Here is a 72089-nt window from a genome sequence, read left to right on the forward strand (position 1 = left end):
TTTTGATCGGCTACTCGGCACACCCTTATTTAAATAACTCTGTAAAGAGAAGGACGGGCTGTATGTTGTTCCCGCTGCTCTGATTGGATAGAGTGAAGCTGTATTTCTCCATCCACTGGCTTCATAATTTCACCCAATCAGTTTTCCTCGCATGTTTTCAGTCAGATCATTTAGGTTCCTGCTGCCTGCTACTATGATAAAACACATGGCGAGGACGTTTGCTATCAAGCTATCAATGTGCTTAATATCTAACAAGTGGGGCAAAGGTAAGGAAAAAAATATCAAACGCTGATGTGCATTCTGACTGTAAAAGCAAATTTGGCTGCAAGTGGAGGACACACTCATCCCTCAGCGCTGGGCTCCTAGTCTGCAGCTTTTTGTTTCAGTGTGCAGGGAGGTATTCTGCCAACATCTATTTAGGCATTTAAAAAAAACTTCCTTTTTTCCGATCACGAATATCATCCGATCCAATTCGATATCAACTGTCAATGTCACGGTTGTCGTAAGAACGGGAACAAGGCGGGACCAAAGCGCAGCGGATGTTGAGTTCCACATATTTATTGCAAAGTGAAACTTAATGAAAAACAATAAATCAATAAACGAACAACTTAACGTGACTACGTGGTGCACATGCACAAACACAAAACATTATCCCACAAACACAGGTGGGAAAACTGGCTACTTAAATATGATCCCCAATTAGAGGCAACGATTACCAGCTGCCTCTAATTGGGAACGATTCAAAACACCAACATAGAAAATGTAAACTAAACTAGAACACCCTCCTAGTCACGCCCTGACCTACTACACCATAGAGAAACAAGGGCTCTCAATGGTCATAGCGTGACAGTCAATTTACGGATATGATTATGAGTATAGCCATGTTGTCAGACACATGTACAGTAGTACAAACATCTGATTCCGGAATGCCAGATTTAAAACTGCTGGCCTGATTCCCGTAATGAATGACGATACATTCATACAGTGGATCCTAAGGACCTGAACAAGCCAGAAAGTGGAACCTCAGGACATGAACAAGGCCATACTTTGGATCCTAAGGACCTGAACAAAGCCAGCCTGAACAAAGCCAGACAGTGGAACCTAAGGACATGAACAAGGCCAGACAGTGGATCCTAAGGACCTGGACAAGGTAATACAGTGGATCCAGAGTTCTGTCTGGGGCAGACAAAATTGTGCCCAAATAGAAAAATAACTCCCGGCAATCATGTTCGCACTGAAGAGGTTTCATCAGTATGTCTATGGTGTCCAGGTCAGAGTTCAATCTGACCACAAACCACTTGAGGCTATTCGTATCCAAGATGGCGTAGCAGTTCAGACGTCTTTGTCTTTGTCTTGTCATGTCCCGTGTATATATCTTTTTTTTCGTTGTATATATTTCGTACATATTTTTTGGAATTTTTAACCTCAATTTCAACATACTCTCCTGCAAACCGCCTCACGTAATGTGGTATGGATCTGCTATTTTCTATACATTAGAAATGGAACCCCAAACAGAGGCTAGCCAGCTAACTAGCTAATAGCTAGAAGTCAGTTAGCCACTGCTAGCGGTCATCAGCTAACCTTAGCCCGGTCAACTTCTGCCAGTCTGCACAGAGCGATTCAACCCAGAGCATACCGGACTGCATTTTCTCCACTAATTCTTCAAATCTCCGGATTCCTACCGCAAGCTATGAACCTTTTCACCTGGATCATCGCAGCCAGCCAGCCAAATCTCTTTGGCTACAATACCTATTTTGCCAATTGGCCTGGACCCTTTTACTGCCTACATGGAGCCCTGCCGATCCATCACGACTGGTCTGCCGACGTAACCGTCCGGCTACAACAGACTCTTCCATTGCAACGTCCCCCTAAGGCCCTTTTGCTAGCTTGCTAGCCCCGGCCCACTAGCTGTCTAAATCGCCACGTCTTGCCTAGCTACTCACTGGTCCCTATGATCACTCGGCTTCGCATGCCTCTCCCTAATGTCAATTTGCCTTGTATATTGCTGTTTTGTTTCGTGAATATTGTCTTGTTTCACTGTAGAGCCTCCATGCTCAATATATCTTAGCTAGCCCTTTTGTTCCACCTCCCACACATGCGGTGACCTCACCTGGTTTAAATGGTGTCTCTAGAGACAAAACCTCTCTCATCGTCACTCAATGCCTAGGTATACCTCCACTGTATTCACATCCTACCATATCCTTGTCTGTACATTATGCCTTGAATGTATTCTTCCGCGCCCAGAAACCTGCTCCTTTTACTCTCTGTTCCCGAACGCACTATACAACTAGTTCTTATATCCTTTAGCCGTAACCTTATCCTACTCCTCCTCTGTTCCTCTGGTGATGTAGAGGTTAAACCAGGCCCTGCAGCACCTAGCTCCACTCCCATTCCCCAGGCGCTCTCCTGAAATTTCCATCCTAACTATAACATTTTCCGACAAGATAGAACTGCCAAAGGGGGCGGAGTTGCAATCTACTACAGAGAAAGTCTGCAGAGTGTTGTCATACTATCCAGGTCTGTGCCCAAACAATTCGAGCTTCTACTTCTAAAAATCCACCTTTCCAGAAACTAATCTCTCACCGTTGCCGCTTGTTATAGAGCACCTTTCGCCCCCAGCTGTGCCCTGGACACTAAATTTGAATTGATTGCCCCCATCTATCTTCAGAGCTCGTACTGTTAGGTGACCTAAACTGGGACATGCTTAATCTAATGAGTCTCCCTCCCGGATCCGGGATCCTCCTCATCAAAAAAGCTGACTAGCATAGCCTAGCCTAACGGGACAGGGATATCATATAATATAATTTCATGATATCACAAGTCCAATACAACAAATGAAAGATAAACATCTTGTGAATCCAGCCATCATTTCTGATTTTTTAAATGTTTTACAGCGAAAACACAATATCTATTTATATTAGCTAACCACAATAGCCAAACACACAACGCCATGTTTTCACCATGTTTCCACCGCATAGGTAGCTTTCACAAAACCCAGAAATAGAGATAAAATTAATCACTAACCTTGAACAACTTCATCAGATGACAGTCTTATAACATCATGTTATACAATACATTTATGTTTTGTTCGAAAATGTGCATATTTGAGGTATAAATCGTAGTTTTACATTGCAGCCACCATCAAAAATAGCACCAAAGCAGCCAGAATAATTACAGAGAGCAACGTGAAATACATAAATACTCATCATAAAACATTTATGAAAAATACATGGTGTACAGCAAATGAAAGATAAACATCTTGTGAATGCAGCCAATATTTCCGATTTTTTAAGTGTTTTACAGTGAAAACACAATATAGAATTATATTAGCTTACCACACTAGCCAAACACACAAAGCCATTTATTCACCGCCAACATAGCTTTCACAAAAACCAGCAATAGAGATAAAATTAATCACTAACCTTTGGACAACTTCATCAAATGACAGTCTTATAACATCATGTTATATAATACATTTATATTTTGTTTGAAAATGTGCATATTTAGAGCTGCAAATCGTGGTTATACATTGTGAATACGTAGCAACAATTCACCAAAATGTCCGGAGATATTTTGGACAGTCACCTAATCTAACCAAAGACCTCATCATAAACTTTACTAAAAAATACATGTTGTACAGCAAATGAAAGATACACTGGTTCTTAATGCAACCGCTGTGTTAGATTTTTAAAAATAACTTTACTACAACATACAGCATGCATTATTGTGAGACAGCGCTCACCTATTCTCCGCCGTGTTGGAGCCAACATATTACACAAAAATACGAAATAACATCATAAATATTCTCTTACTTTTGCTGATCTTCCATCAGAATGTTGTGCAAGGAGTCCTATTTCCAGAATAAATCGTTGTTTGGTTTTAGAATGTCCATTTCTTCTGTCGAATTAGCAACTTTGGCTAGCATTGTGGCGCGAACATGCCCATCAACTCTTGGCGCCTGGAACGAAAAATTCCAAAATTCCCAATAAACGTCGAATAAACTGGTCAAACTCGGTTGAAAATCCTACTTTATGATGTTCTTCTCATTTGAATCCAATAAAATCAGAGCTGGAGCAATTCGTCATGTATACCGAACGCTTTTCAGAAGACAATGTGAGGTTCCCCGGCGCGTAGTTGAAAACTGACAAAAGACCAGACCTGTCACTCCAAAAGCTCTTATTCGGCCTCACATCAAGCTAGACACCCCATTCAACCTTCTACTGCCTGTTGACATCTAGTGGAAGGCGTATGAAGTGCATACAGATCCATAAATAAAAGCCAGTTCAATATGCAGGCCCTGACACAGAGCCTCATTTTCAGAATTTTCACTTCCTATATGGAAGTTTGCTGCCAAATGAGTTCTGTTTTACTCACAGATATAATTCAAACAGTTCTAGAAACTTCAGAGTGTTTTCTATCCAATAGTAATAATAATATGCATATTGTATGATCTAGAACAGAGTACGAGGCCGTTTAATTTGGGCACGATTTTTTTCAAAGTGAAAACAGCGCCCCCCTATTCACAAGAAGTTAACACCCCAGCCGTCCTGCAATCTAAGGTAGATGCCCTCAATCTTACACATATGATCAATGAACCAACCAGGTACAACCCCAAATTCGTTAACATAGATATAATCCTGACCAACCTGCCCTCTAAATAAACCACTGCTGTCTTCAACCAGGATCTCAGCGATCACTGCCTCAATGCCTGCGTCCGTAATTGGTCTGCGGTAAAACGACCACCCCTCATCACTGTCAAACGCTCCCTAAAACACTTCACCGAGCAGGCCTTTCTAATCGACCTGCCCCGGCTTTCCTGGAAGGATATTGACCTCATTCCGTCATTAGAGGATGCCTGGTTATTCTTTAAAAGTGCTTTCGTCACCATCTTAAATAAGCATGCCCCAATCAAAACATTTAGAACCAGGAGCAGATTTAGCCCTTGGTTCACTCCAGACCTGACTGCCTTTGACCAGCACAAAAACATCCTGTGGCGTTCTGCATCAGCATCGAATAGCCCCCGTGATACGCAACTTTTCAGGGAAGTTAAGAACCAATATACACAGGCAGTTAGGAAAGCAAAGGCTAGCATTTTTAAACGGAAATTTGCATCCTGTAGCAAAAACTCCAAAAAGTTCCTGGACACTGTAAAGTCCATGGAAAATAAGAGCACCTCCTCCCAGCTGACCACTGCACAGAGGTTAGTAAACACTGTCACCACTGTCGTGTCTTTGGCTATGCCGGATTAATTGCTATGACATGCTATTCTATAAAATACTTTCTCCGTAATTAATATTACCTGATTGAACTAATCATGTAAATGTAATTAACTTCTTATGGCTGCAAGGGGCAGTATTGAGTAGCCAGTTAAATCGTGCCCATTTCAAACGGCCTCGTACTCAATTCTTGCTCGTACAATATGCATATTATTATTACTATTGGATAGAAAACACTCTCTAGTTTCTAAAACCGTTTGAATTATTTCTCTGAGTGAAACAGAACTCATTCTGCAGCACTTTTCCTGACCAGGAAGTGGAACGTCTGAAATCGATGCTCTGTTCTTCTTCATGCCTATAAATGGGCACAAGACCTATTAGTATACATACACGTCATACACCTTCCTCTGGTTGTCAAGAGGCTGTGAGAGAAGAAATGAGGTGATTATCTCGATCTGAGTTGGAACACATCATCTTGGAATCTCGTGTCCACCATTTTCGGAACTCTGAATAGCGCGAGCTGGACAGTGTGATTGCCTTTTGTTTAGCTTCCGTTATAGGCGACTACAATCTCCGGCTTTGATTTTATTTCATACATGTCACCATATCATCGTAAAGTATGTTTTTTCAATATGGTTTCATCAGATTATTGAAATTTTTTCGGGAGTTTTGCTGTGTTCCGTTCTCTTCCGTTTGTTGACATGGAGAGTGTCGTGGCACCCGGCTAGCGCGCTTGCTAAACGACTGTTCTGGACAAAGGACACCTTGTCCAACATTCTGATGAAAGATCAGCAAAAGTAAGACCCATTTTATGATGTTATTTCATATATCTGCCGTAGTCGCCGGCGCCCAAGTGTTTCTGGCTATTGTGCTAAGCTAATATAACGCTACATTTTGTTTTCGCTGTAAAACACTTGATAAATCGGAAATATTGTTTGGAATCACAAGATGCCTGTCTTTCAATTGCTGTACACTATGTATTTTTCAGAAATGTTTTATGATGAGTATTTAGTTATTTGGCGTTGGTGTCTGTAATTTTTCTGTCTGCTTTCGGTGCAATTTCTGACTGTAGCTGCAATGTAAACTATGATTTATACCTGAAATATGCACATTTTTTTAACAAAACATATGCTATACAATAAATATGTTATCAGACTGTCATCTGATGAATTTGTTTCTTGGTTAGTGGCTATTTATATCTTTATTTGGTCGAATTTGTGATAGCTACTGATGGAGTAAATAACTGGTGGAGTAATGAAAAATGGTGTCTTTTGCTAACGTGGTTAGCTAATAGATTTACATATTGTGTCTTCCCTGCAAAACATTTTAAAAATCGGTCATGTTGGCTTGATTCACAAGATGTGTACCTTTCATCTGGTGTCTTGGACTTGTTAATGTGTGAAAGTTAAATATTTAAAAAAAATATCTTTTGAATTTCGCGCCCTGCACTTTGAGCTGGCTGTTGTCATAAGTGTACCGACGTCGGGCTTGCACGCCAAACAGGTTAACTAGAGAGGAGGGACACCACGAAAGAATATTTATAGAGCTGTTATCTTCCGAATAAACTCTTAAAGATTTAGTAATATTTTACATCAATAGCAGTCAACATTAATCGTCATCTTACTTCAGTCTCATATTCTGAAAGTTGTAAATTCTTGGTTATCTTCACGAACCCTGGCTAACAAGTTGAATCAGCAATACAAAATTGAGTTTAATTATTTATTTACTAAATACCTAACTAATCACACAGAATTACATATACACCGAATAAATCATACATTGATTACAAATTACGTCATAAAGGAAAACGTCCCTAGCGGGCGGAACAGATATGACGCTTGTTACACAAAATAAAAGGGTCTGGGTTTGAGTGAAAGAGCGGGAAGACTGAGTAACAAAGGAAGGAGCTGTGCTATCGTAAATACAATATCTTATGCATTCTAAATTACTGCCCATTTGGAAAAGGAAAATGCAATTGGTATTTACTCTGAGCTGTGCTTCGGTAGGTTGGTGGTAGATGGAAGGCCGTGTTGCCCAACCGGGTCCGTTTTCCTTTGAAGAATGTCTGCTTCTGCTGCTGAGTGGTAGACTGGATACTCTGTCTGTCCTAATTTACGTTTGCAGCTGCTGTTGCCAATAACGTCTAGGAGGTATCACTTCTATAGTCAATACGATTTCAAAGTTCATACCATTCACAACCAAAGCTCATGCTGATGTTGGCTTCGTCCTGTAGTTTTATCTGAACCATTCTGACATGGGATCGTCACCCTCATTTCCTCGGAACAGGAAGTTATATTTCTGTCAATGGCTTATATGGTGGAGGGAGAGGGGTGTGTCTGAAAAGTTTAACTTCTACTTGGTCACAATCCCGGATCCGGGAGCACCCTCATCAGTAAAAAAGCTGACTAGCATAGCCTAGCATAGCGCCACAAGTAAATACTAGCATCTAAATATCATGAAATCACAAGTCCAAGACACCAGATGAAAGATACACATCTTGTGAATCCAGCCATCATTTCTGATTTTTAAAATGTTTTACAGGGAAGACACAATATGTATTTCTATTAGCTAACCACGATAGCAAAAGACACAACTTTTTTTTCCCACCATTTTTTTCCTGCATAGGTAGCTATCACAAATTCAACCAAATAAAGATATAAATAGTCACTAACCAAGAAACAACTTCATCAGATGACAGTCTGATAACATATTTATTGTATAGCATATGTTTTGTTCGAAAAATGTGCATACTTCAGGTATAAATCATAGTTTTACATTGCAGCCACCATCACAACTCTCACCAAAGCAACTAGAATAACTACAGAGAGCAACGTGAATTACCTAAATACTCATCATAAAACATTTATGAAAAATACACAGTGTACAGCAAATGAAAGACAAAGATCTTGTGAATCCAGCCAATGTTTCAGATTTTTTAAGTGTTTTACAGCGAAAACACAATATAGCATTATATTAGCTTACTACAATAGCCAACCACACAACAGCATTGATTCAAGCCAACAATAGCGATAATGAATAAACCAGCAAAATATATTAATTTTTTCACTAACCTTCTCAAACTTCTTCAGATGACAGTCCTATAACATCATATTACACAATACATATAGAGTTTGTTCGAAAATGTGCATATTTAGCGGCACAAATCGTGGTTATACAATGAGAACAGTAGCAAAGCTGCAAAGAAAATGTCGGGAGAAATCTTGGGAGAGGCACCTAATCTAATCAATAACTAATCATAAACTTGACAAAAAAATACAGGTTGGACAGCAAATGAAAGATACATTAGTTCTTAATGCAACCGCTGTGTTCGATTTTTAAAATGAACGTTACTACGACATACAGCGTGCGTTAAAGCGAGACCGCACCGAAATTAACCTGTTGGGGATGGGGGCGCTGTTTAGACTATTTATGCTAATTTGGCTAATTTTTTAAACGGCTTCCCACAAAATCCTTGATCGTACAATATGCATATTATTATTATTATTGGATAGAAAACAGTCTATAGTTTCTATAGGAGTTGAAATTTTGTCTCTAAGTGGAACAGAGCCCATTCTACAGCAATTTCCCTGACATGGAGTCAGATTTGAGAAATGTTGGCCACTCTTCTGAAGTCAGTTATAAGGGCACTGTCGTTGCTATGACTATACGGACACTTCTTACGTCTTCCCCTGGATGCCTTTACGTGATGACGATTCCAACGGGGTCGATTGCGCGTTCACAGGCCCTACAAATGAAAAAACCCTGAAGCTAGTCATTCTTTGGGAGCTGCGTCATGAGCCTAGAGGACACCGGCGCGCACCTGTTCCAAGCGTTAGTTTAGCCTGTTATATTTCTCCGGTCATCTTTTCACTCGTTATAGGAGTTAAAAACATCATAAGGTAGTTAATTTAAAGCGTTTTATAGCAATTTATATCCGTTTAGTGCGATTTTGGGACATTTATTTTTGCAACGATGTGAAAAGTTGGGCACGCTTTTCAGTTCATCCCGAACGCAGTTGACATTTCCACATGGCAAGAGGACAGCTTTCCACCAAAAGACGATTTCTCCCAAGAAAGGATCCTTTGCCCAAGATACTGATGGAAGAACAGCTCAAGGTAGGACATTTTTATTATGATAAATCGTGTTTCTGTCGAAACATTTTAGTGGCTTAGGACGCCATGTTTTTTGACGTAGCTTAACTTGGCGCAAACTGTATTGAAAAGTAAGGATAAATTAAAAAATGTAATAACGCAATTGTATTAAGAATTAAATTGTCTATCAATCCCTGTCCACCCTATATTTTTTAGTCACGTTTATGAGTATTTATGTATAAGAGTAGATCACTGTCTAAGTGGCGCAAGGACTTTTTCTTTACCAGCTTGTCTACATTTCACATTGTCTAACCATGATTTTGGTGGCTAAATATAAACATTTTCGATCAAACTGTATATGCATGTTGTAATGTGATGTTACAGGAGTGTCATCGGAAGAATTCTGAGAAGGTTAGTGAAAAAATTAATATCTTTTGGCGATGTTGACTTTTATCGCTCACTTTGGCTAGAATCAATGCTGGGCTGCTAATTGCTATGTGCTAAGCTAATATAACGATTTATTGTGTTTTCGCTGTAAGACACTTAGAAAATCTGAAATATTGTCTGTATTCACAGGATCTGTGTCTTTCGATTCGTGTATGCTGTGTATTTTTACGAAATGTTTGATGATTAGTAGTTAGGTAAACACGTTGCTCATTGTAATTATTCTAGTCCATTTGTGACGGTGGGTGCAATTGTAAACTATGCCATATACCTGAAATATGCACTTTTTTCTAACAAAACCTATCCCATACCATAAATATGTTATCAGACTGTCATCTAATGAGTTTTTTTGTTGGTTAGGGGCTATAAATATCTTAGTTTAGCCGAATTGGTGATGGCTACTGGTGTTGGTGGACAAATAAAAGATGGTGGATTATGCTAATGTGTTTTTAGGTAATAGATGTACATCTTTACATATTGTGTCTTCCCTGTAAAACATTTTAAAAATCGGAAATGTTGACTGGATTCACAAGATCTGTGTCTTTCATTAGCTGTATTGGACTTTAATGTGTGAAAGTTAAATATTTAAAAAAAATATATTTTTTGAATTTCGCGGCACTGGTTTTTCAGTGGGGGGGGGGGGGGGTGTGCCGCTAGCGCCACGCTGATCCTAGACAGGTTAATGGCGGAATAGTAGGTCAACATTTTTCAACAGAACAACGAATTAACATCATAAATAGTTCTTACTTTTTGATGAGCTTCCATCAGAATCTTGGGCAAGTTGTCCTTTGTCCAGAATCATCGTTGCTCGGTTGTAGATTGCCGTCTTCAACTTAGGAATTAGCAGCAAACATTAGCTATGTGGCTCAGACGTGCCCAACTCACTATAACGCAGCACAAAGAAATATCCGAAAATCGCAATATACTGATATAAACTGATATAACTCGGTTTAAAATAACTACATTATGATGTCTTTAACACCTATATCGAATAAAATCAGAGCCGGATATATCTAAGGCCTATAACGAGAGCTTTTCAGAATGCCATCCTGAGGTCTGTCTTGCGCCATGACGAACGTTGAAAAGAGTGCACCCCACGTTCCAAGACCATTTATATGGCCTCAGATCTGCCTAGCAACTCCATTCCAATTCTCACTGCTTGCTGACATCTAGGTGAAGGCGTTAGCAGTGCATGTCGACCAATAGAATACATGCAAATTAATAAACTGACCCTGGAACAGATTGCCTGATTTCAGATTTCTCACTTCCTGACAGGAAGTTTGCTCCAACTTGAGTTCTGTTTTACTCACAGATATAATTCAAACGGTTTTAGAAACTAGAGAGTGTTTTCTATCCAATAGTAATAATAATATGCATATTGTACGAGCAAGAATTGAGTACGAGGCAGTTTAATTTGGGAATGAAATTATTACAAAGTGCAAACAGCACCCCCTATTGAGAAAAGGTTTTAACCCATGTCTCTTCACAGGGGCGGGCCACTGGTTGAGCAGAGGCCCAAACTTATGAAACCCCAAATCTCTCATTTGGAAGCTAAAATTACATTTCATCTCTTCACAAATCATTTCATATTCAAACATTTGAATTAAACAACAATTCCATGTGAATCCGATACCTCTGATGTTTAGACTTTCCACAGTAGAGTTTATGTCATTCTATCATTGATGAGAATGTGTCAGAGGGCAACCGAACTGACATAATATACCTTAATTAAGTACCACCGCATATGTTCAGTTGGTCGGATTACCAGAATATAGTTCATTTCCCACCAACTTCTGATGTTCCCAGAATCTCTATGTTAACCAAAGGGGCTTTCTAATGTCACATCAGTAGAGTAGGGAGAGGAAGGGGGCGGGGGGAAAGAGGTATTTATGACTGTCATAAACCTACCCCCAGGCCGCCAACGTCATGACACCACTGATAAATTCATGATAATTGAGAATTTCAATAAGCATTTTTCTGTGGCTGGCCATGCTTTCCACCTGGCTACCACTACCCTGCAACCCCCACAGTAACTTGCCCAAGCCTCCCCCATTTCTCCTTCACCCAAATCCAGATAGTTGATGTTTTGAAAGAGTTGCAAAATCTGGACCCCTACAAATCAGCAGGACTAGACAATCTAGACCCTCTCTTTCTAAAATGATCCGCCACAATTGTTGCAACCCCTATTACTAGCCTGTTCAACCTCTCTTTCGTATAATCTGAGATTCCCAAAGATTGGAAAGCTGCCGCGGTCATCCCCGTCTTCAAAGGGGGAGACACTCTAGGTCCCAAAATGTTACAGACCTATATCTATTCTACCCTGCCTTTCAAAGGTCTTCGAAAGCCAAGTTAACAAGCAGATCACCGACCATTTCGAATACCACCGTACCTTCTCCGCTATGCAATCTGGTTTCTGAGCTGGTCATGGGTGCACCTCAGCCACGCTCAAGGTCCTAAACAATATCATAACCGCCCTCCATAAAAGACAATTGTGTGCAGCCGTATTCATCGACCTGGCCAAGGCTTTCGACTCTGTCAGTCACCACAATCTTATCTGCAGACTCATCAGCCTTGGTTTCTCAAATGACTGCCTCGCCTGGTTCACCAACTACTTCTCAGACAGAGTTCAGTCGTTCAAATCGGAGTGCCTGTTGTCCGGACCTCTGGCAGTCTCTATGGGGGTGTCACAGGGTTCAATTCTCGAGTTGGCTCTTTTTTATGTATATATCAATGATGTCACTCTTGCTGCTGGTGATTCTCTGATCCACCTCTATGCAGATACTGTGATAACTAACCTCCAGACGAGAATCAATGCCATACAACACTCCTTCGTGGCCTCCAACTGCTTTTAAATGCAAGTAAAACTAAATGCATGCTCTTCAACCGATCGCTGCCAGCACCTGCCTGCCCGTCCAGCATCACTACTCTGGAAGGTTCTGAATATGTGGACAACTACAAATACCTAGGTGTCTGGTTAGACTGTAAACTCTCCTTCCCTACTCACATTAAGTGTAAGGGGTGCGTACTGGCGGCAGAGAAGTCAGGCGCAGGAGAGCAAAAAACTGTGTTACAACGGCGCAGTTTAATAATAAAAATCACTGTAAACAAAGTAAACAATACAATGGGTACAAAACCTGTCGCACACCAGACATAATGTGCACAAGCACTTACAAAAAACAATTCCAGACAAGGACATGGGGGGAACAGAGGGTTAAATACACAACATGTAATGATGGAATTGAAACCAGGTGTGGGGTAAGACAAGACAAATGGAAAATGAAAAGTGGACCAATGATGTCGGCGATGCCGACCGCCAAACGTCGCCCGAACAAGGAGAGGAACCAACTTTGGCGGAAGTCGTGACAGTACCTCCCCTTGACGGGCGGCTCCAGCAGCGCGCCAACAATGGCCTAGGGGACGACCCGGAGGGTGAGGCACAGGGCGATCCGGACGAAGACGGCATTGAAGGGTCCAACACGTCCTCGACCAGAACCCAGCACCTTTCCTCCGGACCGTACCCCTCCCACTCCACGAGATACTGAACGCCCCTCGCCCGACACCTCGAATCCAATATGGAGCAAACGGAGTACACCAGGGCCCCCTCGATGTCCAGAAGGGCCGGAGGAAACTCCCGCACCTCAGACTCCTGGAGCGGGCCAGCCACCACCGGCCTGAGGAGAGACACATGGAATGAGGGGTTAATACGGTAATCGGGGGGAAGCTGTAATGTATAACAAGCCTCGTTCACTCAGGACTTTAAATGGCCCCACAAACCGCAGCACCAGCTTCCGGCAGGGCAGGCGGAGGGGCAGGTTTCGGGTCGAGAGTCAGACCCGGTCCCCCGTTGCGAACACCGGGGCCTCACTGTGGTGATGGTCTGCGTTCTCCTTTTGGCGCAGCACGGCCCGCTGAAGGTGAACACGGACAGCTTCCCATGTCTCCTCCGCGTGCCTGAACCAGTCGTTCACCGCAGGAGCCTCGGTCCGACTCTGATGCCAAGGCGCCAGAACCGGCTGGTACCCCAGTACGCACTGGAAGGGAGAGAGGTCAGTGGAGGAGCGGCCAAGCAAGTTCTGTGCCATCTCGGCCCAGGGCACGAACGCCGCCCACTCCCCCGGCCGGTCCTGGCAATAAGACCGTTGAAACATGCCCACATCCTGATTTACTCTCTCCACCTGCCCATTACTCTCGGGGTGAAAGCCCGAAGTAAGGCTGATCGAGACCCCCAGACGTTCCATGAACGCCTTCCAGATCCTAGACTTAAACTGGGGACCTCGATCAGACACTATATCCTCAGGCACCCCGTAGTGCCGGAAGACGTGCGTAAACAAGGCCTTCGCAGTCTGTAGGGCCGTAGCGAGACCGGGCAGAGGGAGGAGACGACAGGACTTAGAGAACTGATCCACAACGACCAGGATCGCGGTGTTACCCTGTGAGTGGGGGAGATCTGTAAGAAAATCCACCGACAGGTGCGACCAAGGCCGTTGTGGAACGGGTAAGGGGTGTAGCTTCCCTCTGGGCAGGTGCCTAGGAGCCTTGCACTGAGCGCACACCGAGCAGGAGGAAACATAAACAATCACGTCCTTAGCCAAGGTAGGCCACCAGTACCTCCCGCTCAAACAGCGCACTGTCCGACCGATCCCAGGATGACCAGAGGAGGGTGACGTGTGGGCCCAATAGATCAGCCGGTCACGAACAGCAGACGGGACGTACAGGCGCCCAGCGGGACACTGGACAGGAGCGGGCTCTGCACGTAACGCCTGCTCAATGTCCGCGTCCAGCTTCCACACTACCGGCGCCACCAGGCAGGAGGCCGGGAGTATGGGAGTGGGATCCAGGGGCCGCTCCTCTGTGTCATACAGCCGGGACAGTGCGTCTGCCTTCACGTTCTGGGAGCCTGGTCTGGAGGAAAGGGTGAACAAAAAACGGGTGAAAAATATGGCCCACCTTGCCTGGCGAGGGTTCAGTCTCCTCGCTGCCCGGATGTACTCCAGATTGCGGTGATCAGACCAGATGAGAAAAGGGTGCTTAGCCCCCTCAAGCCAATGTCTCCACGCCTTCAACGCCTTGACGACAGCCAACAGCTCCCGGTCCCCCACGTCATAGTTTCGCTCCGCAGGGCTGAGCTTCCTCGAGAAGAAGGCACAGGGGCGGAGCTATGGTGGCGTACCCGAGCGCTGAGAGAGCACGGCTCCTATCCCAGCCTCGGACGCGTCCACCTCCACTATGAACGGCAAAGAGGGATCCAGATGAGCCAGCATGGGAGCCGAGGTAAACAGAGCCCTCAGGTGACCAAAAGCCCTGTCCGCCTCAGCCGACCACTGCAACCGTACCAGTCCCCCCTTTAGCAGTGAGGTAATGGGAGCCGCTACCTGACCAAAACCCCGGATAAACCTCCGGTAGTAATTGGCAAACCCTAGAAACCGCTGCACCTCCTTTACCGTGGTGGGAGTCGGCCAATTACGCACGGCTGAAATGCGGTCACTCTCCATCTCCACCCCTGAAGTGGAAATGCGGTACCCTAGGAAGGAGACAGACTGTTGAAAGAACAGGCATTTCTCAGCCTTGATGTACAGGTCATGCTCCAACAGTCGACCAAGCACCCTGCGTACCAGGGACACATGCTCGGCGTGTGTAGCGGAGTATATCAGAATGTCATCGATATACACCACTACACCCTGCCCGTGCAGGTCCCTGAAGATCTAATTTACAAAGGCTTGGAAGACTGATGGAGTATTCATCAACCCGTACGGCATGACGAGGTACTCATAATACCCTGAGGTTATACTGAACGCTGTCTTCCACTCGTCTCCCTCCCGGATAAGTACCAGGTTGTAAGCACTCCTGAGATCTAGTTTGGTGAAGAAGCGCGTCCTTTGGCGATAAGAGGTAGCGGGTACCTCACAGTTATCTGATTTAGGCCTCGATAGTCAATACACAGGCGCAGACCTTCCTCCTTCTTCTTCGCAAAAAAGAAACTCGAGGAGGCGGGTGAAGTCGAGGACCAAATGTACCCCTGACTCAGGGATTCGGAGACATATGTTTCCATAACCGCCGTCTCCGCCTGTGACAGGGGATACACGTGACTCCTGGGAAGTGCGGCGTCTACCAGGAGGTTTAACTTCTTCTGGCTGCAAGCCCTAAGTCGGGATCAATATGACAACAGCCACTTCAAGTGCAGGGTGCGAAATTCAAAATATATTTTTTTGAAATATTTAACTTTCACACATTAACAAGTCCAATACAGCAAATGAAAGGTACACATCTTGTGAATCCAGCCAACATGTCCGATTTTTTTAATGTTTTACAGCGAAAACAGCACGTATATTTATGTTAGCTCACCACCAAATACAAAAAAGCACTAACATTTTTCACAGCACAGGTAGCATGCACAAAGCCAACCTAACTAACCAAGAACCAACCAAACTAACCAACAAACAACTTCATCAGATGACAGTCTTATAACATGTTATTCAATAAATCTATGTTTTGTTCGAAAAATGTGCATATTTCAGGTATAAATCATAGTTTACATTGCAGCTACAATCAGAAATTGTACCGAAAGCTGCCAGAATAATTACAGACACCAACGTCAAATACCTAAATACTCATCATAAAACATTTCTGAAAAATCGATGGTGTACAGCAAATTAAAGACAAACATCTCGTGAATCCAGGCAATATTTCCGATTTTTTAAGTGTTTTACAGCGAAAACACAATATAGCATTATATTAGCTTACTACAATAGCCTACCACACTACCGCATTCATTCATCAAGGCACGTTAGCGATAGCAATAGGCACGTTAGCGATAGCGAATAAACCAGCAAGATATATAATTTTTTACTAACCTTGATAAGCTTCATCAGATGACAGTCCTATAACATCAGGTTATACATACACTTATGTTTTGTTCGAAATTGTGCATATTTAGAGCTGAAATCAGTGGTTATACATTGTGCTAACGTTGTGCTAACGTAGCAGCTTTTTCCCACAACGTCCGGATATTTTTCTGACACTTTTTCTGACACACATATTCTGACCAAATTACTATTCATAAACATAACTAAAAAATACATGTTGTATAGGAAATGATAGATACACTAGTTCTTAACCTGTCTAGGATCAGCGTGGCGCTAGCGGCACACCCCCCCCCCCCCCACTGAAAAACCAGTGCCGCGAAATTCAAAAAAAATATATTTTTAAAATATTTAACTTTCACACATTAAAGTCCAATACAGCTAATGAAAGACACAGATCTTGTGAATCCAGTCAACATTTCCGATTTTTAAAATGTTTTACAGGGAAGACACAATATGTAAAGATGTACATCTATTACCTAAAAACACATTAGCATAATCCACCATCTTTTATTTGTCCACCAACACCAGTAGCCATCACCAATTCGGCTAAACTAAGATATTTATAGCCCCTAACCAACAAAAAAACTCATTAGATGACAGTCTGATAACATATTTATGGTATGGGATAGGTTTTGTTAGAAAAAAGTGCATATTTCAGGTAGATGGCATAGTTTACAATTGCACCCACCATCACAAATGGACTAGAATAATTACAATGAGCAACGTGTTTACCTAACTACTAATCATCAAACATTTCGTAAAAATACACAGCATACACGAATCGAAAGACACAGATCCTGTGAATACAGACAATATTTCAGATTTTCTAAGTGTCTTACAGCGAAAACACAATAAATCGTTATATTAGCTTAGCACATAGCAATTAGCAGCCCAGCATTGATTCTAGCCAAAGTGAGCGATAAAAGTCAACATCGCCAAAAGATATGAATTTTTTCACTAACCTTCTCAGAATTCTTCCGATGACACTCCTGTAACATCACATTACAACATGCATATACAGTTTGATCGAAAATGTTTATATTTAGCCACCAAAATCATGGTTAGACAATGTGAAATGTAACTCAGCTGGTCAGAAAATGTCCTTGCGCCACTTAGACAGTGATCTACTCTTATACATAAATACTCATAAACGTGACTAAAAAATATAGGGTGGACAGGGATTGATAGACAATTTAATTCTTAATACAATTGCGTTATTACATTTTTTAATTTATCCTTACTTTTCAATACAGTTTGCGCCAAGCGAAGCTACGTCAAAAAACATGGCGTCCTAAGCCACTAAAATGTTTCGACAGAAACACGATTTATCATAATAAAAATGTCCTACCTTGAGCTGTTCTTCCATCAGTATCTTGGGCAAAGGATCCTTTCTTGGGAGAAATCGTCTTTTGGTGGAAAGCTGTCCTCTTGCCATGTGGAAATGTCAACTGCGTTCGGGATGAACTGAAAAGCGTGCCCAACTTTTCACATCGTTGCAAAAATAAATGTCCCAAAATCGCACTAAACGGATATAAATTGCTATAAAACGCTTTAAATTAACTACTTTATGATGTTTGTAACTCCTATAACGAGTGAAAAGATGACCGGAGAAATATAACAGGCTAAACTAACGCTTGGAACAGGAGAGGGTCGGTGTCTTCCACGCGCGTTACGCAGCAAGAAAAGACTTGCTAGCTAAAGGTTTTTTTCATTTGTAGGGCCTGTGAACGAGCAATCGACCCCGTTGGAATCGTCATCACGTAAAGGCATCCAGGGGAAGACGTAAGAAGTGTCCGTATAGTCATAGCAACGACAGTGCCCTTTTAAATGACTTCAGAAGAGTGGCCAACATTTCTCAAATCTGACTCCATGTCAGGGAAATTGCTGTAGAATGGGCTCTGTTCCACTTAGAGACAAAATTTCAACTCCTATAGAAACTATAGACTGTTTTCTATCCAATAATAATAATAATATGCATATTGTACGATCAAGGATTTTGTGGGAAGCCGTTTAAAAAATTAGCCAAATTAGCATAAGTAGTCTAAACAGCGCCCCCATCCCCAACAGGTTTTAATGCAATCGCCGTGTTAGAATTCTAAAAATAACTTCATTACGATATGCAGTTTACGTTATGGCGAGAGAGTACCCAAAACCTGGCCGCAAACTACTAGTTCACATGTACGACAGATATATGAAATAACATCATAAAATGGGTCCTACTTTTGATGATCTTTCATCAGAATGTTGTACAAGGGGTCCTTTGTCGGGAACAATCGTTGTTTGGATTTAGAATGTCCTCTTCTCCAGTCAATTAGCACGGATAGCTAGCAAAGTGGCGCTAAGCTCTCCTTCCTGAACAAAGGCACACAACGCAACACGCCTAACGTCCCGAATAAATTTCAATAATCTAATGAAACTATATTGAAAAAACATACTTTACGATGATATTGTCACATGTATCAAAAAAAATCAAAGCCGGAGATATTAGTCGTCTATAACGACAGCTGTACAGAAGGCAAATCCAGGTCCCTTCGCGCGCTCTCCAGAAAACAGGAAACTGGTGAAACGTCATGCCAAGAGCTATTATGCGACGCCAGATCAAGTTACACACTCCATTTCTTCTCTCACTCCTTGTCGACATCTAGTGGAAGACGTGTGAAGTGCATCTAAACTAATAAATATCAAGGACTTTAATAGGCAGCCCCTAGAAGAGAGCATCGATTTCAGATTTTCCACTTCCTGTCAGGAAGTTTGCTGCAAAATGAGTTCTGTTTTACTCACAGATATAATTCCACCGTCTTCGTCCGGATTCTCGCGCAGGGCAATCCGACACTGTTTCATGGCAGCGGAGGGCTCTCACAGAGTGGGTCGTCCCCGAGGCCAGTGTCGGCGCACTGCTGGAGCCGTGCGTCAAGGAGGGGGTACTGTCACGACTTACGCCGAAGTCGGTTCCTCTACTTGTTCGGGCGGCGTTCGGCGGTTGACGTCACTGGTCTTCTAGCCATCGCCGATCCACCTTTCATTTTCCTTTTGTTTTGTCTTGTTTTCCCACACACCTGGTTTACATTTCCCTCATTACTTGTCATGTATTTAACCCTCTGTTCCCCCCATGTCTGTGTGTGGAACTGTTTACACGGAAATGTATACGCACGTTAGACTGGATGCGATGGGTTATGTAAACCCGTATTGTGTTTAGTGTTCTTTGTGCCGTGTGTTTTGTTCTCATAAATAAAAGGCTCAGTTTGCTATCCGAATTCTGCTCTCCTGCACCTGACTCCCTTACAGCCAGTTACGCATACCTAACACATGCATGTCTATCAACAAATTAACCATTCATAATGGCATTATTTTGTACCCCTGGCAAACCCTCAGGATGTTCCAAGACGAGCTGGCGAAGAAGGTCCGGCCCTTCATAGACTTAATAGATGACATGAGATCCATAGGGATAGAGAAGGAACTACCACTGCCAACCATTGCTGTGGTGGGAGACCAGAGTTCAGGAAAAAGCTCTGTGCTGGAGTCCCTTTCTGGGGTGGCGCTGCCCAGAGGGACTGGTGAGATTCTGTATTGTTTTCTGAACATACAAAAAACTATTGAAATCAATATTAGCATTTTAAATGTCATTCCTAAATCAGACAAAGTCTGTGAAAGTGGTTGTGTAACTTAGACATTATTTGGGCATTGACTAGTTTTTGGTTTGAAGATGCTGAAGTTGGCGATTGATGCCTGTGGCTAGGTAAACAACCCTGAAGCAGGTTTTCACACTGTCCTTGTCAATAGACGAGGTCAGGAAACAGACAGTACAATAGGACCACAGAGACATGGACATTACTGAAATGTTTAGAAACTTCAAATTAACTTGATAACCGCAGCAGACCTTTTCAGAAAATGTTCATTGAGTTTTCTAACCATTTATTCAGAAACTGTAAATGTCTGACATGCTTTCTGAACATTAGAGCAACCTTGTTGTCTGTAGCCTGCAGAAGTTATATATTTATCATGAAATCCATGTTCCGGTCCATTATTTACTGTACTGTCATATTGTATTGTATTGATTGTTCTGTAATACAGTATAACGATCTGTCATTGGTACTTCCTTGTTTCCAGGTATTGTCACCAGATGCCCACTGCTTCTTCAACTCTGTAATGACAGGACAGTGAAATGGGAGGCTGTCATCTCATATGGAGGGCAAAACATTCCATTTAACGAACCTTCAGAAGTCGTGAGACACGTTGAACAAGGTCAGATGGGAACGAACACACAGACACACACACACACAAAGACATATTATTATATACTGTACATTAACCAGAGGAGGCTCCTCAGAGGAGGAAGGGGAGGACCATCCTCCTCAGTGAATTTCAGAAACATTTAAATAGCGAAACATTTAAAAATATATATTTTTTAAATAAAACTATACTAAATATATTCACATGACCAAATAATTGATTAAAACACACTGCTTTACAATGAAGGTCAACAGTAGCCTCAACAGCAATATGTTAGGTAGCACCATTGTGTAGCTGGAACACAGCTAGTTAACATCTTCCACTGGGTATATATATTCCATAATCGATCATTTCAATATGCATTTTTCAAAAAGCATTTATCAAGAAGCATTTTTCTACAGCTGGCCATGCTATCCACCAGGCTACCCCTACCCCGGCCAATAGCTCTGCACCCCCTGCAGCAAACAAGTTAACAAACAGATCACAGACCATTTCGAATCCCACCGTACCTTCTCCACTATGCAATCTGGTTTCCCGAGCTGGTCATGGGTGCACCTCAGCCACCCTCAAGGTCCTAAATTATATCATAACCGCCATTGATAAAAGACAGTACTGTGCAGCCGTCTTCATCGACCTGGCCAAGGCTTTCAACACTGTCAATGACCGCATTCTTATCGGCAGACTCAATAGACTTGGTTTCTCAAATGACTGCCTCGCCTGGTTCACCAACTACTTCTCAGATAGAGTTCAGTGTGTAAAATCTGAGGGCCTGTTGTCCGTACCTCTGGCAGTCTCTATGGGGTGCCACAGGGTTCAATTCTCGGGCCGACTCTTTTTTTCTGTATATATCAATTATGTCTCTCTTGCTGCTGGTGATTCTCTGATCCACGTCTACGCAGACGACACCATTTTGTATACATCTGGTCCTTCTTTGGCCACTGTGTTAACAAACTTCCAAACGAGCTTCAATGCCATACAACACTCCTTCCGTGGCCTCCAACTGCTTTTAAATGCAAGTTAAACTAAATGCATGCTCTTCAACCGATTGCTGCCCTCACCCCCCCGCCCGACTAGCATCACTACTCTGGACGGTTCTGACTTAGAATATGTGAACAACTACAAATAGCTAGGTGTCTGGTTAGACTTTAAACTCTCCTTCCAGACTTACACTAAGCATCTCCAATCCAATTTCGCAACAAAGCCTCCTTCAATCATGCTGCCAAAAATTCCCTCGTAAAACTGACTATCCTACCGATCCTTGACTTCGGCGATGTAATTTACAAAATAGCCTCCAACACTCTACTCAACAAACTGTATGTAGTCTATCACAGTGCCATCATTTTGTCACCAAATCCCCATATGCTACCCACCACTGCAACCTGTATGCTCTCGTTGGCTGGCCCTCGCTACATATTCGTCGCCAAACTCACTGGCTCCAGGTCATCTATAAGTCTTTGCTAGGTAAAGCCCCGCCTTATCTCAGTTCACTGGTCACCATAGCAACACCCACACATAGCACGTGCTCCAGCAGGTATATTTCACTGGTCATCCCCAATTTCCAGCACTTCCTTTGGCTACCTTTCCTTCCAGTTCTCTGCAGCCAATGACTGGAAGGAATTGCAAAAATCACTGAAGCTGGATACTTTTGTCTCCCTCTCTAACTTTAAGCATCAGCTGTCAGAGCAGCTTACCAATCACTGTACCTGTACACAGCCATTCTGTAAATAGCACACCCAACTACCTCATCCCTATAATGTTATTTATCTTCTTGCTCTTTTGCAGCCCACTATCTCTACTTGCACATCATCGTCTGCACATCTATCACTCCAGTATTATTGAATAAATTGTATTTTTTATTTATTGCCTCATCTCCCTAATCTTATACATTTGCACACACTGGACATAGATTTTTCTAATGCGTTATTGACTGTGCGTTTGTTTACGTGTAACCCTATGCTGTTGTTTTTGTCACACTGCTTTGCTTTATCTTGTCCAGGTCGCAGTTGTAAATGAGAACTTGTTCTCAACTGGCCTACCTGGTTAAATAAAGGTGAAATAAAAAAAAATATGTTGACTTCAATACAAAATCTAGGAGGCTCGTGGTTCACACCCCCTTCCATAGACTTACACAGCAATTATGGAGGACATCCTCCAACGTATCAGAGCTCTTGTAACATGAACTGACATGTTGTCCACCCAATCAAAGGATCAAAGAATGAATCTATTACAGAAAGCATCATCTACAGCTAGCTAGCACTGCAATACATAACATGTGGTGAGTAGGTTACTGAAATAGAGAGAAAGACAATAGGAACAGTTTTGAACAAATTATTTTCTTCAAAAATTAAGGAGAAGCTGGAAAGCGAGAGAATACTAGCTATATTTCATGTTATTTTCACTTTCACTTAATTAGCTAGCGATTGCCGCTAGCTAGTTTAGCCTACTCTAACACCGGGCTCAAACAGAGAGGGATGCTATGTTAGCTACCTGGCTATGGCTATCCAACAAAGGAACTCTTCCAAGTCAAGGTAAGCTTTTAGGTTTTATAAATTGTTAGCCACTGGGGTTCCGCCAGTGTAACTGTTAAACTGCTTGCTGCTGACTGAACACTGTACTGCATGATTGTAGCAAGGTTTACTAACGTGTTAGCTCTAGTAGCTATGTTGACTATGATGATGTAATATGGTGACAACGATGTAGCCTGTGTGTAGCGCTGATATGAAGGTTTGGCTTGGAAATGTTTTTTTTGTCTGGTAACAGACAGCTGATGTGTTGTGCACTGAAGTCCACAAGGAAAAACGTGAGAGGAGGGGAGTGCGTAGATGGGAGGAGGAATTAGCTGATGAAAGGGATCATGCTGTTTGTATGTGGCTGCTATGAAAGTGAACTGTGTTTGCGTGTGATCAGGGGTGTTCTCATTCCACCAATTCTGTTGAAAACTGTTTCTTAAACGGACGCAAACGGAAACAAAACAAGGATAAACATACCTGAATTTGTCCAATAAAAACTCTTGTTTGCAACTGTTGGACTAATTATTACACCCTAGATCAACTAGATGCAGGCAAGAGTGTGCAAGGTGGTATTGAATGTGTGTCCCCTTGATTACAAAAATGTCTGTCACAAAACAAAGTCTCGACATCTGCTAAGTAATAAAACATTGAAGTGCAGATTTCTTTGGAGGAATTAAGTCTTAAATCATTAATTAATATCAAAACAACGAGAGACGTGATGAAATACAACAGACAATTTTCACTTCAAAATTATCTTGTATCTTGTAAACATTCATTCATAGGCGAGGTTGTAGCAACCTCATAATGGGTATCTGGAAAATTCCAGTATCACATAGTAGCCTAAACCTATCGATGTTATATTGAACTGGGTGAATGGAATATGAATGACAGTCATACAATATGCTGTAATAGAATTAAGGCCATGCTCATAAAAAAATATTTTATTCTGCCTTATCTTAAACGGTACCGACCGCCATTGACAAATCTATTATAAAATCTATTATAATTTATTGTGTAAAAGTTTGTATGGTATTTACCACAGACAACTACAGAATACATAATATATTATGTTAAGAAGAGTTCTGTCAGGGTATAAGACAGACAAACAGACGAATAATAAACACATCAATATGTTCCCATTGATTTAACAGCTCAGAATGCGTTAGCTGGAAAGGGAGTGGGGATATGTGAAGACCTGATCACTCTAAAGATCACATCCTCCACGGTGTGTGACCTCAGTCTGATTGACTTACCAGGGATCACCAGGGTGGCTGTGAAAGGACAACCAGATGACATTGGAGTCCAGGTAAGTCTATTGTTAGTGTGTATAGCTTTTGGACTTTGTCCAGTACATTGTTTGGTTCTGTCATGACTCTTTGTTCTCATCTTATGATTCACTAATGATTAATTGTTTTAGCCAGGTGTAAAGACTTTATCATAATTGTTAGCAAGGTAGCTATGATGGTTGAATCTGGTGTGTTGACTTTGAGGAAGATTGAGCTTCAGAACCATGAAGGACAGAGTGCCCCACACAGGGCAATATCACGGTAACAAGCGGTCTGATACCCTCTCGAAGATTAATCAAATAACTCGGTCAAAGTCTTGAATCTTGACTGCTTTGTCACATTCTTCTTCCTTTTTTACTAGATCAATAATCTCATTATGAAATTCATAAAGAATAAGATAACCATTATTTTGGCGGTGGTACCATGTAATGTTGACATAGCAACAACAGAGGCCCTGAAAATGGCACAAGAAGTGGATCCTGAAGGCACAAGAACTATGGGTAAAGAAGTTATGTAGATGAATGTATATTTAATAGGGTTTTTATATTAGCAGTTATCATAATGCTTTTCATTTGTCTTCAAGCCATTCTAACAAAGCCAGACCTGATAGACCCAGGAGAAGAGAAGAATGTGTTGGAAATTGTCCAGAATAGTGTCATGGATCTCAAAATGGGCTATTTCATTGTGAAATGTCATGGTCAGAAGAAAATTGATGAAAATATGTCCATTACTGATGCGATTGAGGAGGAGTTGGAATTCTTCAAAACTCATGAGCACTTCAGGTAAAATGTGTTCTTGCCATGTGTAAAGTAAACTTACATCTATGTTTTTGATGGCTTCACATCTGAAAATGTTCAGTGCCCCAAACTGTTGATTTCAGGATTTTATGAATATAATTTTTTTCCCACAAATCATTTGAGAGTAGTTCCATATAGTATTCATGAATGGTCTTTCCTTATGAGTCCCTCCCCTCCCTTCTCTTACATTTCTGAGTATTGTACTTTTTGACCTCTCTGGGATATTCAGGACGGTAGCGTCCCACCTCGCCAACAGCCAGTCGAATTGCAGGGCGCCAATTTCAAAACAACAGAAATCCCATAATTAAAATTCCTCAAACATACAAGCATTTTACACCATTTTAAAGATAAACTTGTTGTTAACCTCTTGAGCCTATGGGGGGTGCTATTTCGATCTTGGAAAAATTGGTCTCCAAATTAAACTGTCTCGTACTCAATTCTTGCTCGTACAATATGCATATTATTATTACTATTGGATAGAAAACACTCTCTAGTTTCTAAAACCGTTTGAATTATGTCTCTGAGTGAAACAGAACTCCTTCTGCAGCACATTTCCTGCCAGGGAGTGAGATTTCAGAAATCTCGGCCTCTGTTCCCAGGTCAGTTTATAAGTCCCTGTGAACACTGTGGGGCTACAAACACTGCATACGCCTTCCTCTAGATGTCAGTAAGTGGTGACAATTTGAATGGAGTCGATTGCGCAATCTGGGACCTTATATAAGACCCTGGTGCGGAAGTACCTTTCTTTTCAGCCGTGCGCTTGACGCAGAATGGACGTCGGACTGGCCTCCTTCCAAGCTTTGGTTTAGCTAGTTCTATATCTCCGGTCATGTTTTTATTCGTTATAGGTGTTAAAGACATCATAAGGTAGTTAATTTAAACCGACTTATAGCAATTTATATCAGTTTATTGCGATTTTCTGGCATTTCTTTGTGACGCACTTTCAAGAGTTGGACACTTTTCCGGTACATGCCGAACGATAGTGGCCATTTCGACAGGACAAGAGGACATCTTTCGACCAAAAGACGATTGTTCTGGACAAAGGACACCTTTCCCAAGATTCTGATGCGAGTTCATCTAAAAGTAAGAACTATTTATGCTGATAAATCGTTGTTCTGTTGAAAAATGTTAAATGCATAAGCCGCCATTAATTTTTGGGTAGCTTCGCTTTAGCGCACCCTGTATTGCGCAGTAAGGTTAATTTTAAAAATGTAATTCAGCGATTGCATTAAGAACTAATTTGTCTTTCAATTGCTGTCCAACCTGTATTTCTTTAGTCAAGTTTATGAATAGTTTTCGATAAAAATAGGTGTCTTTCCAAGATGGCGCCGGACAGATTGCTTGAGTAGTGGGACACTATTTTCATTGTATAAGTACAATTTGTGCCGCTAAATATGCACATTTTCGAACAAACTCTATATGGATTGTGTAATATGATGTTACAGGACTGTCATCTGAAGAATTCTGAGAAGGTTAGTGAAAAAATTAATATATTTTGGTGGTGATAACGTTATCGCTCTTTTTGCCTTGAATCAATGCTGGGGTGATGTTAGCTCATGTGGTATGCTAATATAACGATATATTGTGTTTTCGCTGTAAAACACTTAGAAAATCTGAAATATTGTCTGGATTCACAAGATCTGTGTCTTTCAATTGCTGTACGCTGTGTATTTTTAAGAAATGTTTTATGATGAGTAATTAAGTATTTGACGTTGGTGTCTGTAAATATTATGGCTGCTTTCGGTACAATTTCTTTCTGATTGTAGCTGAAATGTAAACTATGATTTATACCTGAAATATGCACATTTTTCTAACAAAACATATGCTATGCAATAAATATGTTATCAGACTGTCATCTGATAAAGTTGTTTCTTGGTTAGTGGCTATTTATATCTTTATTTGGTCGAATTGGTGATAGCTACTGATGGAGTAAAAAATGGTGGAGTGAGAAAAATGTTGTCTTTTGCTAACGTGGTTAGCTAATAGATTTACATATTGTGTCTTCCCTGTAAAACATTTTAAAAATCAGAAATGATGTCTGGATTCACAAGAAGTGTATCTTTCATCTGGTGTCTTGGACTTGTGATTTAATGATATTTAGATGCTAGTATTTACTTGTGACGCTATGCTAGGCTATGCTAGTCAGCTTTTTTACTGATGGGGGTGCTCCCGGATCCGGGTTTGGGAGGAACTAGAAGTTAATCCAGCCACAGTGTCCAATTTCAAAAAGGCTTTACGACGAAAGCACACAAAACGATTATGTTAGGTCAGCACCTACTCACAGAAAAACACAGCCATTTCTCCAGCCAAAGAGAGGAGTCACAAAAAGCAGAAATAGAGAGAAAATTAATCCCTAACCTTTGATGATCTTCATCAGATGACACTCATAGGACTTCATGTTACACAATACATGTATGTTTTGTTCTATAAAGTTCATATTATTATCCCAAAATCTGAGTTTACATTGGTGCGTTATGATCAGTAGTTCCAAAACATCCGGGGATTTTGCAGAGAGCCACAACAATTTACAGAAATACTCATAATAAACATTGCTAAAAGATACAAGTGTTATGCATGGAATTTTAGATCCACTTCTCCTTAATGCAACTGCTGTGTCAGATTTCAAAAAAACTTTACGGAAAAAGCTCACCATGCAATAATCTGAGTACGGTGCTCAGACACAAAAACAAGCCATACAGATATCCGCCATGTTGTGGAGTCAAAAGAAGTCAGAAATAGCATTATAAATATTCACTTACCTTGGATAATCTTCATCAGAATGCACTCCCAGGAATCCCAATTCCACAATAAATGTTTGTTTTGTTCGATAAAGTCCACCATTTATGTCCACATACCTCATTTTTGTTTGCGCGTTTAGTACACAAATCCAAACTCAGGAGGCGCGGACAAGTCCAGTTGAAAGTTGAGACGAAAAGTCATATTACAGTTCGTAGAAACATGTCAAACTGTCACTCCCTGAACATAGTAAGCTGTTTTTTTCTCTGTGTTTGTTGGGGCGTGCAGGTGACTTGGGTGGGTTATCTAGGTGAATTTGAATGTCTATGTTTAGTTGCCTGTCTGCACTATTTGTATAGCTTCACGTTTCGTTAGCTGATTTAATTGTTTTTGTTCAGTGTTCATTCATTAAAGAGAATGTACGCATTCCACGCTGCACCTTGGTCTCTCTCATACGACGATCGTGACACAAACAAAGTATAGAATCAATCTTTAGGATGTTTTTATCATAAATCTTCAATAATGTTTCAGCCGGAGAATTCCTTTGTCTGTAGAAATGCAATGGAATGCGGCTAACTCTCACGGGAGCGCACGAGACTGAGCTCATGGCAGTCTGCCAGATCCCTGACTCAAACAGCTCTCATTCCCCCCTCCTTCACAGTAGAAGCATCAAACAAGGTTCTAAATACTGTTGACATCTAGTGGAAGCCTTAGAAAGTGCAATATGACCCCATAAACACTGTATATTCGATAGGCAATGACATGAAAAACTACAAACCTCAGATTTCCCACTTCCTTGTTTGAATATCTTCTCAGGTTTTTGCCTGACATATGAGTTCTGTTATACTCACAGACATCATTCAAACAGTTTTAGAAACTTCAGAGTGTTTTCAATCCAAATCTATTAATTACATGCATATTCTAGCTTTTAGGACTGAGTAGCAAGCAGTTTACTCTGGGCACCTTTATATCCAAGCTACTCAATACTGCCCCCCAGTCCCAAAGAAGTTAACATTCAAAAGCAAATGGCTAAATGATCCTTGGTATAATCATAAAAAACTTTTCAATATGTTAGTTTAGCACATTTCTCTAACTTAAACAGACTGATTTTGATGGGGACTTTTTATTATGTTAATTAGATATCCCTGGGTGCATGACCATTGTAGGCCAAGGGTTAACTGACAAATCTATTTGACAGTTTTAATTTAAAAAATGCAGGTGTTAAATGTGTAGGCCAATATCTGTGATGAAATTCTGTGTTTGTGTCACACCCTGATCTGTTTCACCAGTCTTGTGATTGTCTCCACCCCCTGCAGGTGTCGATTATTATCCCTGGTGTATATATCCCTGTGTTTCCTGTCCCAGTTTGTCTTGTATGTTTTTCAAGTCAACCAGCAGTTTTCTCGTACTCCTGCTTCTATTCTCTTTTGCCAGTCCCCCCGGTTTTTGCACCTTGCCTGTTTTCTGGACTCTGTACCTGCCCGCCTGACCATTACCCCCTGGCCTGACCTCAAGCCTGCCTGCCACTCTGTACCTCCTGGACTCTGAACTGGTTTGACCAGGGGAGGTAAAGCATTTATTGAGTCAAATAGAGGGCGGGCCTCCAATGGAACCTGAAGAGAAGAGAAAGTACCTCATTCAGGTGAGTACATCTTTCATCTTCCCATCTTTCAGCTTCGTAAACTTCTTCTCTACAAAATGTCTATAAAAATGTATGATGTTGGGTTGGAAGCCATACTGTTGCACAGTAGTGTTATTGTCATGGTTTGGTATATTGTCAGTAGAATGTCCTATAGAGAATTTGAGCAATGGTACCTGGTGTAAAGGGATCAGTTCTGTTGCACATCCTCTGCCATTTGGATTGGTCAGATTTGCAACACAGGTGTAAGAGTAACCGCACTGTCCAGAAAATAAATATAACAGCATTATAATGTTCTCCAACTCCTCCTCAATCGCACGGGTTATTGACATATTTTCATCAATTTTCTTCTGACCACGACATTTCACAATGACATAGCCCATATTGAGAACGATGACTTTATTGTGGACAATTTCCAACACATTCTTCTCTGCTCCCGGGTCTATTAGGTCTGGCTTTGTTAGAATGGCTTGAAAACAAATGAAAAGCATTATGATAACTGAATAAAATAAATAAAAACCCTATAAAAAATACATTAATCTGTATAATGTCTTTACCCATAGTTCTTGTGCCTTCAGGATCCACTTCTTGTGCCATTTTCAGGGCCTCTGTTGTTGCTATGTCAACATTACATGGTACCACCGCCAAAATAATGGTTATCTTATTCTTTATGAATTTCATAATGAGATTCTTGATCTAGTAAAAAAGGAAGAGGAATGTGACAAAGCAGTCAGGATTCAAGCCTTTGATCGAGTTATGTGATTAATCTTCGAGAGGGTATCAGACCGCTTGTTACCGGGATATCGCCCTGTGTGGGGCACTCTGTTCTTTATGGTTCTGAAGCTCAATCTTCCTCAAAGTCAACACACTAGATTCAACCATCATAGCTACCTTGCTAACAATTATGGTAAAAAGTGTAAAGACATTTTACCATAATTGTTAGCAAGGTAGCTATGATGGTTGAATCTGGTGTGTTGACTTTCAGGTATTATGGTAATTATGGTAAAAAGTCTTTACATCTGGTTAAAACAATTAATCATTAGTGAATCATAAGATGAGAACCAAGAGTCATGAGAGAACCAAACAATGTACTGGACAAAGTCCAAAAGCTACACACTAACAACAGACTTACTTGGACTCCAATGTCATCTGGTTGTCCTTTCACAGCTACCCTGGCGATCCCTGGTAAGTCAATCAGACTGAGGTCACACACCGTGGAGGATGTGATCTTTAGAGTGATCAGGTCATCACATATCCCCACTCCCTTTCCAGCTAACGAGTTCTGAGCTGTTAAATTAATGGGAAAATATTGATGTGTTTATTATTTGTTTGTTTGTCAGTCTTATACCCTGACAGAACTTTTCTTATCATAATATATTATGTATTCTGTAGTTGTCTGTGGTAAATACCATACAAACTTTTCCAAGATAAATTATAATAGACATGTCGATGGCGGTCAGGTACCGTTTTAAGATAAGGATTTTATTTTTTTATGAGCATGGCCTTATTTCCATTACAGCATATTGGATGACTGTCATTCATATTCCATTCACACAGCTCAGTGTAACATCAATAGGTTTAGGCTACTATGTGATATTGGAATTTTTCCTATACCTGAGGTTTTCCTATACCTCATGAGGTTGCAACAACCTCGCCTATGAATGAATGTTTACAACATAGGTGCAGACGTCGAGAATTATTTGGGTGATCAAGGTGACACACATTCAACACCACTCTTGCTAAATCTAGTTGATCTAGGGTGTAATTATTAGTCCAACAGTTGCAAACAAGAGTTTCTATTGGACAAATTCAGGGGTGTTTATCCCTGCTTCGTTCCATTTAAGAAACATTTTTCAACAGAATTGTTGGAATGAATACACCCCTGATCTCACGCAATCACAGTTCACTTTCATAGCAGCCAAATACAAACAGTATGATGTTTTTGATCATTGTATATATTTAATTCCTACTCCCATCTACGTGCTCCCCTCCTCTCACCTTTACCCTATGCTAGTGGACTTCAGTGCACAACACATCAGCTGTCTGTGACCAGACGGAAAAAAAATTCCAAGCCAAACCTTCATATCAGCGCTACACACAGGCTACATCGTTGTCACCATATTATATCATCATAGTCAACATAGCTACTAGAGCTAACACGTTAGTAAACCTTGCTACAATCACGCAGTATAGTGTCCAGTCAGCAGCAAGCAGTTTAACAGTTACACCGGCGGAACCCCAGTGGCTAACAATTTATAAAACCTAAAAGCTTACCTTGACTTGGAAGAGTTCCTTTGTTGGATAGCCATAGCCAGGTAGCTAACATAGCATCCCTCTCTGTTTGAGCCTGGTGTCTGAGTAGGCTAAACTAGCTAGTGGCCTTCTCTAGCTAATTAAGTGAAATTGAAAAAGATATGAAATATAGCTAGTACTCTCTCTCTTTCCTGCTTCTTCTTATTTTTTGAGGAAAGTAATTTGTTCAAAACTGTTCCTATTGTCTTTCTCTCTATTTCAGTAACCTACTCACCACATGTTATGTCTTGCAGTGCTAGCTAGCTGTAGATGATGCTTTCTGTACTAGATTCATTCTCTGATCCTTTGATTATATGGACAACATGTCAGTTCATGTTGCAAGAGCTCTGATAGGTATGAGGACATCCTCCAGAAGTTGTCATAATTGCTGTGTAAGTCTATGGAAGGGGGTGTGAACGACGAGCCTCCTAGATTTTGTATTGAAGTCAATATATATTTTTTTTAATTTCACCTTTATTTAACCAGGTAGGCCAGTTGAGAACAAATTCTCATTTACATCTGTGACCTGGCCAAGATAAAGCAAAGCAGTGCGACAAAAACAACAACACAGAGCTACACGTAAACAAACGTACAGTCAATAGCACAATATAAAAATCTCAGTACAGTGTGTGCAAATGTATAAGATTAGGGAGGTAAGGCAATAAATAGGCCATTGAGGCGAAATAATTACAATTTAGCAATAACACTGGAGTGATAGGTGTGCAGAAGATGAATGTTCAAGTCGAGATACTGGGGTGCAAAATAGCAAGAAGATAAATAACATTATAGCAGACACATCGATGGCCCTGAACTAACTTTATCTGACTCTTTGTAAACTGGAAACCACACACCCTGAGGCTGCATTCATCGTAGCTGGGGATTTTAACAAGGCTAATCTGAAAACAAAACTCTCTAAATTCTATCAGCATATCGATTGTGCTACCAGGGCTGGTAAAACCTTGGATCATTGTTATACTAACTTCCGCGACGCATATAAGGCTCTCCCCCGCCCTCCTTTCAGAAAAGCTGACCACGACTCCATTTTATTGCTTCCAGCCTACAAACAGAAACTAAAACAGCAAGCTCCCGCGCTCAGGTCTGTTCAACGCTGGTCCGACCAATCTGACTCCACACTTCAAGACTGCTTCGATCACGTGGATTGGGATATGTTCCGCATTGCGTCCAACAACAACATTGACGAATACGCTGATTCGGTGAGTGAGTTCATTAGAAAGTGCATTGACGATGTCGTACCCACAGCAACGATTAAAACATTCCCAAACCAGAAACCGTGGATTGATGGCAGCATTCGCGTGAAACTGAAAGCGCGAACCACTGCTTTTAACCAGGGCAAGGTGACCGGAAACATGACCGAATACAAACAGTGTAGCTATTCCCTCCGCAAGGCAATCAAACAAGCTAAGTCCCAGTATAGAGACAAAGTAGAGTCGCAATTCAACAGCTCAGACACAAGAGGTATGTGGCAGGGTCTACAGTCAATCACGGATTACAAAAAGAAAACCAGCCCCGTCGCGGACCAGGATGTCTTGCTCCCAGACAGACTAAATAACTTTTTTGCTCGCTTTGAGGACAATACAGTGCCACTGACACGGCCCGCTACCAAAACCTGCGGGCTCTCCTTCACTGCAGCCGAGGTGAGTAAAACATTTAAACGTGTTAACCCTCGCAAGGATGCAGGCCCAGACGGCATTCCCAGCCGCGTCCTCAGAGCATGCGCAGACCAGCTGGCTGGTGTGCTTAAGGACATATTCAATCAATCCTTATCCCAGTCTGCTGTTCCCACATGCTTCAAGAGGGCCACCATTGTTCCTGTTCCCAAGAAAGCTAAGGTAACTGAGCTAAACGACTACCGCCCCGTAGCACTCACTTCCGTCATCATGAAGTGCTTTGAGAGACTAGTCAAGGACCATATCACCTCCACCCTACCTGACACCCTAGACCCACTCCAATTTGTTTACCGACCCAATAGGTCCATAAACGACGCATTCGCAACCACACTGCCCTAACCCATTTGGACAAGAGGAAAACCTATGTGAGAATGCTGTTCATCGACTACAGCTCACCATTTAACACCATAGTACCCTCCAAACTCGTCATCAAGCTCGAGACCCTGGGTCTCGACCCCGCCCTGTGCAACTGGGTACTGGACTTCCTGACGGGCTGCCCCCAGGTGGTGAGGGTAGTTAACAACATCTCCACCCTGCTGATCCTCAACACTGGGGCCCCACAAGGGTGCGTTCTGAGCCCTCTCCTGTACTCCCTGTTCACCCACGACTGCGTGGCCATGCACGCCTCCAACTCAATCATCAAGTTTGCGGACGACACTACAGTGGTAAGCTTGATTACCAACAACGACGAGAAGGCCTACAGAGAGGAGGTGAGGGCCCTCGGAGTGTGGTGTCAGGAAAATAACCTCACACTCAACGTCAACAAAACAAAGGAGATGATTGTGGACTTCAGGAAACAGCAGAGGGAGCACCCCCCTATCCACATCGACGGGACAGTAGTGGAGAGGGTAGTAAGTTTTAAGTTCCTCGGCGTACACATCACGGACAAACTGAATTGGTCCAACCACACAGACAGCGTTGTGAAGAAGGCGCAGCAGCGCCTCTTCAACCTCAGGAGGCTGAAGAAATTCGGCTTGTCACCAAAAGCACTCACAAACTTCTACAGATGCACAATCGAGAGCATCCTGTCGGGCTGTATCACCGTCTGGTACGGCAACTGCTCTGCCCACAACCGTAAGGCTCTCCAGAGGGTAGTGAGGTCTGCACAACGCATCACCGGGGGCAAACTACCTGCCCTCCAGGACACCTACACCACCCGATGTCACAGGAAGGCCATAAAGATCATCAAGGACAACAACCACCCGAGCCACTGCCTGTTCACCCCGATATCATCCAGAAGGCGAGGTCAGTACAGGTGCATCAAAGCAGGGACCGAGAGACTGAAAAACAGCTTCTATCTCAAGGCCATCAGACTGTTAAACAGCCACCACTAACATTTAGTGGCTGCTGCCAACATACTGACTCAACTCCAGCCACTTTAATAATGGGAATTGATGGAAGTGTATTTAAAAATGTATCACTAGCCACTTTAACCAATGCCACTTAATATAATGTTTACATACCCTACATTACTCATCTCATATGTATATGTATATACTGTACTCTATATCATCTACTGCATCTTGCCATCTGTATGTAATACATGTATCACTAGCCACTTTAAACTATGCCACTTTATGTTTATATACCCTACATTACTCATCTCATATGTATATACTGTACTCTATACCACCTACTGCATCTTGCCTATGCCGTTCTGTACCATCACTCATTCATATATCTTTATGTACATATGCTTTATCCCTTTACACTTGCGTGTATAAGGTAGTAGTTGTGGAATTGTTAGGTTAGATTACTTGTTGGTTATTACTGCATTGTCGGAACTAGAAGCACAAGCATTTTGCTACACTCACATTACCATCTGCTAAATATGTGTATGTGACAAATAAAATTTGATTTTGATTTGATTTGATTTGATGAGGTAGTTGGGTGTGCTATTTACAGAATGGCTATGTACAGGTACAGTGATTGGTAAGCTGCTCTGACAGCTGATGCTTAAAGTTAGAGAGGGAGACAAAAGTATCCAGCTTCAGTGATTTTTGCAATTCCTTCCAGTCATTGGCTGGAGAGAACTGGAAGGAAAGGTGGCCAAAGGAAGTGCTGGATTTGGGGATGACCAGTGAAATATACCTGCTGGAGCGCGTACTACGGGTGGGTGTTGCTGTGGTGACCAGTGAGCTGAGATAAGTAGGGGCTTTACCTAGCAAAGACGTATAGATGACCTGGGGCCAGTGGGTTTGGCGGCAAATATGTAGCGAGGGTCAGCCAACGAGAGCAGACAGGTTGCAGTGGTGGGTAGCATATGGGATATTTGGTGACAAATTGTATTGGAGGCTATTTTGTAAATTACATCGCCGAAGTCAAGGATCTGTAGGAAAGTCATTTTTACAAGGGAATGTTTGTCAGCATGAGTGAAGGATGCTTTGTTGCAAAAATGGAAGCTGATTCTAGATTTAATTTTGGATTGGAGATGCTTAATGTGAGTCTGGAAGGAGAGTTTACAGTCTCACCAGACACCTAGGTATTTGTAGTTGTCCACATATTCTAAGTCAGAACCGTCCAGAGTATTGATGCTGGGCGGGCGGGCAGGAGAGGGCAGCGATCGGTTGAAGACTATGCATTTAGTCATACTAGGATTTAAAAGCAGTTGGAGGTCACGGAAGGAGTGTTGTATGGTATTGAAGCTCCTTTGGAGGTTTGTTAACACAGTGTCCAAAGAAGGGCCAGATGTAGTATACAAAATGGTGTCGTCTGTGTAGAGGTGGATCAGAGAATCACCAGCAGCAAGAGCGACATCATTGATATATACAGAAAAAAAGAGTCGGCCTGAGAATTGAACCCTGTTGAACCTGCATAGAGACTGCCAGAGGTCCGGACAACAGGCCCTCCGATATGACACACTGAACTCTATCTGAGAAGTAGTTGGTGAACCAGGCGAGGCAGTCATTTGAGAAACCAAGGCTATTGAGTCTGCCGATAAGAATGCGGTCATTGACAGTGTCGAAAGCCTTGGCCAGGTCGATGAAGACGGCTGCACAGTATTGTCTTTTATCGATGGCGGTTATGATGTCGTTTAGGACCTTGAGCGTGGCCGAGGTGCACCCATGACCAGCTCTGAAACCAGATTGCATAGTGGAGAAGGTACGGTGGGATTCGAAATGGTCGGTGATCTGTTTGTTAACTTGTTTGCTGCAGGGGGTGCAGAGCTATTGGCCGGGGTAGGGGTAGCCAGGTGGATAGCATGGCTAGCTGTTGAAAAATGCTTCTTGATAAATGCTTTTTGAAAAATGCATATTGAAATGATCGATTATGGAATATATATACCCAGTGGAAGATGTTAACTAGCTGTGTTCCAGCTACACAATGGTGCTACCTAACAGATTGCTGTTGAGGCTACTGTTGACCTTCATTGTAAAGAAGTGTGTTTTAATCAATTATTTGGTCATGTGAATATATTTAGTATAGTTTTATTTTAAAAATATAACTTTTTAAATGTTTCGCTATTTAAATATTTCTGAAATTCAATGAGGAGGATGGTCCTCCCCTTCCTCCTCTGAGGAGCCTCCACAGGTTAATGTACAGTATAGAATAATATGTCTGTGTGTTTGTTCCCATCTCACCCTGTTCAACGTGTCTCACGACTTCTGAAGGTTCTTCAAATTCATGTCTGTATTTCTCTCCGTATGAGATGACAGCATCCCATTTCACTGTCCTGTCATTACAGAGTTTAAGTAGCAGTGGGCACCTGGTGACAATACCTGGAAACAAGGAAGTACCAATGACAGATCATTATACTGTATTACAGAACAATCAATACAATACAATATGACAGTACAGTAAATAATGGATCGGAACATGGATTTCATGATAAATATATAACTTCTGCAGGCTACAGACAACAAGGTTGCTCTAATGTTCTGAAAGCATGTCAGACATTTACAGTGTCTGACTAAATGGTTAGAAAACTCATGTACAATTAACATGTACAATTAACATTTTGCTGCAGTTAAAGTTTTTCTGTGGTTATCAAGTTAATTTGAAGATTCTATACATTTCAGTAATGTCCGTGTCTCTGTGGTCCTATTGTACTGTCTGTTTCCTGACCTCCTCTATGGACAAGGACAGTGTGAACACCTGCTTCAGGGTTGTTTACCTAGCCACAGGCATCAATCACCAACTTCAGCACCTTCAAACCAAAAACTAGTCAATGCCCAAATCATGTCTAAGTTACACAACCACTTTCACAGACTTTGGGTGATTTGGGCATTACATTTAAAATGCTAATATTGATTTTAAATAGTTTTTTGTATGTTCAGAAAACAATACAGAATCTCACCAGTCCCTCTGGGCAGCGTCACCCCAGAAAGAAACTCAAGCACAGAGCTCTTTCCTGAACTCTGGTCTCCCACCACAGCAATGGCTGGCAGTGGTAGCTCCTTATCTATCCCGATGGATCTCATGTCGTCTACTAAGTCTATGAAGGGCCGGACCTTCTCCGCCAGCTGGTCTTGGAACATCCTGGGGATATGTGAGGGGTACAAAACAATGCCATTATGAATGGATCATTTGATGATAGACATGCATGGCTAAAATGTATCCCACAAAAAATCTTAATTCTGCACCACGTGTAACAAAATGTCACACTATTTACCGCATAAATAATCACCATCACCATTGTTGTCTGAATATTAGCATTATAGTATTGTGGTACAGCGTAGTACAGAGTAGTACTGCAAGTGTGCAATAACAAGTGGAAAATGGAGGCCTTCATCATTTCAAAACCGAAGGCTGAAGTAATGTTGTCCCACCTCGGTCCATCATCATCAGACATGTCTCTCTTCCACTGAAATAAAAGAGAATAAAGCTAAACCATTTAGATGACAATACAGAATAACAGCAATGCATCTGTATTTTGAACTAAAGTTATTATAATCTAAATCATAACATAAATAAAACATAAGAGGAGATACATTCTCACATGCCCAGTTCAGTACTTACAATTTGCTAACTGTAAAACACTGGGTATACCAAACATTAAGAACACCTTCCTGATGTTGAGTTCCTAGATGAGAATCTAGTAAAAATGAAACTGTAGGTTAGAAACTGAGTAAGTAAAATCCTTATATGATTTTAAAAATTTGACTAGGCTATTAGATTAGAATGTATTTATCCTCTTGGTCAATGTCTATTGGAGCATAACTTGGTACACTATATATACACAAAAGTTTTCGGACACCCCATCAAATTAGTGGATTTGGCTATTTCAGCCCCACCCATTGCTGACAGGTGTATAAAATCGAGCACACAGCCATGCAATCGCGATAGACAGACATTGGCAGAGGAATGGCCTTACTGAAGATCTCAGTGACTTTCAACGTGGCACGGTCATAGGATGCCACCATTCCAACAAGTCAGTTCTTAAAGTTTCAGCTCTGGTCAACTGTAAATGTTTTGCTTAGGAAAATATTGAATTACCTACAATACTGTTTAAACAGACCTACTATGCTGTTTTTACCCTGAGAATTGTCCATTGTTATATGTTAGTATTTTTTGCTGATACAGGATTGTTAATGTAACTTAGTCATTAGTCTGGGCGTACCGATAAGAGCCGTTTAGGTGCGACCTCAGTATGTGACATCCTGTTTTCTCAATCTACAGGAACGTAGATGGGTGGAAACATGCAGGAAGGACATTGGTGGCAACGTCAGCTATCTTAATCTGCACAGACAAGGTAAATCAGCATTTACACACCATGTTCCGTCCCTGTACCGACCCATCTGCTAAACGGCCACATAGACAAAATAGGTTGTACTTTTTCTATAAGAGGAGAGAGAGACAACTCTGTTCGTTGGGCTTTCCTGACAATGCACTGTTGAGTGGTTGTTATTGATTGCTTTGTTTGTGCAAATCTTATAGTAAAGTTGTTTTGAAGAATACTGTCTCTCTCCTTTTGGTTAGAATTACCACGATAATTGGTGACGAGGATGGGATTCTAACTCTGCTTGCTGATTGCTCCTGGGAGACAGAGGTTAAACTGTGTGCAGGGGTTCCGTTAGACGTGGCTCAGGTTAGCCCACAATCTGACTAAAACGGAGCCGGTTAGGGACACACCTCGTCAGTGAGTGGATACGTCATTCTGATCAGACAAAATAAATACCACGACAGTGGAAGCAACAACAGATCAGCCGCAAAGTGGTTGCATCGGCTGGAGTGGTGTAAAGCTTTCCGTCATCAGACTCTGGAGCAGTGGAAACGCGTTCTCTGGAGTGATGAATCACACTACCATCTGGCAGTCCGACGCATGAATCTGGGTTTGGCGGATGCCAGGAAAACGCTACCTGCCCTAATGCATAGTGCCAAGTGTAAAGTTTGGTGGAGGAGGAATAATGGTCTGGGGCTGTTTTTCATGGTTTGGGCTAGGCCACTTAGCTCCAGTGAAGGGAAATCTTAACGTTACAGTGTACAATGACATTTTAGATGATTCTGGGTTTCCAACTTTGTCTCCCTTTCCTGTTTCAGCATGACAATGCCCCCGTGCACAAAGTGAGGTCCATACAGAAATGGTTTGTTTAGATCGGTGTGGAAGAACTTGATTGGCCTACAGAGAACCCTGACCTCAACCCCATCGAACACTTTGGGATGAATAGGAATGCCGACTGCGAGCCAGGCCTAATCACCCAACATCAGTGCACGACCTGATTAATGCTTTTGTGACTGAATGGAAGAAAGTCGCTGCAGCATTGTTCTCAACAACTAGTGGAAAGTCATCCCAGAAGAGTGGAGACTGTTACAGCAGCAAAGAGGGGATAAACTTCGTGTTAATGCCCATGATTTTGGAATGAGATGTTTGACGAGGAGGTGTCAATATACTTTTGGTTATTTACTGTAGTTATTTAACTACCATAAAAATACTGTTAAAGAACTGTCATCACTAGATGCACCCTCATAGTTCTCTCCTCAAATAAAAGCCGAAATCATTCTAATCCTTACATCATCATTCAACTAAAATCATCAAACTTAATTTACACTGAACGCTTTTACAAAAGTAAATTGTGCATCTATTTATCTCAAAACCACAGCAGATTTGCTTTGCTTTCAATAGAGTGTTGACCACATTAGCCTGCTTTTCATTCACATCTGACAGAAGATCGCTTTCTGAAATGGAAGTTATGGATCTCCCTCGCGTGCTTCTGTTATGGAAAAAAGTCCACAACGAAACTGAAATTAAATTTGGAGATTGATACAATTGAAAATGCATTTTTGAAATGTTGAAATTTTTGCAAATTGATTCTGTAATACCCTTGTTGGAAACAAGTTTAAAATTTATTTGTAATAATTAATTGGTATTAGATTTAAAAGGGCTCGTGAATTCGAATGTCGTTAACATTTTCGTTAGCATTTCTTTTGAATAACTATTTATTTAATGCACAAGTGAATAGGTTGTTTTACTTTTTAGTTTAAGTTTTGACCAATAAGGTAGCTAGTTAAGCTATAAGTCCTAAAACAGGGAATTTTTTACTATGTCAGGAATTGTGAAAAACAGATTTTAAATGTATTTGGTTAAGACGTATTTAAACTTTCGACTTCAACTGTACCTTCACGATGAGACGGTAGCTTCAGTCCCTACTACGTCTTTCTTAACAGGAGGCCTGGGAAAGAGACGTTGAAAAAAGAGGGAGAGACGTTGAAAAAAAGAGGGAGAGACGTTATCAGTGTTGGTGAAGAAAAAATAGAAAAGAAGACGATAAAAATAAGACAAAACCCATACCTACCCAGTTTTGAATGGAAATACTGATTTGATTTTATAAGAGAGTTTTTATTTTGTTAAGACGGGATAAACTGTATTCAATACCGGACGAAAACAAAGTGGAGCGAGCTTTCAGGTCGTGCGCCCCAACCACAACAGTACACTTGACTCGACCCTCATTCTGAACAGCCCTACTTCTTAATTTCTCAAAGGAAAAACATCAACCAATTTCTAAAGACTGTTGACATCTCGTGGAATCAATAGGAACTGCAACAAAGTGCCACAGAAATCTAGATCCACATAGAAAACTCATTGAAAAGAGAGTGACCTCAAAAGAAAATGTCCTAGATGGTTTGTCCTCGGGGTTTTGCCTGCCAAATAAGTTCTGTTTATACTCACAGACATACTTTTAACGGTTTTAGAAAGTGTAGAGTGTTTTCTATCCAAATCTACCAAGTATATGCAGATCCTAGCTTCTGGGCCTGAGTAGCAGGCAGTTTACTTTGGGCACACTTTTCATCCGGACGTGAAAATAGTGCCCCCTAGCCTTAACCTGTTCTGGCTGCACGCTGAATATTGAAAAAACTGGAAAATGTGTGCACATTTTCAAACGGCCTCCTAAGAAACTTTTTATTTTCCAATATGCATATATTTACTACTGTTGGATAGATAACAGTCTGTAGTTTCTAAAAAGGTTTGAATTGTTTCTCTAAGTCGAACAGAAATATTTTTACAGCCATTTTCCCAGCCGAATTGAGTTTCCCAAAATGCGATGTGTCTCTTTAAGACCTTCTCTATAAAAGGCCATTTGACTTGGGACCATAGGGACACGTCAGAGGCGTACCTCAGACTGTAATGCGGAAGTGAGAATTGAAAGGGGTCGAATATCTCGTCCCTGGACTGAATAACAGAACTTCTTGTGAGACATGCGCAGTTAAAATAAAAATCCGGGCGCGAAGGATAATTTGATCTCGGCTTCTGGAACAAGGTAGATAACTTTGAATATGATGCCTGACTACGATATTATTTGCTACATGTCACAAAATCATCCTAAAGGTTGTTTTTTCAATATACTTTAATTATATTATTGCAATTTATTCTGGACTTTAGATGTGAAACGACGGAAGAATTTTTTGAAGAAACGCTTTCTGGCGCAGCAATGCTACCGTGCTAGCTAACCAAAGAGGGGAATCCTTCGTTCTGGAACCCAACTAAAGACTCTACTGGACATTGGACCCCGTTACAACATTCTGATGGAGTACCAAGAAAGATAAGACCCAATTTGGGATGCTTTTTCATATATATGTCGAACTGTTGAATGCTAACGCTGCTAACTATGCTAGGCTAGCGCTTGACTAGAATCAATGCTGCCTTATGCTAGCTTATGATGTTAGCTAATATAACGATATATTGTGTTTTCGCTGTAAAACACTTCAAAAATCGGAAATGTTGTCTGTATTCACAAGATATCTGTCTTTCATTAGTTATCCACCATATGTTTTTCTGAAATGTTTTATGAGGTGTAATTAGTAGCCGACGTTGGTGTATGTATTTTCTCTGGCTACTCCCGGCTGGATTCAGACTCTAGCTATGTGTTAGCATTTTTGGGTAGCATCAATGTAAAACAGATTTATAGCTAAAATATGCACTTTTTATGAACAAAACATAGATTTATTGTGTAACATGTTATATGACTGTCATCTGAGGTCGTTTTTTCTGGGCTCTTTAGGTTGGTTTTAGTTTATTTCGGTTGGTTGTGCATGCTACTTCAATCATAATTCATACTTCATAATCATAATTCATACGTGTCTGTCCACTTTTGTATTTGGTGGTGAGCTAACATAAATATATGTGGTGTTTTCTCTGTAAAACATTTAAAAAATCGGACATGTTGGCTGGATTGACAAGATGTTTATCTTTCAAATGCTGTATTGGACTTGTTAATGTGTAAAAGTTAAATATTTTAAAAAAATAGATTTTGAATTTCGCGCTCTGCAGCTGTTGTCATTTTCGGTCCGAGGTCGGGCTTGCACCCCAAACAGGTTAAGACGTTTTAACCAGGTCAACTCTCCCATTTTACAATGAAGCCAATGGTGACTTTAAAACAGTTACAGAGTTTAATGGTGGTGAGAAGAGAAAACTGAGAATGGATCAACAGCATTGTACTTACTCCACAATACTAACCTAATTGACAAAGTCACCATTGGCCTCATTGTAAAATCTCTGAGCAGTTTCATTCCTCTCCGGCAACTAAGTTAGGAAGGACACCTGTATCTTTGTAGTAACTGGGTGTATTGATACACCATCCAAAGTGGGGCCTCTCGGGTGGCGCAGTGGTCTAGGGCACTGCATCGCCCACCAGAGTCTCTGGGTTCGCGCCCAGGCTGGGCTGGGTTCGCGCTCAGGCTCTGTCGCATCCAGCCGCAACCGGGAGGTCCGTGGGGCGACGCACAATTGGCATAGCGTCGTCTGGGTTAGGGAGGGTTTGGCCGGTAGGGATATCCTTGTCTCAGCATGTAAAAAATGTAATAAAATGTATGCACTCTACTGTAAGTCGCTCTGGATAAGAGCGTCTGCTAAATGACTAAAATGTAATGTAATGTAAATGTAATAACTTCACCATGATCACAGGGATATTATATGGTTCTTTTTTTTATTTTATTTACCCATCTACTAATAGTTGCCCTTCTTGCGAGGCATTGGGAAACCTCCCTGGTCGTTATGGTTGAATCTGTGCTAGAATTACATTGCTCCGGAGGGACCTTACAGATAATTGTAATGTTGGGGTACAGAGATCTTGTAGTCATTAAAAAACACTATTATCACAACTTATTATGTGACGTGTTAAGCACATTTTTACTCTTGAAGTTATTGAGGCTAGACATAACAAAGGGGTTGAATACTTGACTCAAAAAATTTCAGCTTTTCATTTTTAATTAACTTGTAAGAAAATTTTAAAAAAAATATTCCACTGACAGTGCGGGCCAGTGATTAAATATCTACATTTGATATAATATTACTTTCGTGCTCTAGATTGCGTGGTAGAATTAACTTGACAATGGAACCTGAGGTACTATTACTTTTAGCTCTGTATCTGAAGCAGGGTAACGATTAACACCGTGCACACAGACACACTTCAAACTGCTCATTTACATATCCCCTTGACCTTCAACCTCAAAGTGATACTGATTGGCTGTTAAACACAAGGGAGTTATGGACTATCATTAAAGGTGTAGAGCTCCATATATTACAATTACTACCTATATTTAATATAAATGTTTTTTATCGGCCGATTCTGGTGCTAAAATGTCAGCTTTGGCTCAGTTCCTGAACTGGTTAAAAGCACATTTAAACTAGGTGTCACGCCCTGGCCTTAGTATTATTTGTTTTATTTATTATTTTAGTTAGGTCAGGGTGTGACATGGGGTATGTGTGTATTTTGGGGTATTATATGGTAGAGGGGGTGTTTGGTGTAGTTTATGGTTTGGTGTTGAGTGTATGTGTCTAGCTGTGTCTATGTTGGGTGTAGTTCTAGGAAAGTCTATGGTGGCCGGAATGGGTTCTCAATTAGAGACAGCTGATTTCGGTTGTCTCTAATTGGGAGCCATATTTAAGGCTGCCATAGGCTTTAGCTGTTTGTGGGTCATTGTTTGTGTATCTGTTAAGTTCGACGTAAGTAGTTTGTGTGTGCACTTACGTTTGAAGTTTTCATGATCGTTTGTTGTTTTCGTTAGTGTTGTATAAGTGTGTAGTGTTCATCTTCGTCGTTGCTATTAAAAAAGAAGATGTATTCAAATCATGTTGCGCCTTGGTCCTCTCGTTCATGTCAACACGATCGTGACACTAGGGGTGTGACAACATGGCTCATAATCATCTCCGTAAATTAACAGTTGATAGTCGGATTGGATCGGCTGATAGTCGTGATCGGAAAAAAAACTGAGGTTTTTCAATATGCCTAAATAGATGTTGGCAGAATACCTCCCTGCACACTTAAACAAAAAGCTGCAGACTAGGAGCCCAGCGCTGAGGGATGAGTGTGTCCTCAACTTGCAGCCAAATTTGCTTTTACAGTCAGAATGCACATCAGCGTTTGATATTTTTTTCCTTACCTTTGCCCCACTTGTTAGATATTAAGCACATTGATAGCTTGATAGCAAACGTCCTCGCCATGTGTTTTATCATAGTAGCAGGCAGCAGGAACCTAAATGATCTGACTGAAAACTGATTGGGTGAAATTATGAAGCCAGTGGATGGAGAAATACAGCTTCACTCTATCCAATCAGAGCAGCGGGAACAACATACAGCCCGCCCTTCTCTTTACAGAGTTATTTAGACAAGGTAGAACCTCGCGCATGACTGACTGACATGAGAAAGATACGTGATGGCATCTGACTATTTGGGAGGGGGATCACGGAAAATTACAAAAAAAGACTGATCTTAATCGTATCCAGAAAATTGATGATATCTATTACGAAACGAGTTTTGATCACCGAGGTACAGACAGTTTCAGGTTGGATATTCAACACCGAGGTAAAGATAGTTTCAGGTTGGATATTCAACACCGAGGTAAAGACAGTTTCAGGTTGGATATTCAACACCGAGGTAAAGACACTTTCAGGTTGGATATTCAACACCGAGGTAAAGACAGTTTCAGGTTGGATATTCAACACCGAGGTAAAGACACTTTCAGGTTGGATATTCAACACCGAGGTAAAGATAGTTTCAGGTTGGATATTCAACACCGAGGTAAAGACAGTTTCAGGTTGGATATTCAATACCGAGGTAAAGACACTTTCAGGTTGGATATTCAACACCGAGGTAAAGACAGTTTCAGGTCGGATATTCAACACCGAGGTAAAGATAGTTTCAAGTTGGATATTCAACACAGAGGTAAAGATAGTTTCAGGTTGGATATTCGACAGATATTCGCCTGTAGTTTTCCTTATGTCCACCAACAGCAGTTAGGGACCGTCAACATAGTGACAAATCACATTTATCAAATTTCAATAGCTCTTTAACCATTACTCCAAACACTTTCAAAACTGGTTGTAGCTAATGCGATGGCATAAACACACATTGCACACCCTTTAGTTTGTCCATTTTCATCTCATGGTTTTCCAATAATTTTTCAAAATGTATAATTTCAATAGCTCCTTGGTCATGTGATCTGGTGACTTCAAACAAGGTCCAGAATGTCCACTCAGTGGGCCTATACATTGCACACCCTTTAGTTTGTCCATTTACATCTCACATGGTTTTCCAAGAATTTTTCAAAATGTAGAATTTCAATAGCTCCTTGGTCATGTGACCTAATGTCCGCTGACTACCCTTCTATATTGCACACTCTTGTTTGTGTACTGTAAAATCATGCGGTGTAATATACCTTTTTCATAGTTCACATTTGCAATAGCTCCCTGGTCATGTCAATTACACACCTAAGAAGTGTGCAGTGGATATACACCCATATTGCATAAACTCTAGTCATGTATCTTCTATATTGTTGTACATTTTTATTAGTTTGACAATTAGGGGGTTCAGTCCAGTGTTGTGTTTACACTTTTCTTTAATATTTATCTACAATATTTGGTAGTTCTAAGTACTTATTTTCCCAGTTTTTCCCCCACAGTATTTAAAATAATAGGAGAGAGACAGATAATTTCTCCTTTCGTCGTTAATATCAACCATAAAGGAAAAGGGCAAAGTACGAGAGTCATGCTATTAATTGTCCAAAGCAGGGATGGAGAGTGAGATGGTGAGGTAGGCTGCAGTGGGTTTGCTGGTCAATACATATACTGAACATGTAACCACAGTAATGGTGGCCAGTAAATCAACTAATAAAAATATAATATTGACAAATTAAACAAATTGTAGACCTTTAATCTTTTCCAACATGTCAACAGACACTTAACTTCAATTAAGTATGAAACATTTCACCGTGTTAACTTTCTCTTTATCCCTGGTTGATGTACATGTCAGAGCCTTTTCAGTGTGGATGGGGTATAGCATACATTTTCAACAACAAAGACCGCACTTCCAGTTTGTGTTCTTTACTCTGTTGAACTCTTTTGTCTTCAATCCTAGGCACAGGGGATGGGATGTTGGGGAAGTTCTGTAGAACTTTCTTGGCCATCTACACAAAAAAATGTAATATCGTTTTTTACCTAATTGTCACATAACAGCTAACCATTCATTATTGAAAATATCTATCAAACCTGCATTACAAAGACCCCACAGCTGAAGGTGTCCTACTGCAGGGTGTGAGTTATTTCCCCTCCTTTACCCTTTATGTCCGCCCAGTCGTCTTTTCCATGGCAGGATCTTCTCATTTTGAAGTATTCTCTTTTTTATGTAAAAATAATGGAATTATGATTAATTATAGGCAAATGAATACATAAGCCACATTTGTTGTTTTCCTTATCACTATAATCTAGTAGTAATTTATTAGTAGAAGTAATTTCCTTTATGCCCTATTCTACAGACAGCCTAAATTATAGGCACTGAACCATTTACAAGACAATTAAAGTAGAATATAGGATCCAATCCTATCACAGAATGAATAAATGTACAGTCGTGGCCAAACGTTTTGAAAATGACACAAATATTAATTTTCACAAAGTCTGCTGCCTCAGTTTGTATGATGGTAATTTGCATATACTGCAGAATGTTATGAAGAGTGATCAGATGAATTGCAATTCATTGCAAAGTCCCTATTTGACATGCAAATAAAACAGTTACACTGCATTTCAGCCATGCCACAAAAAGACCAGCTGACATCATGTCAGTGATTCTCTCATTAACCCAGGTGTGAGTGTTGACGAGGACAAGGCTGGAGATCACTCTGTCATGCTGATTGAGTTCGAATAACAGACAGGAAGCTTCAAAAGAAGGGTGGTGCTTGGAATCATTGTTCTTCCTCTGTCATCCATTGGTTACCTGCAAGGAAACACGTGCCATCATCATTGCTTTGCACAAAAAGGGCTTCACAGGCAAGGATATTGCTGCCAGTAAGATTGCACCTAAATCAACCATTTATCGGATCATCAAGAACTTCAAGGAGAGCGGTTCAATTGTTGTGAAGAAGGCTTCAGGGCGCCAAAGAAAATCCAGCAAGCGCCAGGACCGTCTCCTAAAGTTGATTCAGCTGCGGGATCGGGGCACCACCAGTACAGAGCATGCTCAGGAATGGCAGCAGGCAGGTGTGAGTGCATCTGCACGCACAGTGAGGCAAATACTTTTGGAGGATGGCCTGGTGTCAAGAAGGGCAGCAAAGAAGCCACTTCTCTCCAGGATAAACATCAGGGACAGACTGATATACTGCAAAAGGTACAGGGATTGGACTGCTGAGGACCGGGATACTGCCATTTTCTCTGATGAATCCCCTTTCCGATTGTTTGGGTCATCCGGAAAAAGCTTGTCCGGAGAAGACAAGGTGAGTGCTACCATCAGTCCTGTGTCATGCCAACAGTAAAGCATCCTTCATGTGTGGGGTTGCTTCTCAGCCAAGGGAGTGGGCTCACTCACAATTTTGCCTAAGAACACAGCCATGAATAAAGAATGGTACCAACACATCCTCGAGAGCAACTTCTCCCAACCATCCAGGAACAGTTTGGTGATGAACAATGCTTTTTCCAGCATGATGGAGCACCTTGCCATAAGGCAAAAGTGATAACTAAGTGGCTCGGGGAACAAAACATAGATATGTTGGGCCCATGGCCAGGAAACTCCCCAGACCTTAATCCCATTGAGAATTTGTGGTCAATCCTCAAGAGGCTGGTGGACAAACAAAATCCCACAAATTCTGACAAACTCCAAGCATTGATTATGCATGAATGGGCTGCCATCAGTCAGGATATGGCCCAGAAGTTAATTGACAGCATACCAGGGCGGATTGCAGAGGTCTTGAAAAAGAAGTGTCAACACTGCTAATATTGACTCTTTGCATCAACTTCATGTAATTGTCAATAAAAGCCTTTGACACTTATGAAATGCTTGTAATTATACTTCAGTTTTCCATAGTAACATCTGACAAAAATATCTAAAGACACTGAAGCATCAAACTTTTTGGAAATTAATATTTGAGTCCTTCTCAAAACGTTTGGCCATGACTGTAGAGCGTTTGTAGACTTTAAGAAAAAAATATGAAGTGACAGTTTCATCAGTGCTTAAAGAAAGTTATATCACAAAGATCACAGATGACAGTGCCCACCAAATCTATGACAATAGAGAATGAATTGTAAGCACCAAAGTGTGTTTGTCAAAATAATATCGGAACATGTCAGTTGTTGAACATAATACTTCTATTTGCAATAGCAATTTATGATATATGCAGTTGAGGAATATCCCATGACCAACACTACATGTAGGACGGACATAAGATATTCCCACATAGTATTGTTTTAATTTTTTATTTCGCCTTTATTCAACCAGGTAAGCTAGATGAGAACAAGTTCTCATTTACAACTGTGACCTGGCCAAGATAAAGCAAAACTGTCACGCCCTGGCCTTATTATTCTTTGTTTTCTTTATTATTTTAGTTAGGTCAGGGTGTGACATGGGTAATGTTTATGTTTTGTTGGTTTTGGGTGTTTATTTGGTAAAGGGGTTATGGGGTGTAATATATGGTTTTGTGTTGAGTGTAGATGTCTAGCGTTGTCTATGTTGGTGAGTGATCTAGAAGAGTCTATGGTTACCTGAATGAGTTCCCAATTAGAGACAGCTGATTTCGGTTGTCTCTGATTGGGAGCCTTATTTAGGGTAGCCATAGGCTCTCATTAGGTGTGGGTAATTGTCTATGTAGAACGTTTGTAGCCTTTATGTATGTGCACAACGTTTGTAGCTTCACGGTCGTTTTGTTGTTTTGTTAAAGTGTTTTGTGTCGTGTTCATCTTCGTGTTGTTTAATAAAAGAAGATGGCTTATTTTCCAACTGCTGCATTTTGGTCCGTAAATCCTCCACACGATCGTGACAGAATTACCCACCATAGGACCAAGCGGCATGACCAGCGGCAACAGGAGAAATACAAGGATTCATGGACATGGGAGGAAATTTTAGACCGGGAGGTACCAGGAGAATATAACCGCCCCAAAGCTGAGCTGGAGGCAGCGAAAGCAGAGAGGTGGCGATATGAGGAGCTAGCTCGGAGACAGGAAAAGGAACCTACAAAGGATCTGGGCTACACTACGTGGGAGGAGATCGACAGGTGGGCGATCAACCCAGGGAGAGTGCCGGAGCCCGCCTGGGATTCTCTGGCGCAGTGCGAGGAGGGATACCGGCGAATGGAGGCAGCACGACGAAGCGGTAGGAAGCCTGTGGGAAAACCCAAAAAATTTCTTTGGGGGGGGCTTAAAGGGAGAGTGGCGAAGTCAGGTAGGAAACCTGCGCCTACTCCCTGTAATTACCGTGGAGAGCGAGAGTACGGGCAGACACCGTGTTACGCAGTAGAGCGCACGGTGTCTCCTGTACGTGTGCATAGCCCGGTGCGGGTTATTCCACCTCCCCGCACTGGCAGGGCTAGATTGAGTATTGAGCCGGATGTCATGAAGCCGGCCCTACATATCTGGCCACCAGTGCGTCTCCTCGGGCCGGTTTACATGGCACCAGCCTTACGCATGGTGTCCCCGGTTCGCGGGTTATTCCACCTCCCCGCACTGGTCGGGCAACGGGGAGCATTCAACCAGGTAAGGTTGGTCAGGCTCAATGCTCAAGGGAGCCAATACGCCTGCACGGTCCGGTATTTCCGGCGCCACCTTCCCGCCCCAGTTCAGTGCCACCAGTACATACACCACGTAACAGGCTTCCAGTGTGTCTCCAGAGCCCTGTTCCTCCTCCACGCACTCGTCCTATGGTGCGTGTCTCCAGCCCGGTACCACCAATTCCGGCACCACGCACTAAGCCTCTTGTGCGTTTCCAGAGTCCTGTGCATCCTGTTGCTGTTCCCCGCATTAGCCCTGAGATGCGTGTCCCTAGTCCGGTACCACCAGTTCCGGCCCCACGCACTAGGCCTAATGTGCGTTCCCAGGGTCCAGTATGCCCTGTTCCTGCTCCCCGCACTAGCCCTGAGATGCGTGTCCCCAGCCCGGTGCCACCAGTCCCGGCACCACGCACCAGGCCTACAGTGCGCCTCAGCCGGCAGGAGTCTGCCGTCTGCACAGCAATGACTGAACTGCCCGTCTGCCAAGCGCCATCTGAGCCATCCGTCTCCCCAGCGCCATCTGAGCCATCCGTCTCCCCAGCGCCATCTGAGCCATCCGTCTGCAATGAGCCTGCAAAGCCGCCCGTCTGCCATGAGCCTGCAAAGCCGCCCGTCTGCCATGAGCCCACTGAGCCGTCCGCCAGACAGGAGCCGCTAGAGCCGCCAGCCAGACAGGAGCCGCTAGAGCCGTCCGTCAGACAGGATCTGCCAGAGCCGCCAACCAGACAGGATCTGCCAGAGCCGCCAACCAGACAGGATCTGCCAGAGCCGCCAACCAGACAGGAGCAGCCAGATCAGTCAGCCAGCCATGAGCAGCCAGATCCGTCAGCTAGCCATGAGCAGCCAGATCCGTCAGCTAGCCATGTGCAGCCAGATCCGTCAGCTAGCCATGAGCAGCCAGATCCGTCAGCTAGCCATGAGCAGCCAGATCCGTCAGCTAGCCATGAGCAGCCAGATCCGTCAGCTAGCCATGAGCAGCCAGATCCGTCAGCTAGCCATGAGCAGCCAGATCCGTCAGCTAGCCATGAGCAGCCAGATCCGTCAGCTAGCCATGAGCAGCCAGATCCGTCAGCTAGCCATGAGCAGCCAGATCAGTCAGCCAGCCATGAGCAGCCAGATCCGTCAGCCAGCCATGAGCAGCCAGATCCGTCAGCCAGTCATGAGCAGCCAGATCCGTCAGCCAGCCATGAGCAGCCAGATCAGTTAGCCAGCCATGAGCAGCCAGATCCGTTAGCCAGCCATGAGCAGCCAGATCTGTCAGCCAGCCATGGGCAGTCCCTCAGTCCGGAGCTGCCATTCCTCAGTCCGGAGCTGCCCCTTACCCTGGAGCTGCCCCTTACCCTGGAGCTGCCCCTTACCCTGGTGCTGCCCCTTACCCTGGTGCTGCCCCTTACCCTGGTACTGCCCCTTACCCTGGTACTGCCCCTGATCCTGGTACTGTCCCTTACCCTGGTACTGGCCCTTAGTCCGGAGCTGTCCCTTAGTCCGGAACTGCCCCTTAATGCAATGGGGTTAATGTGGAGGGGGGTCGTTTGGAGGAAGCCTAGGAGGTGTTTAGGTAATGTGGTGACGTGGGGACCGCGACCAGAGCCGGAGCCGCCACCGTGGATGGAAGCCCACCCAGACCCTCCCCTAGACTGTGTATGGTGCGCCCGGAGTTCGCGCCTCAAGGGGGGGGTTATGTCACGCCCTGGCCTTATTATTCTTTGTTTTCTTTATTATTTTAGTTAGGTCAGGGTGTGACATGGGTAATGTTTATGTTTTGTTGGTTTTGGGTGTTTATTTGGTAAAGGGGTTATGGGGTGTAATATATGGTTTTGTGTTGAGTGTAGATGTCTAGCGTTGTCTATGTTGGTGAGTGATCTAGAAGAGTCTATGGTTACCTGAATGAGTTCCCAATTAGAGACAGCTGATTTCGGTTGTCTCTGATTGGGAGCCTTATTTAGGGTAGCCATAGGCTCTCATTAGGTGTGGGTAATTGTCTATGTAGAACGTTTGTAGCCTTTATGTATGTGCACAACGTTTGTAGCTTCACGGTCGTTTTGTTGTTTTGTTAAAGTGTTTTGTGTCGTGTTCATTGTCATGTGTTGTGTTAATTGTGTATAGGTGTGCGACGGGTCTTCGTACCCAGATTTGTTTTATATTTTTTCCGTGAGTGTTATGGAGCAGATTACTAGGACTTTAATTAAAGTACTCCATTCTACACTCTATTTGACTCTCCTGCGCCTGACTTCCTCTGCCACTTATACACGCCATTGTGACAAAAACAGTGTGACACAAACAACAACAGAGTTACAAATGGAATTAACAAATGTACAGTCAATAACACAATACAAAGGTTATATACACTATATACAGCGTGTGCAAATTAAGTAAGATTAGGGAGGGAAGGCAATAAATAGGCCGTAGTGGCGAAATAATTAAAATTTTGCAAATAAACACTGGAGTGAGATGTGCAGAAGATGAATGTGCAAGTAGAGATACTGTGGTGCAAAGGGGCAAAAAATAAATTATATATAGAAATAAAATGATTAACAATATGGGGATGAGGTAGTTGGATGTGCTATTTACAGATGGGCTACGTTACGTACAGGGTCAATGATGTGTAAGCTGCTCTGACAGCTGATGCTTAAAGATAGAGAGGGAGACATGAGTCTCCAGCTTCAGGGATTTTTGCAATTCGTTCCAGTCATTGGCAGCAGAGAACTGGAAGGAAAGGCGGCAAAAAGGAGGAATTGGCTTTGAGGGTGACCAGTGAAATATACCCCTGCTGGAGTGCGTGCTACGAGTGGGTGCTGCTATGGTGACCAGTGAGCTGAGATAAGGCGGGGCTTTACCTAGCAAGGACTTATAGATGACCTGGAGCCAGTGGGTTTGGCGACGAATATGAAGCGAGGGCCAGCCAACGCGAGCATACAGGTCGCAGTGGCTGGTAGTATATGGGGCTTTGTTGACGAAACGGATGGCACTGTGATAGACTGCATCCAATTTGCTGAGTAGAGTGTTGGAGGCTATTTTGTAAATGACATCGCCAAAGTCCAGGATCGTCAGTTTTACGAGGGAATGTTTGGCAGCTTGAGTAAAGAATGCTTTGTTGCGAAATAGGAATCCGATTCTAGATATAATTTTGGATTGGAGATGCTTAATATGAGTCTGGAAGGAGAGTTTACAGTCTAATCAGACACCTAGGTATTTGTAGTTGTCCACCTATTCTAAGTCAGAACCGTCCAGAGTAGTGATGCTATGCGGGTGGGCAGATGCGGGCAGCGATCGGTTGAAGAGCATGCATTTAGTTTTACTCGATTTTAAGAGCAGTTGGGGGCCACGGGAGGAGAGTTGTATGGCATTGAAGCTCGTTTGGAGGTTAGTTAACACAGTGTCCAAAGAAGGGCCAGAAGTATACAGAATGGTGTCGTTTACGTAGAGGTGGATCAGAGAATCACCAACCGCAAGAGCTACATCATTGATGTATACAGAGAAGAGAGTCGACCCGAGAATTGAATCCTGTGGCACCCGCATAGAGACTGCCAGAGGTCCGGACAACAGGCCCTCCCATTTGACACACTGAACTCTATCTGAAAAGTAGTTGTTAGGAATGTTAGGGTCGGATAGATATAGGTCTGTAACAGTTTGGGTCTAGAGTGTCTCCCCCTTTGAAGAGGGGGATGACCGCGGCAGCTTTTCCAATCTTTGGGGATCTCAGACGATACGAAAGAGAGGTTGAACAGGCTAGTTATAGGGGTTGCAACAATTGCGGCGGATAATTTTAGAAAGAGAGGGTCCAGATTGTCTAGCCCAGCTGATTTGTAGGGGTCCAGATTTTGCAGCTCTTTCAGAACATCAGCTATCTGGATTTGGTTGAGGGAGAAATGGGGGAGGTTTGGGCAAGTTGCTCTGGGGGGTGCAGAGCTGTTGACCGGAGTAGGGTTAGCCAGGTGGAAACCAAGCCCAGCCTTAGAAAAATGCTTATTGAAATTCTCGATAATCATAGATTTATCGGTGGTGACAGTGTTTCCAAGCCTCAGTACAGTGGGTGCTCTTATTCTCCATGGACTTTACAGTGTCCCAGAACTTTTTGGAGTTTGTGCTACAGGATGTAAATTTCTGTTTGAAAAAGCTAGCCTTACACTAACTGCCTGTGTATATTTGTTCCTAACTTCCCTGAAAAGTTGCATATCGCGGGGGCTATTCAATGCTAATGCAATACGCCACAGGATGTTTTTGTGCTGTTCAAGGGCAGTCAGGTCTGGAGAGAACCAAGGGATATATCTGTTCCTGGTTCTACATTTTTTTAATGGGGCATGCTTACTTAAGACGGTGAGGAAAGCACTTTTAAAGAATAACCAGGCATCCTCTACTGACTGAGTGAGGTCAATATCTTTCCAGGATACCCGGGCCAGGTCGATTAGAAAGGCCTGCTTGCTGAAGTGTTTTAGGGAGCGTTTGACTGTGAGGAGGGGTGGTCGTTTGACCGCGGACCCATTACTGACGCAGGCAATGAGGCAGTGATCGCTGAGATCCTGGTTGAAGACAGCAGAGGTGTATTTAGAGGACAGGTAGGTCAGAATGATATCTATGAGGGTGCCCGAGTTTACGGATTTGGGGTTGTAGGTTCCATGATAATTTGTGTGAGATTGAGGGCATCTAGCTTAGATTGTAGGACGGCCGAGATGTTAAGCATGTCCCAGTTTAGGTCACCTAACATTACAAACTCTGAAGATAAATGGGGGGCAATTAAGTCACATATGGTGTCCAGGGCGCAGCTGGGGGCTGAGGTGGGTCTGTAACAAGCGGCAACAGTGAGAGACTTATTTCTGGAAAGGTGGATTTTTAAAAGTAGAAACTCGAAGTGTTTGGGCACAGACCTGGATAGCATGACAGAACTCTGCAGGCTGTCTCTGCAGTAGATTGCAACTCCACCCCCTTTGGAAGTTCTGTCTTGGCAGAAAATGTATACACATACATAAAGGCATTTTTCAGCTATGATTTTACCACTCAGAATCCAGAATGGATATGACAATGGGGCCAGCACAGGATGTACAACAATCTACTTTTTGTTCTTCTTGACTTGTTATCTGGTAAATTGCTACTATGTGTCAAGAAAAGAGCCCCAATTAGGGGTTAGTGTACTCCAGTAAAAAGGGGCTGGTTTAGATTAAAAACTATTGCCCTGTGTCCCCGTTCATAGGAGCATGAAAGACTAGTCAGTGGTAGAATTGAGTTGGCACTTTATTGGCCCAAACACCCATAGACCCATAAGGTTGAGGTTCCTCATGGACAGTAATTAGTAATTATTTATTTTTGCATTGATGCATTGTGTCTTCTAACTGTCCAAGAATAGGATCCAAAGTGTTAGGAAATATTTGTTCCCATCAATAGAAAGGAGCATGTCTCTCCTCATACCTCTGGCACTTTAGTCAGACTGCCAGACTGTGCACCACAGAGCCAATCAGGAGAGAATACATACAGGTCAACGGTGCCAATTGAAAGTTAAGGAGTGTGTCTGTGCCTTTTGGATGACTCTCTCTTTACAGAGAACCCCTGTGGTTCAAGTCTGCTCTGTGCATGTCTGAAAGTGACAGAGCCAGCAGCCAAGAGAGTTTTTCACAGTATGTCATACAAAAGTATTACACTTATGAATGTATGTAAAATGCTAATATGCATTAGATCCAGTACAATAAAATAATTAAGACCTGAATTTGAATGCAGCGTGTTCCGATTCCTCCTTCTCTTCCTGTCCAGCAGGGTCAACCAAAAACACTGGGCCTGATGGTTCATGCAGATACTGGGGAAGCAATATAGAAATGTATTGATCCCTTAAATTATTTTACTATTAAATGACCCATATCACAACCCTCATACCTCTTCACAAAAATGTACCTAAATCAATTTTGGAAAAAATATTTTACTCACAAAAGACGTAGGAATTTATTTTCCCAGTTAGAAATAGTAGGCCGTGCATCAAATAACTACTTTCATCAGAAAAACGAACACTCAAATGCAATTTTGCATTTTGTAAATTGTCTGCAGGTGGCTTGTTGTGAATACACTCAAATATCAAGGCAATATTCAACGAATTGCAAAAATCTCTGAAGTTGGAGACTTTTATCTCCCTCAACAACTTTAAACATCTGCTATCTGAGCAGCTAACTGATCGCTGCAGCTGTACATAGTCCATCGGTATATAGCCCACCCAATTTACCTACCTCATCCCCATACTGTTTTTATTTATTTGCTTTTCTGCTCTTTTGCACACCAGTATCTCTACTTGCACATGATCATCTGATGATTTATCACCCCAGTGTTAACCTGCTAAATTGTAATTATTCGCTCCTATGGCCTATTTATTGCCTACCTCCTCATGCCTTTTGCACACATTGTATATAGATTCTCTTTTTTTTTCTTCTTTTTTTTCTACTATGTTATTGACTTTTTTATTGTTTACTCCATGTGTAACTCTGTGTTGTTGTCTGTTCACACTGCTATGCTTTATCTTGGCCAGGTCGCAGTTGCAAATGAGAACTTGTTCTCAACTAGCATACCTGGTTAAATAAAGGTGAAATAAAAAAAAAAAAATTACCAGGTGATTGTAAACTGCGTTCTAATACTCAACGTAGAAGGATTTGTCTTAATGTACAGTATATGAAAGTGATGCTATGAAAAGGATTCTTTCACGTTATCAAGCTCACTGTGACCTACAAATCACTGCCTATTACTGTGATTAAAAAGAGCATATAAAACAGTGTTTTTCATGAGGCCTACCTGTGCGCCTCCTTTAAGCACCTCTGTTCCATCACCTCTCCTGTCCTTCATCCATACCACATACAGACATTTGCGGATCTTTTCAGCGTCCATGTGAAAGATGGTTATTGCGAGGATGGAATATATGTTGACTTAAAAGTTTTGTTTAAACAACAATGTAAAATGAAGGCCTGCAAAGCTTACAGATGTAAGTCTAATAGCATGAGATGAAAGTAGACAAACATCAGAGTGTGCAATATGAAGGTATAGTCAGTGGACATTCTGAACCTTGTTCGAGGCCAGTAGGTCACCTGACCAAGGAGCTATTGAAAGTCTACATTTTGAAATATTAATGGAAAGCCATGTGAGATAAAAATGGACAAACTAAAGGGTGTGCAATGTGCAGGCCCACTGAGTGGACATTCTGAACCTCGTTTGAAGTCACTAGGCCACATGACCTAGGAGCTATTGAAACTTTACATTTGTAAAAATTCATGTAAAATCTTGTGAGATGAAAATTGACAAACTAAAGGGTGTGCAATATAGAAGAGTAGTCCGTGGACATTCTGAACCTTGTTTGAAATCAGTAGGTCACATGACTAAGGAGCTATTGAAATTTGAATGTAAAAAAAGTTTTCACTTCGTTTACGCTCCCTAACTAATTCAACTAGGAATACAAGACGCTGCTCACATTTCCACATGTTTATTAGCTTTGGAAAGCAAATGAATGTCTAAATCGTGAAAATAAGACTTGTGCAATGGTGTGCGCAATTTTTCCAACATCATGACACTTATTTGGAGTCTGTGGCTCAAGTGGTTTTGAAAGCGCAAATATCCTTCGAACATCGAACTTGAAACTGTCTTTACCTCTGTGTTTTGATCGGCTACTCGGCACACCCCTAATTTAAACAATCACCTGAGAGGAACTTTCTCTGAACAACACACGATGAACCGCTGAGTCTTACCTCTCCCAGATTGGGCCCGAACTTTATATCTAACCCAGTGTCTGCACAAACGTTATTCCTGTGAACTCAACCGAGAAAATAAGTTATACTTGAGCTCAGGACGAGTGAGAAGCTTCTTTGATCGAAAGCTCCAAATGCCGGGACCACAGACCTTTTTCCTGGCCTGCCACTCTGCCATCTCTCCCAACTGGACCAGACAACACTAAAATTCATGTAAATATATCTCATTGCAATGAATTTCCCTTTTGTGTGACACTGTCTGTGTAAACGTGTATTGTAAAAGACAGTAAGTCTTAATTATATATCACAGTGAATATTGCATTGTAACCATTCGTATGCGAACAGATAGCCTAGCCAATGACGACCCCTGGTATAACCTTACTAATGTAGCCTCTCTTTAATAGCTCCTGTTTGCACAAATAAGAATGTCCCACTCTTCTAAAATCCAGTTACAGTGTTGTCAAATCAGCAGATGAGTCCGGAAGTCTATTCAGTTGATCTATAGTGTTTCCCATGCCAATGATTGCACTGCATTACATTTGTATCTTGTCTAATAAGAGAACTGTCACTAAGGGAGAGCCGGGACGAAAGTAACAGGGCGAAAGTAACACGCCCGTTTTCTCAGATAACACAGAAGCTAGTGAAATAACCATGTTCCTAATGTGGTATACGACCTCTCTGCAGAAAACAACCAGTCTGACCATGTTCCTATTGTGGTCTACGACCTCCCTGCAGGAAACAGCCAGTCTGACCATGTTTCTATTGTGGTATACGACCTCTCTGCAGAAAACAACCAGTCTGACCATGTTCCTATTGTGGTCTACGACCTCCCTGCAGGAAACAGCCAGTCTGACCATGTTTCTAATGTGGTATACGACCTCTCTGCAGAAAACAACCAGTCTGACCATGTTCCTATTGTGGTGTACGACCTCCCTGCAGAAAACAACCAAGTCTGACCATGTTTCTAATGTGGTATACGACCTCTCTGCAGAAAACAACCAGTCTGACCATGTTCCTAATGTGGTGTACGACCTCCCTGTAGAAAACAGCCAGTATGACCATGTTCCTAATGTGGTGTACGACCTCCCTGTAGAAAACAGCCAGTATGACCATGTTCCTAATGTGGTATACGACCTCTCTGCAGAAAACAACCAGTATGACCATGTTTCTATTGTGGTATACGACCTCCCTGCAGAAAACAACCAGTCTGACCATGTTTCTATTGTGGTGTACGACCTCTCTGCAGAAAACAACCAGTCTGACCATGTTCCTATTGTGGTGTACGACCTCTCTGCAGAAAACAACCAGTATGACCATGTTTCTAATGTGGTATACGACCTCCCTGCAGAAAACAACCAATGGCGTTTCCCTGCAGAAAGTTATCAGAACCATTTGTTTTTTTAGTGATTTAAGAAAGAAAAAGGACCCAGAAATTGTTTTGGGTTGTTTAAAGTTCCAAACATAATTCATTTTCTAAAAGCTTTTATAATGATATCAAAATATCAACAAGTGACAATATTTGAAAATGATATACTGTATGACTTGTATTTGACTTAGTTGATGATGCAAGTTCTAGGCCTACTGTTGCTCTGGACGTAAGGCAAAATATTGTGGTTGCTCAACATTGCGATGTTGACGCATGGTTCATTTTCATACATTTTTAACCTATAGCATTAATTGACACAAACATGAACTGATGGCTGATAATACATTTGTTGAAAGTAAGTAGCATTACAAACCAGAAAAATGGAGGTAAGACAGATATTCTCCACTTCTTACCAGCTGTTAGTTCTGTCCCAGTCTGTGTTACTCCCTGCCTACTGACAGATACAACAGTAACAGTAGTTCTGTCCCAAGTCTGTGTTACTCCCTCCCTGCTGACAGATACAACAGTAACGGTAGTTCTGTCCCAAGTCTGTGTTACTCCGCCCCGCTGACAGATACAACAGTAACAGTAGTTCGTCCCAGTCTGTGTTACTCCCTCCCCGCTGACAGATACAACAGTAACAGTAGTTCTGTCCCAAGTCTGTGTTACTCCCTCCCTGCTGACAGATACAACAGTAACGGTAGTTCTGTCCCAGTCTGTGTTACTCCCTCCCTGCTGACATATACAACAGTAACGGTAGTTCTGTCCCAAGTCTGTGTTACTCCCTCCCTGCTGACATATACAACAGTAACGGTAGTTCTGTCCCAAGTCTGTGTTAATCCCTCCTCGCTGACAGATACAACAGTAACGGTAGTTCTGTCCCAAGTCTGTGTTACTCCCTCCCTGCTGACATATACAACAGTAACGGTAGTTCTGTCCCAAGTCTGTGTTACTCCCTCCCTGCTGACAGATACAACAGTAACGGTAGTTCTGTCCCAGTCTGTGTTACTCCCTCCCCGCTGACAGATACAACAGTAACGGTAGTTCTGTCCCAGTCTGTGTTACTCCCTCCCTGCTGACAGATACAACAGTAACGGTAGTTCTGTCCCAGTCTGTGTTACTCCCTCCCTGCTGACAGATACAACAGTAACGGTAGTTCTGTCCCAAGTCTGTGTTACTCCCTCCCCGCTGACAGATACAACAGTAACAGTAGTTCTGTCCCAAGTCTGTGTTACTCCCTCCCCGCTGACAGATACTAATGTAATAGTAGTTCTGTTCCGGGTCTATTTAATTTTGACTCATTTACCCTAGAAATGAAATTACAGTTGCTAATGGTAGAGGACATATATAAGTTGGTTGTCATAAAATATGGTGTCTCTAGCTCTATCGATCTCTGAATAATTAGGGGGAAAAAACGATGTGTTACTTTCATCCCGGGTACTCCCCTACCTCATTTTCCAATTTATTGAGTCTAGTAAATAAAACATTTTAGACTTCAATAATCCAACCACTTGTTTAAGGACTTCAAGGCAACAAAAGATTCACTTAGAGCTCAACGACCTTTCAGAATGCGAATATAGTAACTGACTGTTGATTGAGACTACTGTTGATACAAGTATTAAAAGTAAAACTATTTAATGATAACTATGGTAGAATTAATTCAAGGTTAAACTATTTAATGATAACTATGGTAGAGTAAATAAAGTTTAAATTATTTAATGATAACTATGGTAGAGTTAAAGTTTAAATTATTTAATGATAACTATGGTAGAGTTAAAGTTTAAACTATTTAATGATAACTATGGTAGATATAATACAGGTTAAACTATTTAATGACAACTATGGTAGATATAATACAGGTTAAACTATTTAATGATAACTATGGTAGATATAATACACGTTAAACTATTTAATGATAACTATGGTAGAGATAATAAAGGTTAAACTATTTAATGATAACTATGGTAGAGATAATAAAGGTTAAGCTATTTAATGATAACTATGGTATAGTTATTAAAGGTTAAACTATTTAATGATAACTATGGTAGAGATAATAAAGGTTAAGCTATTTAATGATAACTATGGTAGAGATAATAAAGGTTAAGCTATTTAAGGATAACTATGATAGAGATAATAAAGGTTAAACAATTGAATGATAACTATGGTAGAGATAATAAAGGTTAAGCTATTTAATGATAACTATGGTAGATATAATAAAGGTTAAGCTATTTAATGATAACTATGGTAGATATAATAAAGGTTAGGCTATTTAATGATAAGTATGATAGATATAATAAAGGTTAAGCTATTTAATGATAACTATGGTAGAGATAATAAAGGTTAAGCTATTTAATGATAACTGTGGTAGAGATAATAAAGGTTAAGCTATTTAATGATAACTGTGGTAGAGATAATTTAAGGGTCCTCTAAAAAAAAAGCGGTGCCTCTACTTCATTAATTTGGATAGGATAACCAAAATAAATAAACTAGATCAATTAATTACTCCAGTAATAACTTCATAAATGATCTTGAATACCCATAGTCAGGGGAGCAACTGTGTTTTAAGTTTTTTTATCCATTCGGATAAACACTCCAAACAGCCTTCCGACCACTCGGAGGAGTCCGCATTTTCCTGAAGCCCACAGTTGCCTAGTTTTGTATCACATTTCAATGATGGGCTCCCGGGTAGCGCAGTGGTCCAAGGCACTGCAGTCCCTGGTTAGAAAATAGGCTACATCACATATGCCGTGATTGGGAGTCCAATAGGGTGGCGCACAATTGGTCCAGCGTCGTCCGGGGTAGCCCGTCATTGTAAGTAAGATTTTGTTCATAACTGACTTGCCTAGTTAATTGAAGGTTTAATAAAACATTTTTTTTTTAACTCGGTGGGACAAAAATGCAATTTCAGAATGTGTGTTGAAACATGTCCCCCCATCCCCAGTGACAGGTCTGCCCCTGTCCATTGCCAAAGACCCACAACACAGCCAAGGTCCCACATGTTGTTCAGGAATACTGAGTATTGATGGAGAACAGTGGGGAAGACTCACTTTAACATGCACTGGCCGATCTAAACCTAATTTAGACGTGACTATAATAACAAGGCTTATAAAAGGGCTATGGGTCTATTCTGAATTTCAGACAGACATCAAATGTTCGGCATCGTAACACTGTCATAACACTATCTTAACATCGTAATAGGTCCACTGTTATGCTGCTTGATATGGTATCAGGCTGTGGGTGTGTCATTAGATGTCATAAGTCTAGAAAATACAGCAATATCTTTGTCATAACACGATCATTACATATTTATGACAGCTTATGACATGTGTTATGAACCTTTACGACATGATTATGATACGTTCAAAGAAATTGTTACCCAAAATGTTGCTGAGCAATTCCCCCAATGACCAATAATCAAATGGACAGCGTTGGACCATATATCAGAGCTCACAATGTATTACAGAGCTGTGATTATTCTATAGAAGAACACACACATTTAAAAACAGACCCCGCCTTTAATCTCTCAGCTCTCTTGTTCAGAAAACACATTTTCAGATTTTTTTTTACTGTGATTTAAATACTAGCTAAAAAACCTTAGCTGACATGGGCTAGTTGATCTGGACATTTCTGACAAGTTATAAATATCTCTCTAAGGTCTGCAATGACTGACATGACAAGAGGAAAACTGGTGATGCACTCCCCAAAAATGCCCCCACCCCACAGTTTGGAAACCACTGGTATAAATGTGGTCCATTATTTCTACAGTTTATTTGGTTTTAGTCCTTTCAATGTAGAGTGAGGCAACCCTGCCTTAGATTATAACACCACCACTTCCAATGGAACTGCACAGAGTTAAGGATCTAATCCTGGGGTCTCAAACTTTTTCAGCTCAAGACCCAAATTAGAAACCGACCGTCATCCCATGACTCCAACGACTCAAACTAGGAAGAAATAGTGTGCGATTATATATTGATTTTAATAATCTTGGGACTCAACTATTACACGCTCAAGACCCACTTTTGGTCCCGACCCACAGTTTGAAAGAAACTCTGATCTAGTCCATTTAATTAAATGCACACTTACTTTGAAATCGGTGACGCCTTCGTAGTAGGTTGCGTGTTGAGTCAGGGTAGCTTGAGTCTAACACCTTATATAGAAAGTAAAATGAAAGTGAAACGGTGGTCCGGAAAGCATACCATTATACTCCATCTGTTAAAAAGTGCCTAATCACATCTCAGATGCAGCCTCATTGGTTCTTAATGGTCACATGATTTCCTAGAAAGTAAAATGAAACCAAGGCTGTTTCTCAAAGTGCATACTACGACTAAAACGGATGAAATCCCACTGTGGATGCAATAGACTTTACAATGGGTGAATATTTACACTGCACAGCCTAACCTATGGATTGTGTCTCCATGAAATGGGCTATCTCCTCAGTGACATTCACAGAACACAATTAGAAAGTAGAGTTTACACAAATATTAGCGTTTTAGCTGCAGGACTTTGTGAGAAATCAGCTCACTACACAGCCTAATGTGCATATTGAACGTACAGATTGGACTGTACAGCCTAAACTAGAGATTGCGCTCCCATGAAATGGGTATCAGCCTACTCAGTGACACTCACAGAACTATGTACAGTTTACACACATATTGGTATCTTCACTCCTATTGTGCCACACTTCACTTCACTTCCCTTCCTTTCATTGAAAGGGGCTCTGTTGTTTCATCGCCCACGAATGAAAAGCCCTATACATATTGAACAACTACGGTTTGGACCCTATCATGCAGAATATGTGGTTAGAGTTCATCGGTCCCCAGTGCAGTGGTGGTGAGTATACCGGTAGCTAGACCATAGACTGATGGTTATGAATCTGGTTATGTATATTTGAAAGGTTGTTTTAAAAAATACCTGCTTTGATAAACTAGTAGGCTATTTCTCAGCCAAGCAGATACAACTGTAGAGTCATTTTGGCTGTGAAGTGCATTAGCAAAAAGCTTAGTCCTTTCTTTACTACAAATTGCAATTGACTACTCTATTACAGTGGCTTGCGAAAGTATTCACCCCCCTGGCATTTTTCCTATTTTGTTGCCCTACAACCTGGAATTAAAATAGATTTTTGGGGGGTTTGTATCATTTGATTTACACAATCAATCAATCAATCAAGTTTATTTTATGTAGCCCTTCGTACATCAGCTAATATCTCGAAGTGCTGTACAGAAACCCAGCCTAAAACCCCAAACAGCTAGTAATGCAGGTGTAGAAGCACGGTGGCTAGGAAAAACTCCCTAGAAAGGCCAAATCCTAGGAAGAAACCTAGAGAGGAACCAGGTTCTGAGGGGTGGCCAGTCCTCTTCTGGCTGTGCCGGGTGGAGATTATAACAGAACATGGCCAAGATGTTCAAAATGTTCATAAGTGACAAGCATGGTCAAATAATAATCATGAATAATTTTCAGTTGGCTTTTCATAGCCGATCATTAAGAGTTGAAAAACAACAGGTCTGGGACAGGTGGCGGTTCCATAACTGCAGGCAGAACAGTTGAAACTGGAATAGCAGCAAGGCCAGGCGGACTGGGGACAGCAAGGAGTCACCACGCCCGGTAGTCCTGACGTATGGTCCTATGGCTCAGGTCCTCCGAGAGAAAGAAAGAGAGAAGGAGAAAATTAGAGAGAGCCAAGATTTTCCAAATGTTCATAAATGACAAGCATGGTCAAATAATAATCAGGAATAAATCTCAGTTGGCTTTTCATAGCCGATCATTAAGAGTTGAAAACAGCAGGTCTGGGACAGGTAGGGGTTCCGTAACCGCAGGCAGAACAGTTGAAACTGGAATAGCAGCAAGGCCAGGCGGACTGGGGACAGCAAGGAGTCATCATGCCCGGTAGTCCTGACGTATGGTCCTAGGGCTCAGGTTCTCAGAGAGAGAGAAAGAAAGAGAGAACGAGAGAATTAGAGAGAGCATACTTAAATTCACACAGGACACGGGATAAGACAGGAGAAGTACTCCAGGTATAACCAACTGACCCTAGCCCCCCGACACAAACTACTGCAGCATAAATACTGGAGGCTGAGACAGGAGCGGTCAGGAGACACTGTGGCCCCATCCGAAGATACCCCCGGACAGGGCCAAACAGGAAGGATATAACCCCACCCACTGTGCCAAAGCACAGCCCCCGCACCACTAGAGGGATATCTTCAACCACCAACTACAATCCTGAGACAAGGCCGAGTATAGCCAACAAAGATCTCCACCACAGCACAAACCAAGGGGGGGCGCCAACCCAGACAGGAAGATCACGTCAGTAACTCAACCCACTCAAGTGTCGCACCCCTCCTAGGGACGGCATGAAAGAGCACCAGTAAGCCAGTGTCTCAGCCCCTGTAATAGGGTTAGAGGCAGAGAATCCCAGTAGAGAGAGGGGAACCGGCCAGGCAGAGACAGCAAGGGCGGTTCGTTGCTCCAGAGCCTTTCCGTTCACCTTCACACTCCTGGGCCAGACTACACTCAATCATATGACCTACTGAAGAGATAAGTCTTCAGTAAAGACTTAAAGGTTTAGACCGAGTCTGCGTCTCTCACATGGGTAGGCAGACTGTTCCATAAAAATGGAGATCTATAGGAGAAAGCCCTGCCTCCCGCTGTTTGCTTAGAAATTCTAGGGACAATTAGGAGGCCTACGTCTTGTGACCGTAGCGTACGTATTGGTATGTACGGCAGGACCAATTCGGAAAGATAGGTAGGAGCAAGCCCATGTAACGCTTTATAGGTTAACAGTAAAACCTTGAAATCAGCCCTTGCCTTAACAGGAAGCCAGTGTAGGGAAGCTAGCACTGGAGTAATATGATCAAATTTCTTGGTTCTAGTCAGGATTCTAGCAGCCGCATTTAGCACTAACTGAAGTTTATTTAGTGCTTTATCCGGGTAGCCGGAATGTAGATCATTGCAGTAGTCTAACCTAGAAGTAACAAATGCATGGATAAATTTTTCTGCATCATTTTTGGACAGAAAATGTCAGATTTTTGCAATGTTACGTAGATGGAAAAAAGCTGTCCTTGAAACAGTCTTGATATGTTCGTCAAAAGAGAGATCAGGGTCAAGAGTAACGCCGAGGTCCTTCACAGTTTTATTTGAGACGACTTTACAACCATCAAGATGAATTGTCAGATTTAACAGAAGATCTCTTTGTTTCTTGGGACCTAGAACAAGCATCTCTGTTTTGTCCGAGTTTAAAAGTAGAAAGTTTTCAGCCATCCACTTCCTTATGTCTGAAACACAGGCTTCTAGCGAGGGCAATTTTGGGGCTTCACCATGTTTCATTGAAATGTACAGCTGTGTGTCATCCACATAGCAGTGAAAGTTAACATTATGTTTTCGAATAACATCCCCAAGAGGTAAAATATATAGTGAAAACAATAGTGGTCCTAAAACGGAACCTTGAGGAACACCGAAATGTACAGTTGATTTGTCAGAGGACAAACAATTCACAGAGACAAACTGATATCTTTCCGACAGGTAAGATCTAAACCAGGCCAGAACTGGTCCGTGTAGACCAATTTGTGTTTCCAGTCTCTCCAAAAGAATGTGGTGCTCGATGGTGTCAAAGGCAGCACTAAGGTCTAGTAGCACGAGGACAGATGCAGAGCCTCGGTCTGACGCCATTAAAAGGCAATTTACCACCTTCACAAGTGCAGTCTCAGTGCTATGATGGGGTCTAAAACCAGACTGAAGCATTTCGTATACATTGTTTGTCTTCAGAAAGGCAGTGAGTTGCTGCGCAACAGCTTTTTCAAAACATTTTGAGAGGAATGGAAGATTCGATATAGGCCGATAGTTTTTTATATTTTCCGGGTCAAGGTTTGGCTTTTTCAAGAGAGGATTTATCACTGCCACTTTTAGTGAGTTTGGTACACATCCGGTGGATAGAGAGCTGTTTATTATGTTCAACATAGGAGGGCCAAGCACAGGAAGCAGCTCTTTCAGTAGTTTAGTAGGAATAGGATCCAGTATGCAGCTTGAAGGTTTAGAGGCCATGATCATTTTCATCATTGTGTCAAGAGATATAGTACTAAAACACTTAAGTGTCTCTCCCGATCCCAGGCTCTGGCAGAGCTGTGCAGATCCAGGACAGCTAAGCCCTGGAGGAATACGCAGATTCACAGAGGAGTCCGTAATTTGCTTTCTAATGGTCATGATCTTTTCCTCAAAGAAGTTCATGAATTTATTACTGCTGAAGTGAAAGCCATCCTCTCTTGGGGAATGCTGCTTTTTAGTTAGCTTTGCGACAGTATCAAAAATACATTTTGGATTGTTCTTATTTTCCTCGATTAAGTTGGAAAAGTAGGATGATCGAGCAGCAGTGAGGGCTCTTCGGTACTGCACGGTACTGTCTTTCCAAGCTAGTCGGAAGACTTCCAGTTTGGTGTGGCGCCATTTCCGTTCCAATTTCCTGGAAGCTTGCTTCAAAGCTCGGGTATTTTCTGTATACCAGGGAGCTAGTTTCTTATGACAAATGTTTTTCATTTTTAGGGGTGCAACTGCATCTAGGGTATTGCGCAAGGTTAAATTGAGTTCCTCAGTTAAGTGGTTAACTGATTTTTTTCCTCTGACGTCCTTGGGTAGGCAGAAGGAGTCTGGAAGGGCATCATGGAATTTTTGTGTTGTCTGAGAATTTATAGCACGACTTTTGATGCTCCTTGGTTGGGGTCTGAGCAGATTATTTGTTGCGATTGCAAACATAATAAAATGGTGGTCCGATAGTCCAGGATTATGTGGAAAAACATTAAGATCTACAACATTTATTCCATGGGACAAAACTAGGTCCAGAGTATGACTGTGGCAGTGAGTAGGTCCAGAGACATGTTGGACAAAACCCACTGAGTCGATGATGGCTCCGAAAGACTTTTGGAGTGGGTCTGTGGACTTCTCATGTAAATATTAAAATCACCCAAAATTAGAATATTATCTGCTATGACTACAAGGTCCGATAGGAATTCAGGGAACTCAGAGGAACGCTGTATATAGCCCAGGAGGCCTGTAAACAGTAGCTATAGAAAGTGATTGAGTAGGCTGCATAGATTTCATGACTAGAAGCTCAAAAGACGAAAACGTCTTCTTTTTTTTGTAAATTGAAATTTGCTATCTTAAATGTTAGCAACACCTCCGCCTTTGCGGGATGCACAGGGGATATGGTCACTAGTGTAACCAGGAGGTGAGGCCTCATTTAACACAGTAAATTCATCAGGCTTAAGCCATGTTTCAGTCAGGCCAATCACATCAAGATTATAATCAGTGATTAGTTCATTGACTATAACTGCCATTGAAATGGTACCGCTTGCTTTGTGGTGCCCCTTGCTTAGTGGTATTGCAGACTCTTGAAGCCTTTCAGAACAGGTGTATGAATACTGAGAACATGTGACAGATCATGTGACACTTAGATTTCACACAGGTGGACTTTATTTAACTAATTATGTGACTTCTGATGGTAGTTGGTTGCACCAGATCTTATTTAGGAGCTTCATAGCAAACGGGGTGAATACATATGCACGCACCAGTTTTCCGTTTAAAATAATTTTTGAATGTTTTGAAATAAGTTATTTTTTTCATTTCACTATACGGATAAGAATAAGAAATAAAAGCAACAAGTAATTAAAGAGCAGCAGTAAAATAACAATAGCGAGACTATATACAGGGGGGTACCGGTACAGAGTCAATGTGTAGGGGGCATTGGTTAGTTGAGGTCATATAAACATGTAGGTAGAGTTATTAAAGTGACTATGCATAGATGATAATAACAGAGAGTAGCAGCAGTGTAAAAGAGGGGGAGGGGGGAGCAATGCAAATAGTCTGGGTAGCCAGACTTCGGTACCGCTTGCCGTGCAGTAGCAGAGAGAACAGTCTATGACTAGGGTGGCTGGAGTCTTTGACAATTTTTAGGTCCTTCCTCTGACACCGCCTGGTATAGAGGTCCTGGATTTCAGGAAGCTTGGCCCCAGTGATGTACTGGGCCGTTCGCACACAACAGTTGCCATACCAGGCAGTGATGCAACCAGTCAGGATGCTGATAGTGCAGCTGTTGAACCTCTTGAGGATCTGAGGATCTGAGGACCCATGCCAAATCTTTTCAGTCGTTTGAGGGGGAATAGGTTTTGTCGTGCCCTCTTCACGACTGTCTTGGTGTGTTTGGACAATGTTAGTTTGTTGGTGATGTGGAAACTCTCAACCTGCTCCACTGCAGCCCCGTCGATGAGAATGGGGGCGTGCTCGGTCCTCTTTTTCCTGTAGTACACAATCATCTCCTTTGTCTTCAGGGAAAGGTTGTTGTCTTGGCACCACACTACCAGGTCTCTGACCTCCTCCCTTTAGGCTGTCTCATCGTTGTTGGTGATCAGGCCCACCACTGTTGTACCATCGGCAAACTTGATGATGGTGTTGGAGTCGTGCCTGGCCATGCAGTCATGAGTGAACAAGGAGTACAGGAGGGGACTGAGCACGCACCAATGAGGGGGCCCTGTGTTCAGGATCAGCGTGGCTGATGTGTTGTTACCTACCCTTACCACCTGGGGGTGGACCGTCAGGAAGTCCAGGATCCAGTTGCAGAGGGAGGTGTTTAGTCCCAAGGTCCTTAGCTTATTGATGAGCTTTGAGGGCACTATGGTGTTGAACGCTGAGCTGTAGTCAATGAAAATTATTCTCACATATGTGTTCCTTTTGTCCAGGTGGGAAATGGCAGTATGGAGTACAATAGAGATTGCGTCATCTGCGGATCTGTTAGGGCGGTATGAAAATTGGAGTGGGTCTAGGGTTTCTGGGTAAATGGTGTTGATGTGAGCCATGACCAGCCTTTCAAAGCACTTCATGGCTACAGACGTGAGTGCTAAGGATCGGTAATCATTTATGCAGGTTACCTTAGTGTTCTTGGGCACAGGCACTATGGTGGTCTGTTTAAAACATGTTTGTATTAGAGACTCGGACAGAGAGAGGTTAAAAATGTCAGTGAAGACACTTGCCAGTTGGTCATCGCATTCTTGCAGTTCACATCCTGGTAATCCGTCTGGCCCTGCGGCCTTGTGAATGTTGACCTGTTTAACCTTTCTAGCGGAACCCCCCCACAACATTCCGCTGAAAAGGCAGCGCAGGAAATTCAAAAATATTTTTGGGAAATATGTAACTTTCACACATTAACAAGGCCAATACAGCAAAGGAAAGTTAAACATCTTGTTAATACGGTAATCTGGGGAAAGCTGTAACCTGTATCATAACTCGTTCATTCTCCTCAGCCCTCAGGGCAGGCGGAGGGGCAGGTTTCGGGTCGAGAGTCAGACCCGGTCTCCCGGTGCGAACACCGGAGCCTCACTGCGGTGGCGGTCGGCGCTCGCCTTCTGCCGCCTCACGGCCCGTTGCAAGTGCACATGGGCGGCGTCCCAGGTCTCCTCCGAGCGCTTAAACCATTCGTTCACCGCAGGAGCATCGATCCGGCTCTGATGCCAAGGTGCCAGAACCGGCTGATACCCCAGTATGCACTGGAAGGGAAAAAGGTTAGTGGAGGAATGGCGGAGTGAGTTTGGGCCATCTCATTCAGCCCAGGGGATGAACGCCGCCCACTCCCCCGGCCAGTCCTGGCAATATGACCGCAGAAACCTACCCACATCCTGGTTTACTCTCTCCACCTGCCAAGTTACTCTCGCGGTGAAAACCTGAGGTTAGGCTGACCAAAACCCCCAGATGTTCCATGAACACTCTCCAGACCCTGGACGTGAACTGGGGACCCTGATCAGAAACTATATCCTCAGGCACCCCATAGTGCCGGAAGACGTGAGTGAACAG

At 42.2% G+C, this 72089-nt stretch overlaps 2 protein-coding genes across 2 annotated transcripts; one reads left to right on the plus strand and one right to left on the minus strand.

Moving 5' to 3' along the window:
- The first annotated feature begins 19987 nt into the window (after positions 1-19987).
- On the plus strand, positions 19988-25514 carry LOC129821566 (interferon-induced GTP-binding protein Mx-like). The gene is made up of 5 exons (XM_055879226.1): positions 19988-20168; positions 20722-20856; positions 24506-24660; positions 25002-25140; positions 25224-25514. The coding sequence occupies exons 1-5, from the start codon at positions 19988-19990 to the stop codon at positions 25424-25426; spliced, it is 813 nt and encodes a 270-aa protein (XP_055735201.1). The 3' UTR covers positions 25427-25514.
- Positions 25515-29757: 4243 nt separating this feature from the next.
- LOC129821567 (interferon-induced GTP-binding protein Mx-like) lies at positions 29758-45716 on the minus strand. The gene is made up of 9 exons (XM_055879227.1): positions 45610-45716; positions 38752-41402; positions 38562-38596; positions 38090-38271; positions 37374-37511; positions 30945-31099; positions 30370-30508; positions 30069-30281; positions 29758-29786 (listed from the first exon to the last, which is right to left on the minus strand). The coding sequence occupies exons 3-9, from the start codon at positions 38582-38584 to the stop codon at positions 29758-29760; spliced, it is 879 nt and encodes a 292-aa protein (XP_055735202.1). The 5' UTR covers positions 38585-38596; positions 38752-41402; positions 45610-45716.
- Positions 45717-72089: the final 26373 nt, after the last annotated feature.

Source organism: Salvelinus fontinalis, chromosome 23 (genome assembly GCF_029448725.1).
Source record: "Salvelinus fontinalis isolate EN_2023a chromosome 23, ASM2944872v1, whole genome shotgun sequence".
Lineage (NCBI taxonomy): Eukaryota > Metazoa > Chordata > Actinopteri > Salmoniformes > Salmonidae > Salvelinus > Salvelinus fontinalis.

Coding starts and splice junctions, on each gene's coding strand:
- LOC129821566 (XM_055879226.1), top strand. CDS start 19,988: ATGTTCCAAGACGAGCTGGCGAAGAAGGTCCGGCCCTTCATAGACTTA. Junction 20,857..24,505: donor CGTGAGACACGTTGAACAAG/GTCAGATGGGAA, acceptor TTGATTTAACAG/CTCAGAATGCGTTAGCTGGA. Junction 24,661..25,001: donor CAGATGACATTGGAGTCCAG/GTAAGTCTATTG, acceptor CTTTTTTACTAG/ATCAATAATCTCATTATGAA.
- LOC129821567 (XM_055879227.1), bottom strand. CDS start 38,584: ATGTCTGATGATGATGGACCGAG. Junction 30,509..30,944: donor CAGATGACATTGGAGTCCAA/GTAAGTCTGTTG, acceptor CTTTTTTACTAG/ATCAAGAATCTCATTATGAA. Junction 29,787..30,068: donor TTTATTTTCTGGACAGTGCG/GTTACTCTTACA, acceptor TCTTCTCTTCAG/GTTCCATTGGAGGCCCGCCC.